The sequence below is a fragment of the Miscanthus floridulus genome, chromosome 1 (assembly GCF_019320115.1).
Source record: "Miscanthus floridulus cultivar M001 chromosome 1, ASM1932011v1, whole genome shotgun sequence".
Classification (NCBI taxonomy): Eukaryota; Viridiplantae; Streptophyta; class Magnoliopsida; order Poales; family Poaceae; genus Miscanthus; species Miscanthus floridulus.
The window spans coordinates 129,550,952-129,622,272 of NC_089580.1; the positions used below are offsets into that span (position 1 = coordinate 129,550,952).

Below are 71,321 nucleotides of genomic sequence, written 5' to 3' on the forward strand. Positions count from 1 at the left end.
TTGTGCAAATCTATACTGAGCTGGCAATATATTCTTGAAGTGTGTTTTTGAGCCAGATATTTGTTCATGGAATCCTTATGACCCACCCCCCCACCCCCCACCCCACCCAAAAAAAAAATAATAATAAAAAATAAAATATATATATATATATATATATATAAGCAAGTTCATTTGAGATAACTCTGATGTTGACCATAAAAAATAAGTGATGCTTTCAAGTTAACCATGCAATTGTTTAGGTGACATGGGTTCAGTGTTATGTAATGAGATCGCTTCCAGCTAGCAAAATAATCCTAAGTTGCTATTAGTCTTGAAAGCATACCTACTCCAATACTTGGCTGGTATTTTGTTAAGCCATTCAAATGCCTTTTCATTTGCATCTTTTAGATTTTCCATTGCAATCTTGTAGTAAAATTCTGTATAAACATATACGGCAGCATAAAAAAACGATCCCCATCTAGAGATGAAGCCAACACAGAAGAGTTTGTGTGCCTTTTATTTTCACATGAGTTTCACAAAGTTTATTAACATGATCGAATTTGGTTGTTCTTACCTTTTGTCTATCCGACATAATTGTCCAACCACCATGCTTTGCTCCATTTTCAATAGCTTCTTCTAGCATCTAGCTGAACCACACCCAGTTTTCCTTATCCTCCTCGCCTACGATACCAAATGCTACAGGAACACAGTTATTATTGCCATCCCTTGCAGTTGCAGCCAAAACCTGAGCCCCATTGCTAACTGTCACAAAGCAGCCATCAACATCTACAAATGGCCTACAACCATTTAAAAAACCTTGTATCTGAGCATTAAGGCACATGAAAAGGCCAAAGAACCTTGGATTTAAGCCCTGGCTAATCCTGCTTACTGCAGCGACTCTAACATGGCTACCTGGATTCTTGTCAAGTACAGTATGAGTAGTCCCTAATCCTCCCATACTGCTCCTTGTGGTTACCTAACATTGTCTTGCAAGCTTTAGACCTTGCTCTATAATCCATGTTCTTGGTCATCTCCACTCCATGCTTCCTGTACACCTCATCCATGAGAGCTGTAACCTTCCAAAGAGGGTCACTCCTTATTTGTACTTCAAAGCAATGAATTCACTGCTTACTCTGCTACTCTCAGTGGTACCACATTTATGTGGTTCAACTAGCTCCCTAATCACAACAGTGGACTCCTTGCAATAGTACATGCTGTCATGTAGAAAGGACAATTCTCTTCTTCTCATTGCACAATAATTGAAGGGCGGGCCTGGTGCAAGCGGTAGAGTCTTACCGCCTGTGACTGGAAGGTCCTGGGTTCGAGTCGCGGTCTCCTCGCTTGCACAGGCGAGGGTAAGGCTTGCCACTAACACCCTTCCCCAGACCCCGCACAGCGCGGGAGCTCTCTGCACTGGGTACGCCCTCATTGCACAATAACTCTACGAGGTTCATTTTGCAAAAAACTATAATCTCTACCCTGCGCATTAAGACTTGAAACCCCTCCTAAGTTGCTTCGTATCAGTAAAGCATGGACCCTTGCAGAATTTGGGATGGATCAAGCTTGTTCATTGTACCATATCCTCACAGCCCTTGGCTGCTTCCTCCTCATTCCTTTTCTTCCCTACTTTCACAGCACCACCATCATCATCTGAATCTAAGCTGTCTCCATCTCCTTCACTGGGTGGATCTGAGATAGCTCCTCCATCAGTAGAAACAACTTCAGTAGCATTTATAGCTTTCTTACATCTCCTTTTAGTCAGCGGTTTTGAGGAGGTTGCCTCATCGCACATGGGAGCATCCATGGGTTGCAAGTTTTCCTTGTTTGGTCCACCAACATCCTCCTTGACTTGGCTCTTTGGGACAAACAAATCTTCAATGTCTGTATCACCTTCACAATGTTCAGATGGGTCTGCACGACTGTTCTGCATCTCTACCAGGTGCCTCCTTAGCTCATTCCTCTCCCAGAATCAAATCACTAAAATCCTCACATGACTCCTCTTCGGACTCATCATTTGAAATGTCATCTTCCTGCTCAACTACAACATTCTAAGGGACAACACCTGGAACAGTCTGGTAGAATTTCACTGGCGAGACATGGGACCACTTGCTTTCCTTTTCATCAGGACAATGCTTATTTTCCTTAGATCATCATAACGCCTCATCATCTCTGTCACATCTGCGTCTGAAACAATGCTGCAAAGATTTGCTAAGCTTTCTTCTACCACCCCTCTCTTGTAGTAAATGTAATCAACTGAACTACCCATCTTCTTTGCCATAGCCAACAAGTTGAAGAAACAAATCCAACCATGGTTCATTTCCCTGATCACCATGCCTGGACCTGTCACGGGCTCATCGCAGTACACTTTGAGCTCATCTTTCCTGAGAAAAAGCACCAAACAACCAATTTTAGGGAAACCCCAAGAATCTGCCACAAATTGATTCAACAAACAGGTGTAGCACATCAGCAAATCAGTATACCCTAAAGTGGTTTTATTCACATTGGAACACAGAACAACAGGTATTAGCCCTATTTCGTGCACAAATTCACCTTGCATCTCTTGAGTTAAGGTAGAACCAGGCAAAAAGGGGTGACTGACCTGCTATTCCATGCACTGCTCCCGCCGCTCGTAGAACCAGCACCGCTGGAGTTCATCCCACCACCGAGGTCCATCACCAAGTCGAAGCTCGGCTTGCTGCGGTCCACTGCCTCATCATGATCGTTCGCCTTCTCTTCTAAGTTTGGGGCAAGATGGGGGTGCCGCTAGGCGCACTCACAATGCTGCAACCTCACGCACAGATGGGTAAGATCCCCCACCATAAGTGCTTGCTTGCTGGGCTGCGAGCAGCCTGCAAGACCACCGACCACATGAGCCGCCAACATGGATAGATGACGTGGCTTGTAGAAAAGAGCACTTTTAGTTGCTTGTGACACCGACAAGTGGGGCCCACGACATAAGTAATGGAAGTTGCACAAAAGTTGGTAACCTCCTTAAGAATAGTTGCAGGTTTATGGTACATGTCAAAAAAGTTGTAGGTTTGTGAGTATTATATCAAAATAATTGTAGTTTTACTCTTAGATTACTGAACAATTTTTTAGCATATATGTTGGTTGTGGTGATCAGTTTAGGGCCCCAACTATCTTTTATGCAAAGGGGGAAAATACAATCTTTGTTTTGGTTTCAAGCATGGTTCATTGTTGCAACATCACAGACCATAGTATCTGGGCCACAACTTCGATATCACCTTGTTGTGATATTGGCCCTCTTTAGCAAAGCTCCAGCTCCAGAAAATCATGGATTTCTTGGAGCTACTCCTATCTAGCTCCAGAAATTCATGGATCTGGAGCTGTAGATGGATTAAAGGTATTTGATTAAGTCATTTTATTCTTATTTTGAATTTAAAACAAAGACCTAAACATTTTATTTTGGCTTGCAGACTCAAAATCCAGCATGGATCTTGGAGCTGGAGCTTTGCCTTGTGTAAAATCACTTTATCACCTCTGTAAAAGAAAAGTTTTCAGAATCTCTTGTGGAACCATAGTTACTGCCTTACTGGTGTTGTACAACTGTAGTTGCAGTCCACTCGTGGCTGGAGCTTATTCTATCATAAGTGACATATCATGAGAATGCATGTCGTTTAGGTAGGCTATGGTCTTTCTGACATACTCTGATATAAGGTACTGTGAATATCATTCTTTGTTTTCTCCTTTTCCGTGTCCTAGGTCTTAGCTTCACCACGAATGTACCTGTTCGGTTGGCTGGTTCGTATCGTTGCTGGTTCGTGAAGAAGTACTGCTGGCTGGTTTGTGTGAGAGAAAAATACTGTTCCGGCTGAAAATGTACGATCGTTTACGACAAGCCACAGCCAAACGAACATGCTGGTAGGTTGTATATTGTCACTGGTTTTTCTCCCAATCCCTTTACGAAAAAGTAGGGTGTTTTTCTCCCAATCCCTTTACGAACGTAGGTTGTTTTTCTCTCAATCCCTTTACGAAAAGTAAATTCTAGGTCGATGCATTATTAAAATGATGAAATATCTTGTCTGCTTGCAGGTGGTGTAGGTTTCCGAACTGTGGAAGAGGCTCTGAAGTACGATTTCCCAGACTTGAGCAAGGTTGGCTATGATGCAGAGAATTGTTACGCGTGCAGTGCAAGAGTGAAGCACCCAAAGGGGACCTTGTATGTTGGAGGACATTTTGCCGATGTTAGACAGTATTATGATTTCAGTGACTGATGTTTTGGGTTTGCAAGGGCCTAGTCGGCAGGACTTATTTGCAGCTGGCTGTGGCTGTTTCATAAAGTTCCGGCCAACATTTATTCTCTTCCTTTTATTTTCATTCTGTTGTTTTCAGATTTGAAAGGCACATCTATGGAAAGCATGCAGATAGTTTGACAAAGTAAGAGAAATGGAAAGCATGCAGATAGTTTGACAAAGTAAGAGAAGGTTTTGGGGTGCATTGCTTGTTAAGATAGTTTTCAGTTTTGTTGTCAGATTTGGAAGACACGTCCAAGGAGAGGATGCAGAAAGATTACAAGGTAATAAAAGATTATTAGTTATATAAGATAGTTTTTAGATTTAGAAAGCACATCCAAGGAGCAAAACAGTCCTGTGATGCCTGCTGTTCTCCCCTGTGAAACACAAAACAGATAGCATACAAAGTATGCAAAATAGATGAAATGTGTACTGACATTGTTAAGATGAATACAATACATCAAGAATTACTATTGCTGCTTACCTAAATCTATTAACAATAGTGACGAACTGATAATCCATTTGGATCACAAGGTATATATACCCTGAGCTGGGCCAGCTCCATCAAGGGCATGGCAAAGCTGCGCCTATGTTTCTAGTTTCTTTCGAATTCTTTTGATGTGTGTTCTCATGCAAGATACTCTTTATCCAAATGGAATCCTGAAATTTCCCAACCCAATACCCATGCTACAAAACAATATTCTTCCCTCCACTCGTTCTGCATACTTTCTTTTTCGCTTGAGATGGTGTTCTTGTACCAACATGTTCCTCTTCATCCCCTGAGTTGGTACAGTGAATCAAATAGGAAAAAAGACAAACAAGTTCAGACTTCGCGGTAACATACTGAGGAAAGACGGAAACAACACGAGACTAGGGAAAGCAATGTAGATGAAGTGTCTGGTTAAGTACCTCCAGGTTTGGATGAGCTGCCGATGATGTTAGTCTCGAAGTTTTCGGGTTCTCTCGTGGAGAACACATACCATTTCCTTGGATCGGGTCCATCACGCGCGTAAGCACTGACTTGCTGGATATGTTTCACCTTGTCCCACTCGGTGCCAGATTGTGCAGTGGCTATGGAAGTGAGCAGTGCTCGACTGCAGTCCAGTAGGAGGTGCTTAGGACTCACATTTTGCAAGTACCTTGGGAATGTTTCCATGCGGTAATCCTCCAGCCCGACCCTCTGGATTGAGGGCATGCCATGCAGAAATTTCATCTTTTCGCACTTACAAATTGTAAGCTTTTGCAATCTTGGGAGGTTAGTTATACTCTCCAGGTTAGGGTTGTGAAACACATCAAGCTCAACTATGGAAGTCAAATTCTTCAGAGAGCTGAGTTGTTGAACCTCATATACGCACAACTTCTTAAGAGCCCTCGCATGATACACAAGACCAGGCGGAATGCGCGTCAACTTGCACCTCTTCAGTAGGAGCAGCTCCAAAACAGGCATGGCTTGCACAAAAGTTTGCTCCTCCCACTCCCACTCCTCCCACTCCACCATTCCAATGAACTCCAGCCTATGCAATCTAGGAAAAATTGCCCCTGCCTGAGATGGATGGCCATGACAATGATGATAGTAGGGCCCCTGGAAATCAGGTCCCACACGCTTGATGGCTGGAGCGTGGTCAACCTGCAGGAGCTGCAAACAGGGGAGCTGACATAAACCATCAGGGAGCTGGGCACAAAAGGCAAGGTCATCCATTGTTAGAAACCTCAGGAACTTAAGTGCCACCAGTGCCTTTGACGACATCATCCACCTTGGGAGACGCTGACCAAAATATCCTCCGATATCGAGGCTCTCTAAAGACGGTGGAGGGCATAGCTCATCAAACACCTCTTCGATTCGCCGCTGCTCCTCCTCAGAGATGCTTCCTTCTTCTGAGATCAACCCAGCATCACCTAGTTTACTGCTGCACCCTAAAGTCAAATAGGTCAGATGCTCCTTGGCGCCAAGCCTCGCCTTTGCTGCAAATGAGGTGGCAGATACATTGTCGAGGCCTTTTATAGCAAGATCCCTGAGCTGGGAAAGGGGGCCTAACTCCTCCAAACTACACCAATTGCCATGCATGTGGGCTGGAAACCCATATAGTTTCCTCAAATTTGTTAAGCCACCAAAACCCCTAGGTATACCATCAGTTATACTTGTGCCAGTAAGGCTTAGATACCTTAGGTGTCCTAACTTTACAATACTGTTAGGAAGTTTTGTCAGATTTTCACATCCTCTAAGGCTAATGAGCTGCAAGAATTTCATTTTGCCAATCTTTTCTGGTAGTCTAGATATATCACAGTAACGTATGGACAAATACCTCAAGTGCTTCAGTTGATACAGAGAGTCAACCAGTGCGGCAACATTTGAAGATTGTATATGCAAGGTCCGGAGGCTTGGAAAAGCAATTAGCGAATCACCAGGTTTAATATTGAAATGGCCAAATGTTATTAGTGTTCTCAGATGTCTTTGTGCTTGTAACATGCTCCACTGTAATTCACCTGATTCAGACCCTCTTGTTTCTATACACAGCCGAAGAAACTTTTGCGTATTGAGTTTACTGATGATACCAATTTCCTCATTGTGAGCTACTAGCGATTCATCTCCCGCCACAGATTGACCAAATGAGCGAACAACATCATGCATGGTACAATGATATTGATCGATATACTCTTTGTCTGGCTCTATGAGGTTCCTCACAATTAACTCCTTGTAGTAATGTCTTCCTGTTTCTTCTAGTTCATCTAATGAGCTTCCATGAACAAAACCTTCACTGATCCACATTCCAACAATTATATCATAACCAAATACTATATTTTTGGGGAGAAGGGAGTAGTGCAGAAAGCATTGCTTCAAACAAGGAGAGAGATTTTCGTAGCTTAGGTATACAGCATAGTTTAGCTCTTCTGGCATTCCAGCAACCGACCATGCAGAATCATTCAGAACTTTCTCCCAGTCACTTCTATTTCTCTCTTTCTGGCACAAGAGCCCTCCCGTCACTTTCACTGCAAGTGGCAAGCCATCACATTTTGCTATAATTTTCATTCCGATATCCTTCAGCATCTCAATATCAGTTTCATGTATCTCATTTGAGACTACCTGCATGCAGTTCAAGCCCATAGAACTGATAAGTGTTACAGAAGCACTTGGGCAGTGCTAGGCAGTGCTACTACTTTAGTTACTGCTGATGGATTATGCCACGTCTCTGTCTATGTTATTATTATTATTATTAAGTATAATGCTGCTATCTTCACTCTTTCATTTATTATCAATCGAGCACATTCTGACAAAATTTTCACCTCTAGTAGCACTACCAGGTAATATTTTAAAACATAACAGTTAGTGAAGAACCACCTATTCAACTCCAGCTCACAAACATTGCTTTGATCCTTATTTCTGCGTAACAACACATTTACTGGAATTATAGTTCCTTCTGCAACGCTAAAATAAATATCACAGTTGCGTCATGTTACAATGTCATATGTTAATAGGTGGGTTGCTGGATTAGAAATTTGAGGGGTTTCGTTGCTTGATTGGTACATTAGATTGAAAAAAAAAATACATTGTGCCTTTTTTGAAGTCACATTGTAATCAAAGTTTAGACCAGCTCAGTGCAAGTATAACCATAAAAAAACTTCTATAAGCTCCAGATTATGGTATGCATGTCATGTTAGTGCTAGTTCTGTGCGAGTATGTACAGATACTTCCTTAGATGCTGGAGTTTGCAACGAAAAAAAGTATTAGATCTAAGTCTAACAGTCTATTAGATCTTTATATATATTATTATATAGGCACAAAGCTACATAGTACGGTGCAGAGTATCAAATTGTTGAACTATATATCAATCTACTGGAGGCAGACTGCACAATTGCAGGCACAAAAAGTATCTAAGGGCAGAAAACATTGCACAGACCTGTTTCTTGAGTAATGACCAGGCATCTGTATGGCCCAGTTTGTCGACATGGTGGTAGGGATGCGCTGCTTTCATTGCTCGGGCGACTCTTTCATCTCTCGTGGTGACGATGACCCGGCTACCTTCTCGAAGCACAGCATTGACCAAGGGAGTTTCAAGCACATCCTCCCATGCCTTGTGGCTCCACACATCATCCATGACCAGCAACAGCTTCTTCCCTGTCAAGGCAGCAGCAAGGGCTGGCTGGAGCACAGCCATTGCTTTTTCGCCATGGTGGTCTTCCCCAGCTAGTGTGATGGCGGTTCGGAGCAGCTCAACCTTGTCAAAGTCTTGATTGATGCTCAGCCATATCCTCTTTTCGAACTTGTCCTTGATGGTCTCATGGTTGAAGATCTCACGGGCGAGGGTGGTCTTGCCAATGCCGCCAACACCCACGATGGCAGCCACCATAATCTCTCTCTTGCTGCCCTCGTTTTCTGTTAGCATCTCTACGAGTTCTCTTGTGTCTTCTTTAATCTTCTCACCAACCACCACATCTGACCGTGTAGGCTCCCCTGTTGTCTCACGATTGCCAGCTGAGTGAGAGGTCACCTTGCTATTACGCTCCATGTAGGAGCTGAGGTTAACGAACCTGAACTGAGCGCTCCTCTCCATGATGCTATCCAGCCTCTGGTTCAGCGCCCTAATTCGGCTGCCGATTTTATGGGCAAAGACAGGATTCTGCAGGCAGAAGAGTAATGGATTGCAGCAACCATGCTGACCAGGCATGCTCACAGATGACGCACCACGCTCCATGGCCATGAGTTGACACAGGTCAAGGATGTCAATTGCATCATACATGGCATCCTTGAGCTCTTTCACCCACCCCTGCACGCTCTGATCGGTGATGTTCCTCCTGTCAGCATCAGCGAGTAAGTTCTTGAGGTCCCTGAGCTTGACGCCCAGGCTGTCAATCTCAACGGCAACACCCAGCAACATTCCCACTTCTTCTTGTGCCATCTCTGTAAGCAAGCTAGTGACGTAAGATGCAAAGGCATCCAGAACCACCGCCATTGTTTCAGTCGTGGTTCACTGGTTCTTGCTGCAACAAAGTTAAACCACTTGAAATCACTTCCTAATTAATTTTAATTTCCTACTTAATGAAACACGTGCTAAGCACGTTCTCGAAAAAAAATAATTTTAATTTCACAGGCACCAAATTGAATTTCATGTGAACAATTGGGAAGAAAGAATACTATTCAATTTGCTACAAGCTGCTTACTTTTCGCTTTGAAATACCATTACTAACAAGAGACAAAAGAGGTGCACTGCAAAGCCAGTAAGACAAGATTTCAACAAGAAGATAGCAAATAGCCGAAGAGAATACCTTGAAATCTTTGATGTTCCTGAGGATATTATCTAGTACACCTGGCGAGTCGAGGCTGTGGCCAGTTGGCCTTGGCCACAGAGAGCAGAGGCAGGTGGACACTCGGCAGGTCCTCAAGTGCATTTGGTGTGTCAAGACCGAATTAAATGGGGGGATTTTGCCAATTGCCGTGCCTTAGTAAGCCTTCTTATTCTTGTTTATTGTTAGGTGGTGGGAACTTTTGACACAAGATCTCTGCAAATGCTTTTGTCATGAGTGGCGAACATTGTTTTGTCATTCATAAGCACGTCCAGGCGCATGTATTTACACTTTACACACGTCCCAGCCATAGAAGATACTGAAAGGAATGTGATCACAAGACTGTAAGTCAGCTATCAAATCAAGTCAAGATCTAACCAAAGTTTTCTTTACAGTCCAGGCAAGTCATGCCAAGAAAGGCACCATCCACTCTCGCTCTCCATGCGACCATGCCAGATGAAGCGAAATTTCGAGGAGAACAACGCGCTTCGTGGGGATGACGGCGTCGGCCGCGTGGCCATGGACTCGATGTGGGCCGGCCGGACGACGACTACACCAGATCCCGCTGGCGGCTCCACCGTTATTGCCTGGATTTGAAGGAAGGCTGTGTCCAATGAAAGATGGGGACATCATGGAGTGGGTTAGAGCCGTGGGAGGGAGGAACAGCGGTGGAGCTGTCGTGGACTCGAGGGAGAGGCCAAGAGGGCCATCGGTCGATCGGCTCGGTGGTGCCTCGGTTCGGCCGGCTGTGGAGGGGGCAGAGAAATAGGAAGAACGGTGAGGACAAAAATTACGAAAACAGAGGGTGTGTTTGATTGGGGAATGAAGTAAGATGGAATGAATTCATTCCTAATTTTAGCAACAGGGTGGTTATTATGTTTATGTGTTTGGTTCGATGGATGCGCAATTTCATTTATTGTTTGGTTGAAAAGATGTGAGAGATAAGATAACAGATCATTTAGGCCACTGTTAATATGGATTCCATATGTCAATCACGTACCTACTTAGCTACACAAGCTTACTAGCACTAGAGCAACCACGCTAGCACAATATATAAACAAGTAAATACAAGATAGTGTAGGGCATGCAAATCCAGTGGGATCAACAAGTTGACACAATGATTTTTATCCCGAGATTCGGTGGTTTGCCAACCACTTAACCTTCGTTAACTCGTTGGGGCCAGTCCAAGGTTGCCGCTGACCCTCTTGCTAGTGGCAAGCCTACAAGCTCACTTCACCCCTAGAGGTGTGCTCTCCAACTTGAGCTCTAGCACTTGATCGAGACGGATCACTTGGCGCTCTTCGCACCTTGTTCTACTAGTAGTTGCCCTTCACGATTTCCTGCAGGGCGAGCATAACACCCCTTACAATGCAGTCGCTTCCGGAGCACCGCACAATATCCTTGCGTGCTACGATAGAGCCCTCAAGCCTCCAAGTCGTCGAGGAGGTGGCAACCTCTAAGAGTAACAAGCATCACCGTCTTGCAACATGAAAATCTAGTGCCACTCAATGCAACATCACAATGCAACGCACTAGGAATCACTCACTCAATCAGATAATCACAAATAATCACAAGTGAGTGGAGGCCTAAAATGGAGCACTACACATGGGCAACCTAACCCTGCTCCCATGGCTGACCGCCTTTCGTTTGGGCCAAAACACTAAGCCTCGGCCTTCCTAGCGGTCCAATCACCCAGCCTGGCGAATGGACCGTTAGAGGCCCAATCAGCTCCTGCCCAACAGTCAAAAGCCCCAACGGCTAACTGCACATGGGCCCTCCTCTCATGTGTCCAACCGACCCATGTCGCGATCCAACTATGAGGTGCAAACGCCTCCACCAGATTGGTACAGTGGCCTAGACTGGAGCATGCGCTCGTCCTATTTGAAACATGGGCCTTCTCCCGTGTGGCCAGGCGTGGTCCAACCACCCTCACGTGCAGTTCAACCGCTAGGAACACTCAAGCACACTCCCCGCATGAACAATTCCAGCGACCATTTCGATAGCAAACCCTAGCTAGCTACCACTGGATCAATCTGGTGGGGGCAGTTCAACCGCCATGCTGGCAGCAGCAGCCTGATCTCCCTACAGCGCCACCTTCAACACAACTTATAGTCTGTTGCCACAACCTCCTCAACCACCGGATCAATCCGTTGGTGCACCAAACATGCCTCCGAGTTCGTCCACGAACCCCCAATCAAACCGTTTTAAGACCTTTTGAAAATCCCTCACTCCAAGTGTTTCCCCATGAGACAACCACCACCGTTATCACAAGTTAGCATTTTTTAAATTACTTAACAAAGGTTTTCAAACTCATTTTCAACCGCCACTTGATCCTAGCAACGCATGCAATGTTAGATCGCTTAAGTGGCACTAAATGATCGATATGCAAACAAATTTGTCCCTCTTGATAGTACGACCATCTGTCCTAAATCCGGTTAAGCACTTCGTTACTCCCTTAGACCAGTGCAATAAAATGCCCTACAAAATATATATTTGCCTTGCGCATTCCATTTCATCTTCTCCATAGGTGATGTCACACAAGCATCCAACCTTCATCTTCATCAAATAATGAACAATGATCATCCATAGGTGTAGCAAACCGCACTGCCTTTGATCATTGTCCATAACATGAAGTTCCTCCATCACTCTCCATCAAGCCACTTGACCATCAGCACAAATCAACATTTGGCTTGATCTTTCATGAATGATATGATCCACTTCATGTCATCACATGACCTTATTGGTTCATCCATTCCAACTTCACTTGCTCTTCACCGTTGCCCCAGTCCATCGGCGCGAAGCTCTCTACTCGCATTTCACCACCTTGATGATCCATTGCACCTAAGCCTCTACCTTTCCCTTCATGCTTGTAACTCGGTCCATCATAGTCAAACCATGCCTCTTGATCTTCTCCACCTAGCCACATGACATCGTGTCATGGCTCATATGCAATGAGCTCCTTCGTCTCACTAGTTGAGCACTATCAACATATCCAAGCCACCTATCTACCATGGCTTAAGAGTTGCTCATACTAATGTACCTACGGACTAAACACCTGTGTATCTCAACATACAACACATAGTCCTCCTAAGATGGTCACTTAATTACCAAAACCAAACTAGCACTTTCACACATGGATTGGTGTGACTAAATAGATATACTAATGTCATATTTGAAAGGACCCATGATGTCGTATTCAGGGGGGTGAATAGAAGTTTCTGAAAATTACAACTTAAAGCCGGAAGATATACCAGGTTTTTCTATTGCTCGGAAAACTAAATCGGAGTATGAACCCTGCTGTTAAATCCACACTGCAATCAAAGAGTGTTAGTAAGGTATATGGATTTATACCTGCAACACAAAGTGATTACCAACAATAGCTTTGCGGGCTTTTCAGAATTAGTTTCAAAACGTCGCTCCTTTTACTTAGGCTTCACGCTTGATATTGTAGCGCACTTAGATTTTCTACAAAAACAAGCATAACCCAAAAGTAGATTGAGACAAAGACAAATATGCAATGTAAAGTATAATGGAGACACGGAATTGTTTTACCAAAGTTCAAGTTTCCACTTTGAACCCTATGTCTTTATTGAGAAAGCCATGAGCCATCAGTTGTGATCAAGCTCTAGTCAGATTGCTCTCAACTATTTTCCCCGCCAAGGTCATGGGCTATGGATACTATCAACACTTTAAAAAAGTTGAGATAAAAGATTAAAATGTATTATGATAACACATTAACATTATTAACAATATATTAAATTAAAGTTTGCAAGTGAACTGTGATTTTAATTCTATCTATTTTCAATTTCAAAACATGATATTCCTCGATCAGACATACTTATCTTTTAAAAGACGAAATCTGCACCACCGAATCCAACGCCTAATTTTGCCACGTGTCGATTCCGGGTTGCCTTATGTCTTGCCCATTAAGCCACAAACCCGACGCTCGCGAATGTTCGCGAACCCACTCCCCTCATCCTCCGCCTCTCTCTACCAGCCGCGCCGGACTCCGTCCTCCGCTTGCCGCCGCCATGCGCCTCTTCCTCCTCCCGTTACCTCCGTCGTCCCCAGCTGCTCCCTAGTTGAGGCGACACGGATACCATTCATTGGCAATAGGCGACAACACTAGCGCGTGCGAGTCGAGTGGAACCCCCTCCTCCCTCCCAGGGCCGGCTCTACAAATTTAAGGGCCCTTGGGCAAGCAAGACGATAAGGACCCGTTGAACTATGTAAAGACCAAATAATAAAAGTTCATTTGCAGCATATACTTAGTTTGTATAAAAGATAACGATAGTACAACAAAAAAATTAAAAGAACAATAATTGTTATGATTACCTTAAATAAAAATATAATGCTTCAGTGCCTTGTAAAAACCATCTTTAGGCATTTATTGATGCAAAATCTTTAAGAATAATATAAAGATCAATGTGGTCCAAAATATTCTTCTCAATATTTTACTTTTATGAGCGCCTGACAAATGTTTTTTAGGCAGCATCTAATAAGTATCTAAATAAATACATTAATTTAGAACTTTATAACCCTACCTCTGTACAAGTAAAGCGCATACACAAAACAATTAAACAAATAAGAAAAAATAGGCTTCAATACGGTAATGTCCCTGGCGCTAGCTTCCCGAGGTCCAAGTAAAAAATTGAAAATTAGAAAATACTAATCGGTCATGGGTATTGGCATGTTGGGGTTGCTTACTGTTATCGCATTTGCTGTTCGCCGTCCTTGCATGTAGTTGTAGCTCGCGTCGTCGCGGCACCACGGCAGTGTGCCAGTGTGCGGTGCGTCGGCGAGTCGGCGACCACGTCGGGTGAGTCGGCGTCTCCACGCAAGAATAGCGCGACCACGTCGATGAGCAAGAACAGGAAGCGCCGGTGCTAGCGGAAAACGAACGCTAGTTCCTCGCTCGATCCGCGGCCGGCGCGGCAGAATAGAAATAGATAGGTATGGTACGGCATGGGCTGATGCTTGTTGGGCCTTTGAAAGCTTATGCCAAATAAGAAATTATATCACTAATTACCTATATGTTCTTGGCCCCCTAGCACCTTGGCCTCCCAGCGGTCGCACCGGCTGCCCTCCCCCTAGAGCCGGGCCTGCTCCCTCCTAAACCGTGCGCAGCCTCCCTCCGTTTCGCGTATTGCGCAGCAGCCGTTGCGGTTGCGGCGGCCTGCGCGCGTCAATAATACGTGCACCTCTCCAGCACTACGATATGCTACGGCGCTTAGCCGTCTCGACAGCCATCCAACGCACTCGACATGCTCCGTCGCCCGCGCTGCTGTGGCCGCAAAGATGCACCCCTCCCTGTTGCCTCGGCATCTTTTGCATAGATACGGAGCGGCGGACCTAGAAAATATTTCAGGGGGCTAAACAACACTGTTGTTAGATCTTAAGTCTCAGTTCCCCCTACATGTAGAACTTTGTCTAAAAATTTATGAGGGTCTCACAGGGGTTCCACTGCTACGATACTGGTAGGAGGGCTTGAGCCCCCCCCCCCCCCCCCCCCCCCCCCCCACACACGCTGTGTCCGCCCGGCCGAGGAGAGGAGCATGGCGGCCGAGGCAGCGGTGCCGCGCGGCAGCACTGACGGGTGACGGAAGCCATGACATAGCAGGCTAACCGCTAACCGCTAGCAGGCTCTAGAGCCAGCCCCATATTGTTCGATGAAATGGCCATCCGGAATACCATGGTCTCTGCCGCTCGCCACCAGGCGAGAATTGTTCACGCTCGGGATTCTAGCGGAAATATTGCCCGGTATTCCACTGTAACATCAGGCATCAGTGGGTGGTGCAACGGTTCGAGAGCCTAGAGAAGGCCAGCAATGTGCTCATCAATTCGTTCCTGACCTCGAACATAACGTCGGGTAACCCGGAACATGCCCCGTGCCTATTTTTTGGTTTACTAAAGTGAACTTTCAGTTTTCAATCCTGCCAAAAAAATTATGACTGATCCATGTTCCTATTGTAAAGAGCTAATCCTTTATTAATAGAATGCTCAGTTTCATTCAATAGATAAAAGCAAGTAGCAGACATTAGACAGTTTCCTACGCAGATGAAAGCGTCGCCTTTGAGTTTGGACAATATACAATGGACACATAATAGAAAGCTCTGTGTTGACGTTCCTTGAGGTGAAACTATCAGCAAAGGCCTTTACCAGCCAACCTCGCAGCCCTGCAGTGCCGCTACTTTAGTTCTGCTATAATCTTGTTCCCCTGTTCTTGGACAGTTCTGCGGCTTATTTTAAGTGCAGCTGAATCATGTCCTTTTTCTCTCTGTTAGTTCAATGAGATTGGATTGGATTAGATTAAGACGGCACAATCAATACCTGGAGTAGTTGCACTAAGTGAGAGAAATTCTTTATGCACTAAATCCTCCGGGACTGCGGCATGCTATTGAATTAAGGTGAGGTAATTCCATTTTATGCACTAATAACTTCCTTTTCTCTCTGCAATTGCAAGCATGACGAGCCTGTTCTGTCTCCATCTGTGGGGCCGAATCACCTCAACACTTTTTTTTAGTATGATCGTCCAAGTGATCAATTATGAACGCAACCTGGATGCATGCATGGAATTGGTGCCAATATGGAAGTGTGCCATGGAGCCATGGCCCATGCAAGGCCAAGAGCCAAGCAAGAAGCAAATTGCTTTATTCTCAATTTGTTGGAATTGTTGTCATAAAGAAATTATCTGCCCTGGAAATTGTTTGCACTCACCTTGATTTGTTATTATAGATTATCTGCATTTACTTTCGATGTTAAACATATTACTAAATATTGTGTTACAAAATTTATTTTGTAAATCCCCTATGAATGCAACATCTGCAGTCTACACTTTTCAACCTCATCCATATTTATTCTGAATGCAACATCTTTGGAATACCTTATTTATTTGCCATCAGGATTTGCTTAGGATATTCTACACTTTTCAACCTCATCCATATTTATTCTGATACTGTTTGTGGTGCCATAGATGGTATTAACCCTTGAGCGCTGGCTTGAACTGTTAGGATCGTAGGATTGGTACCTCTGTGTGTAACCCGTAGATCCGCCTTGGATAATAGCGTCGTAACCTCGCGGACACCGGTGTTGAGGCAGCTCCGGCTCGGTGGCGAGATACAGTGGTGGTCCAGAGGGGCCGGTGTAGACCTGCAGGGGCGACGGCGGTGGCGGGGCACATCCCGTCGCTTCCAGCACTACTTTAGATCGGTTTTTTTGGGTTTCTCTGTTGAGTGGGTGGCGGCTCCGATCAACCTCGTTGTCTGAGCCCTCACCCCCACCTTCCTTTTATGTGTGTTGTGCGGCAGGGGCCCACCAACCGGATTAGGGTTGGGCTCCCCCGATCAGGGAGCAGATATAAGGGTCCAATAGGCCATTGGGCCTATTGGTGGAGATCAACTAACATTCTCCCCCTTGATCTCATTCCATCTTTCACTTTCATATCATTTACTTTTGTTCATTCCATTACAGATTAGCTCATAGAGCATGTCTCATCGTCACGGTCCATTGCCGATAGACTTAACAGCTACAACTCACAACTCTGTTCTAAAATAGATACTTATCTTTGGGCCTTCTTTTGTCCAGAAATTTTATAGGCTTTTTCTTAAACCCATGCTAACTACATGTTCTCTGAACACCATGTCCTCTGAATATGTTGGGTGGTAAGCCTTTTGTAAGCGGATCCGCGAGCATCCTTTCTGTTCTTATATGCTCAAGATTTATGACTTGATCCCAGACTTTATCTTTCACAACATAATACTCTATGTCAATGTGTTTGGCAGCACCACTTGACTTATGTTGTGAGCATCCTTTACTGCCAGATTATAATCACAGTATAACTTTAGTGGTCTATAGATGTCGTCAATCATCTTCAAACCGGGTATGAACTTCTTTAGTCAGTTCACCTACCCGCTGCCTCATAACACACTATAAACTATCATACATTGTGGACGATGTACTGATGGTTCGCATTGAGCTTTTCTATGAAATAGCTCCTCTTTGCGAGATGATAGAAAATCTACGTCTAGATATGCATTCACTCTCGCATAATCAGAATCTGAATATCCCACCATGTGGAGTGAATCAGATCTTCTATATGTCATCATGAGGCCTTTCGTTCCTTGCAAATAATGCAAGACTTTCTTTACTAATTTCAGTGTTCTATTCCAGAATTACTCTGGAATCTACCAAGTAAAACCCGGTAACAAATGCCAAGTCAGGGCGCGTACATACTTGAGCATGTTGCAAGCTTCCGACAGCTGAAGCATATGGAACCACTTTCACTTTATCGATTGAGCTCATATTGGTTCCTAGGGCATTTAAAATCTCCATATCTGTCGCCCTTGACTATAGGAGTAGGTGAGGGACTACATTTGTGCATACTGAATTTCTTTAAGATCTTTTCCATGTATGCCTTTTGTGATAGTCCTTATACCCTTTTTCTTCTATCTCGGTGAATCTCGATCCCTAGAATGAATGAGGCTTCCCCAAGATCTTTCATATCAAATTTCTTTGTCTCTAGTAGTAGACTGACATCACTACTAGCAAGTAAGATATCATCTACATACAGGACAAGGAAGATAAACTTCTCATTCTTAAACTATGTATTGATACAATTGTCCTCTACATTCTCTTTAAACCCAAAATTCTTTATTGTCTATTCAAACTTCAAGTACCACTGTCTTAAAGCTTGTTCTAATCCATAAATGGATTTCTTTAGGCGACATCCTATTTGTTCTTTTCCTTCTATGACAAAACCTTTCGGTTGTGTCATGTAAACATTTTTCTCCAAGTCTCTATTGAGAAATGCCGTCTTTACATCCATATGATGTAATTCTTAATCGTAATGTGCCACTAATGCCATTAAGATTCTGAAGGTAACTTTACATGAGACTAGAGAAAAGGTCTCATTGTCATCAATCCCTTCTCTTTGCATAAAACCTTTTGCCACAAGTCACGCTTTATATGTTTCTATATTCTCTTGAGAGTCAAGTTTTGTTCTGTAGACCCATTTACAGCCTACTGTTTTGGCTCTTTTAGGAATTATTTCCAAGTCCCAAACTCTATTGGCATTCATCGATTTTATTTCATCTTCTATGGCCTCAAGCCACTTTGATGAATGATCACTTCTCATGGCTTCTTCAAATGAGGTGGGATCATCCTCCATTTGAAATTCCTTAGTGTAATACACTTTATAATCAGCAGAAATAGCTGATTTTCTAACTCTTTGAGACCTTCTAGGGGCCTCCACATTTGGCACATCTTTCTGTTTGAGGCTGTTGTTGCTCCCCCTTATGTGTGGTAATAGGTTCTATAGGATCCTGAAGAACAGGTTTCTCATTTTCATTCATTGTTGCCATAGGTGAAATAACAACAGGTGCTAACACCATAGTATCTTACACTGTCGGTGCAGCGACATCATGTAGTGAGAAAATTGGCTCATGAATCATTGGAGTGGGCGCATACACCCGCTTCACTTCAAGGTCAAATTCTCGAGCTACCATGCTCCCCCTCATTTTTCATCATCTAGGAAAACAGCGTGTCTCGTTTTCACAAACTTTGTGTGTCTCTCTAGACAGTAGAAACGAAAACCTTTTGACTTTTCTATGTAGCCAAACAAATGGCAACTTACTGTTTTAGAATATAACTTCCAATGTTTGGGTTAAACACTTTAGCCTCAGTAGGGCTCCCCACAATCACGGAAGTGGTTTAGCGAGGGTACTCTTTCTGTCCACAACTCATACGGTGTTTTAGACACCGACTTTCTTGATACTCTATTGAGAATATGAGTGGCAGTTTTAACGCCTCCATCCACAGGCTCAACTGTAAGGAGGAGTAACTTATCATACTGTCCACCATATCCATCAGGGTACAATTAATTCTTTTAGCTACTCTATTCTGCTGAGGTTCACCCGGTATAGAATACTGGGCTACTATGCCATTTTTTAGGGTATGCTGACCGCAGTACTCCCCCATGGTCAGACCTGACTATTTTCATCTTTAATATCTTAAATTTATCCAATGCTTCTGTTTTTTCTTTGATTGGATAAATTTAGCCATAATGGGAGTAATCATTTGTGAATGTTATGAACGAATCATAACCATCCACACTCTTTATAGGAAAGCTGACCACAAATGTCAGTGTGAATAATCTGTAAAATTCCTGTGCTTCATTTATTATCTTTCTTTATATACTTTCCTTTTATGCATTCTCTGCATTGTTCTTAATCTGAGAGCTCTAATGGAGAAAGAATATCATTCTTAACTTGTCTTTCTATTCTCCCCCTCGAAATATGGCCTAAATGACAATGCTATAATTTCGACAACGTATCGTGAGCTCTCTTATGCCACCATTTCTAGAGTAATACTCTGTCACCAGCTACTTTATCAGCTGGGTAGCATATGTCTTTGAAGAGCCAGTGAACTGACTCTTTATTCTATCGAGGTACTCGGTGACTGTGTCACATTCTGGGATTGAGCCCACAATTACAGGTTCAATCATGTTCTTTATCACAGCTAAAATATTTCTTATTGGTAGTGACCCACTTCCTATGCACAAAAGTCATAGGACTATCTTTTGGGATTCAAAATCACTCTCTTTAGTTGCTCAAGTGGCATCATTCTCTTTTGTCTCCCTCACCGGTGTCACAAACTCAGTGGAACACGGTGAGTTGACTACCCAGTCCACCTTAGACAAGATGAAAACCAGGTCAAACTTTTCTTAACATAAAATAACACCATTTGCATGCCTTGATTCTAACGTTGGTTAAAATCAAAACATACAATTATTCTTATACACTAATTCTACATCACCGTTGGGCAGAAATAGAATTAATGCATAAATCTTTAACTTTCACAATTGTTCTTACACACTAATTCTACATCACTGTTGGGTAGAAATAGAATTAATGCATAAATCATTAATTTTTAGAACTGTTCTCATACACTAATTCTACATCACCGTTGGGCAGAAGTAGAATTAATGCATAAATCATTAAAATTAACATCTGTTCTTATACACTAATTCTACATCACCGTTGGGCAGAAGTAGAATTAATGCATAAATCAGTAAAATTATGATATTGTTATTAACAACGTTGGTCAGAAAATAACAACATCATAATCATGTCAAATCTCCTTTTCTCCACTTAAATACCACATTGGTTCAAAATAACCGGAGAATCAATATTTTCTTTAGCAGCGGAAAAAATCTCTTTTTCTCCAATTAAATACCACGTTGGTACAAATTAACTGGAGAATAAACAATTTCTCAAGCTGTGGAAAAACTTCTCCTTTTCTTGAATTTTACCCACAGGGAAAATTGTATTTTCTATTTCCTTTAATCCATTAATCAATTTCCAGGAAATAAACATTTACTGGAAAAACTTTTCTTTTCTCCAGTTAAATATCATGTCTGTTCAAAATAACCGGAGAATATACCTTTTCTTTAGCAGTGGAAAAATTACTTTTTCTATTTTTCTTTTGAGCCAATTTGCATTTTCAATTTTCCAGGAAAAAGAAAAATGCGAAACGGGCTCATTCTTTGCTCTTGGCGGCCCAAAACGTCAAAAGCCAGCTCGGCCCGCCTCTCTACGTGCGCGCAGGCCGCACCCAGGCCGCAACCTGGGCCTGGGCCGGCAAAGTGCTGCCCCACGCGCTCCCGCCTGGGCCGCAAGTTGGCCCGCTCTATCTCGGTCGTTCATCTAGCATCGGACGACCAAGCGTCGATTTCGCTCGGTTAAAAAACCCCAACGCGCGCGCCCGGGGAAAAACCCTAGCTTCATTCTTCCCGGTGCTCTCTCATCGCCTCTCTCTCTTTTCTCCTCAGCGCAGCGCAGCCGCAACCGAGCGACGAGCAGGCGAAAGAGCGGACGGTGGAGCGATGCAGCCATGGCGCTGTCGCCGGCCCCCTCGCCGGCGCGCGTGCTCCCCAACGGGTGAGCACGCCGCCGTCGAGCGGCCTGGCCGTGGTGCCCCCTTTGCCGAGCCCGACGAGCAGCTGCCCCGGTTCGGCCTTTCTTCTCCCGCGCCGGCGAAAGGCCGGTGAGGTAGGTCCACCCCTTCCCCCTTCGGATTTGGATCTCCTTTTTCTCTTATCCGAATCTGATAGGTGGGGATTAGGGTTTAGGTCTAGGGTTAGGGTTTGTGTGCCGACCCTGTTCTTTTCCCCTTCCCCTTTCGGATTTAAATCTCGTTCCTCTTTTCCGAACTGGTTATATATCTAGGGTTCGGAATCCGACCTGTCATCTTTTCTGATTTGTCTTTGTGATCTTTCTTTTTCTTTTTAGAGTTCATCCGAATGGATCTAGGGTTAGGGTTCGTGTGCCGACCCCTATTTCTCTTCTTCTTTCTTTTCTGTTTTCCTTTCTTTTCTTTGATTTCTTTTCTCTTTTGGAGTTCATCCGAATGACTTTCCCCTTTTCCCTTTCTCCATGCGAGTTAGGGTTAGGGGTTCGGTTGAACCCGGATTCTTTCCTCTTCCCCTTCTTCTTTTGGGATTAACCCGATTTGGGATTGGGGTTAAAATTAGGGTTAGGTCTTAGGGTTTGGCCAAATCCGAACCCACTCTTCATCTTTCCTTAGATCTGAACTAGATCTGTTCGGTTCTTTACTTTTGCCGTGCGCCGTCGAACGGTGCGGCTTCTTTCCCCCACGCGCGGTGGCGGTGATGACTGGTAGACCGTGATGTCCGCCACCCCGGTCACTCTTTTCTTTGCTTTTACCCGGTTAGGGTTAGGGTTACACACTTGTAACCTGGCTCCGATACCATTGTTAGGATCGTAGGATTGGTACCTCTGTGTGTAACCCGTAGATCCGCCCTAGACAATAGCGTCGTAACCTCGCAGACATCAGTGTCGAGGCAGCTCCGGCTCGGTGGCGAGATACAGTGGTGGTCCAGAGGGGCTGGTGTAGACCTGCAGGGGCGATGGCGGTGGTGGGGCACATCCCGTCGCTTCCAGCACTACTTTAGATCGGTTTTTTGGGTTTCTCTGTTGAGTGGGTGGCGGCTCCGATCAACCTCGTTGTCCGAGCCCTCACCCCCACCTTCCTTTTATATGTGCTGTGCGACAGGGGTCCACCAACCGGATTAGGGTTGGGCTCCCCCGATCAGGGAGTAGAGATAAGGGCCCAATAGGCCGTTGGGCCTATTGGTGGAGATCAACTAACATGAACTACCTTTGCCAACTTTGATACTACGATTTCATATACCTCCATCTTTGGAGTGCCTCTTCACTGTAAGGTGACCCTTCTACTCTTTTCAGGTTCTAAAGTAATGATACCATGATATTTCTCGAGCAGTTGTTGGTATATAGGTTAATAAAGTATAAGGCAAACTCATTCTTCCTGTATTCCATCATATAAGCAATATATGATAAATTATTCTCCGACAAAATTGCTTAGGCACATTGCCTTTACATGGTGTATAAAGCATTGATCATTGCATACATGGGACAAGGTAAGCTAGGCACATTGCCTTTACATGGTATATAAAGTATTGATCATTCCATACATGGGACAAGCTGCTTACCTGTGTAGCCATCATTGGAATGATATTTTGAGGAAATATTTGAACTCCTGATTATGATTCTGCTGTAAATATTAACAATGACACTTAGCTCAACATCAGAATCCTAGTATACCAGTAGTGGTTTAATGTATGATCTCGTAGACCAACCTTTTCGCTCTAAGTACTGACCCGGTTACTAAACTGTTGTGACCTTTTGACATAAATGTTAATAATGTTAATTCACGCTATAAAACATACATGTTTAAATCAAGTACCAATACAAGGATAACACCAAAATACTTCCAAGAAGGGCGCGGCAAAGCCACGCCGACTTTTCTAGTAAATTATTATGGCTAACCATGTTTTTTGGAAAGAAGAAGAAGACGACGACCACCAAATTAAAAATATATATCATGTGACAATTAGGTTGATCTATGTCACCTATTAGGAAATAAATTATGGCCCTATTAATTTATTTTAGACTTTGAGACCAGTTCAATTGATTTGTTTTGATGGATCGGATCAACTGCATAATGGATCGATCCGGGCCATTACCATCCGTAACTGTACTCCGTAGACGACCTTCGTCTCCTTAACACGTGTACCCTCCCGGCAGGTCGGCAGCGTGTCACCTCTCGGCAGGCAGGAGCGTGACGGCCTCCACCAATCTACTCCGCGGACCGCAGCTTCCTTCGTTTCACCCTTACTGGTCTATCACGCGCGCCATCACGCGTGCCGGCAAATCACCCGGTTAAAACACATATAAAAAATATATTTAATATTTGGACGAAAACAATATTAGAAGTCTAATATATATACGTCATGCACAAAAACTTAAAAATTGAAGCTCTTTTTATATTTAATACGGTAAGACTATTCAAAAATGAAGAGTGATCTATGCTTAGATCAGTAATGATGATGTAATAACCAATCTAAAATCTTTAGCTTTGGTCTCCACATATTTCGCCCAACATGCATAGTTTCCCAAGGTTTTCTACTTTGTATTTTGGAATCAATAAATAGTAGACATATCTGACCTTACAGAGTTTGGTGTTCTGTTATTGTCATAGGGAAAAGCAATCAAGTTTCAATTCAAAACTAAAATTAGAATTAGAAAGAAAACACAAAAATACCCTGATGCCTTTTAGCTCTATCTATTTCATTTGTCGCCGGTAGGACCATCCATCTTAACCTGCACAAGAAAATCTCAATTCCAATTCATCTGTGTAATGTAATGACTAAGAATAACATACCTAGGTGATCTCTTTATGAACGTCAAGAAGAGAAGAACGCAAGTACATGCAAACTAGCTGTGCATGCTATTCATTCAAGTAGAGGGGTCAGTGCGCTCAAAGCCACCAAACTGATCTGATGTGGACCCGTGCCAGTCTGAATGTCACACACACCAAACTTACATGGACATAGAAACCCTAGAGTATGAACCAATTAAATTAGAGGAAAAATCAGAGAAATCAAAACTAAAATTAGAGGAGGTCCGAGTACCTGCTAGGTTGAGGGAGCGGCTGCCTCTGGAGAAGTCACTGGGCTCAGTAAAGGTCAGGGGAGGGCTGAACCAATTAAATTGGAGGGAAAATCAGCGAAATCAAAAATGAAATTAGAGGAGGTCCGAGTACCTGCGAGGCTGAGGAAGTGCCTGCCTCTGGAGAAGCCGCTGGGCTCAGTAAAGGTGTGTGTGGGGAGGGGGGAGAACAGCCAGCTAGGGTTTCGTGGGAAGCAGTAGCAGACGCGGACCGGCGAGAGGAGGTAGCGCCGAGGGTAAGCACGCAGGCGGCCATCGGCTGCGGCCGTGTGCGCAGCGCCGTCGGAGGTGACGGCCGCAGACGGGGCACTTGCTGCGGCGGCCCGGGGGCCCGTCGCGGCCCGCCAGCACCTCGTGCGCTGAGCCGGTTGCGCTGGCCTGGCCATCACACCGCGATGCGAGGGGGGAGGAGCGCGAGGGCGGGCACCGCCGCCGCCGCGTGCTGGCGCCAGGCGACGTCGTCGTGCCTGCGTCGGGGGAGAGAGGGAGATTGAAAGAGCGAAGAGGAGAGAGGAGAGGAAGAAGAGAAGAATCTAAAATGTGTGAAGTAGGAGCCAGAGTATATATTTGTTTACCTAGATTCAGACGAAAAGCCGGAGAAGCCGCTGAGAAGCTGAGGAGAGGTCGGAGAAGGCGAGCAGAAGCAGGAGAAGCCGCTTCCGGCAAGATCTGATTCAAGAAATCTGGGCCGCTCGACGGGAGATCGGACGGTCGGGAGATTTCGGGGTGACGTGGACGGTATTTCTGACGGCCAAAGCAAGCTGGCTTAATGATAGTAGGATTCAGACGAAAAGCCGGAGAAGTCGTTGAGAAGCTGAGGAGAGGCCGGAGAAGGCGAGCAGAAGCAGGAGAAGCTACTTCCGGCGAGATCCGATCCAAGAAATCTGAACCGCTCGACGGGAGATCGGACGGTCGGGAGATTTTAGGGTGACGTGGACGGTGTTTCTAGCGGCCAAAGTTAATGATAGTAGATTCCTCGGCCCCTTTCGCTTCTCGAGGACTCGTGCTGCTCGCCTTCACCGAACAGCCCAACACTTCGTCTCGTCGCCATGCGCCGCCCGTGGAGGCACCCGGGCCCAAGGGCCGCCATCGCGGCGCGCCACGGCGCCGCGGACCTCTGCCTCCGCGAGGTCGGGGACCTCCTGCCACGACGCTTCGCCCGCCGCGCGGCCGGTTCCGAGGTCAGTTCCCCTGCCTTCCGTTCCTTCTCCGCACTGTGCCCTTTTAATCCCCCGTCGCTGCCGCATCTCGATCCGTGTCGCGGGGATGGATCGGTGCGCGCATCGATCGGCCTGGACGGCCGGTGTGTTCAATGGCGTGGTGTGGTCTCGGACCCGGGCCGCGTGGCGCTAATTGGGGGCGTGCTGAGTTCCATTTAGCTGGGTGTAGCGTTGCGTGGTGGCGGTTGATGTGATTTCCGTGTTGCGTAGGTGTTTGATTGACGTACTGGATTGGTATTTTGCCCTATTAGAGTGTTCAACAGGGCAGTCTGAATCACTTAGCAAATTAATCAGAATTAGTTAATACTGGATGCATTTGTTGTGGGTTGCTGATGGAGTTACCTCTTTACAGGACCTTGTGATGCGGCTTCAGATTCATCGGAAGCTTGACAGGCACACGGGCTGCGTCAACACAGTGAGCTTCAATGAGGTCGGTGACATCCTCATGTCGGGGTCTGATGACCAGAGGGTGATGCTGTGGGACTGGGACACCGGCACTGTCAAATTAGAGTTTCATTCAGGACATGGCGGCAATGTGTTCCAGGCACGGTTCATGCCCTGCTCAGACGATCAGACAATTGTCACTTGTGCTGCTGATGGTGAGGTTGGTTCTTAGCTCCTCGCTTTCTTGTTTGACTTTATTTGATGGTATTCACCGTCTCAGTTCATCAGCTGTGATGCTCTTGTGCCTCTACCAGGTGAGGCTTGCCAAGATACAGGATGGTGGAGACGTCTCCACAACATTGCTTGGTGAACATGGGGGAAGGGCTCACAATTTGGCTATAGAGCCCGGTAGCCCTTATATCTTCTACAGCTGTGGTGAGGATGGCCTTGTTCAACAAGTAAGCCATTAAACAGGTGTAGTATTTCAGGTGTTTGTAAACTGAACTATAACCAAGTTTAATTAGCCATTTATTTCTTGTGCAGTTTGATCTCAGAACAAACACGGCCTCAAAACTATTTCTTTGCAGAAGTTCCTTCATTAAATCAGTATCCTCAACTCGTGTCCACCTAAATGCGATTGCAATAGATCCAAGGAACCCAAATCTTTTTGCTGTTGGAGGAAGCAATGCATATGCTCGTGTGTATGACATCCGCAAGTGCAAGTGGGATGGATCATCTGATTTTGGTCGCACATCTGACTGCTATTGTCCACCACATCTTGTTGATGATAAGAGTGTTGGGATAACAGGGTTAGCGTTCTCTCACCTGAGTGAGTTGCTTGTATCTTACAATGAAGAGAATATTTATCTATTCCCTAAAAATGGAGGGCTGGGATCTGACCCCAAAAAATCTGTTCAGATTGGAGCAAATGAAGGGTGCAAATCAACAATGTTAGCATCTGGACATGATGTTTCTCAACCTGCGCCTCAGGTATATGTCGGTCATCGCAATTGTGAAACCGTGAAGCGTGTGACTTTCATTGGGCCAAATGATGAATACGTTGCCAGTGGGTCAGACTGTGGTCGGATGTTTATTTGGAGAAAGAGAGATGGGAAGTTTCTACGAGCCATGGAGGGGGATGAGTGCATTGTGAATTGCATTGAGCCTCATCCTCATGCTATGACAATTGCGAGCTGTGGAATTGATAATGATGTAAAAGTTTGGACTCCCTCTGCGATTGAGCGGGCACCTGTGGTAAATGTTGATGAGGTAATATCTCCTGGCCATCTATGTCCCCTTATCATCTCTACCTTTGGCCAACCTATATTCTCCGCATAGTGGAGAAACTGTAGCAATCTGTTGGTCAGGATGCCATATTTATTGATCTGTTGGAGACATTTGTACATCACTACTTTCTCCATGATTTCGTCTTTCCAGTTCAGCATCATCCATTTTTGTTTGATATTTGAAATTTAAACATTTAAAATTTATCGAGTACCTCCCTTGTTTGGCAGCTCCAGTCGAGGCCTCGCAAGAGAAGAGCCAAGTTCTGGCGCTTTGACTTACCAGATCTGTTGATCCAACACATACTGGTATCAGACCATAGGCAACGATCAGCTGAAGAAGATTCATCAGAAGACCATGAGGACAACACAGGATTACTTAATCTAGTGCTACGGGCTGCAGTTGGAGGTGTGTCATCTGATGATGATGATGATGATGATGATGAGACCTCTGATGGCTCTGAATAGTGTTGAGTCAACCGATCTATTGTCCACCTTTCAGGGCCATTTCAAAATTGTAAATATACAGTAATAAGTTATCGCACTTTCATGGATGATATAACAGAACAACTATGATTTAGTAGCTTGTCATTTCTATGTTATATGTTTTTAGTGGGCTATTTTAATGAAAAAATTGGAGTAACCAAATTGTGTCTTATGAAAATCTGCAATGGTGTTGCACCATATATTTAATTGTCTGACAAAAAAAAAACTTTGTGGTTCATTCCTGTGAAGCTTACCTTGATGTCTATTTTCTCGCGTGTAGTAGCAGGATGGCTTAATGTCATATGATGATTTGAGGGACTCTTTTAGCTTCATTTCATTGCTGGTATGTACAACTTACTGATATGAAAATGGTGTGTTGGTGTAGAAATGTGTTTGGTCCCTGCAAAATACCTCATGGATTGGAACGTGGAGGTACATTAGAGAGTGCCTTTTTGTTTCTTATTCTTCTCAACTGCAATATTATGGCTTTGTTGTTGCTTGTTAGGCATTGCAGCCATATGGATTGCCACAGAGAAACTTTTTTCTATTTTACTTTATACAAAGTATTTACTTTATGAGCGTTGTATAGTTTTTTTTTTTTTATGTGAGGCTTAATCATATCACTTCACTGGATCTATCTCACTATCCGTTTGCTGTATATATTTCCTGTGGTAGTTGCTGATGATTAATTGGACTAGGATCATGCCCGTATGTTGTAACAGGAGCAAAATAATATCACGATAACTTAAATCTGAACTTGTTGCAACTCATGTAGTATAACGGCAACCACAATACATGGCAATCTCAGTGCACAATTCGTGTTCTAAATGTCATAACTCAAACTCGAGACGATCAGCATGTGCTTGCTAAATATATCAAGATTGCTGAATGAATTTCACTTCTTTCAAGATGAGAATTTTACCTAGTCCCCACTAAACCGATCTAATCACATATGTACATTCTCATGAAACTGAAATGCTTGTCATCTCTTCCTACTTTTGCCAGTAAAAGCTCCATATGTATACAGGACATGGCCATACCAAGATGTAAAAAATATCTTAGTAACAACATCATCATATTGAGCACAAGAATTTGTTCTACATTCAATTATTATTTTCACAGTTGCTTTGGCAGCTGGTTGTGCTCAGCATCAAGCATCTGTGTATCAATGCCAACCGTAGAGTTTACAAATGTAAGCTATGTCAATAAAGTTGCAACAATTCAGGGCAAGCCAAGGAAAAAAAAAGACCCATCTTAGTTAACTGATAGTATGATTCCACCTTTTCGAATCTGCTCATTCTAAAAATAAATATTTTTGAAGAATTTATAAATAAAAATTCTCCAGATGTTAGTCTTAATATTTTGTTTTTCAGATGAAATATGACGAAATAATAGGCAGTATTCAAAGTTTTCGAATTAGTTAAGGAAACCAACTTGAATTTAGGAAGGTAATCAAAGAGATGGTCTAGAATTGAGCACCTTATTTTGTCTTTAATCTTCAGATGAACAATCCAAGCTAAGAGGTTGTTCAAAGGTTCCTCATATTTTTTTTTCACATTTTGCGAAACAAAGAAAACAATAATTAGCAGACACAAACCTTGAAAATTGCTTTATGAATATCTTGTGTTCCTGCTGGAGCATTGTGAAATCTGCCAAAAAGAAAAAGATGCATACACTTCATATTATTCTCCACTTTGATAGTTTGATTGCGTCTGGCAAAAGAAGGCTTACTTGAGAACAGTTTTGTGGCTGCTGTAGTACTCAAACTGAATGCCATAATCCACTTGTTTCACAATAGTAACATCCATCTCCTCCGCCACACGTAGCCGATCGATCCATTCAGTTTCTATTCATGACAGCAGCTGCAAGTTTAGAATTAGCATCAGGCCTATGAGACAGCCTTGCCAATGCTATGCTCAGACTGATCAACAGACAAATTTTAATATAATAAAAAGATAAGTTCATTAGCATTTCCTTTGGTGACAGTATTTCAACCAAAGAATTTGGCAATGGTCAGAATGGAAAAAAAATTCTACATGGAGCTGTACATTCAAATAAATCTGACAGACTTCTATGAGGAATACTTCATAGTAATCAATTTTCCTAAACAGAACAACTAATTAAAGTTTATGAAAAATGTTCACACAATAATAACATGCCTAGTGTTGCTGGCTTTGATAAAATACATGCTGCTTTGCTAGTGACCTCCAAGCAATAGTTCAAGTTCAAAGAACTGCAGCTACTGCAGATAGCATATTTTATAAACTTGGCAAAGAGGCATATCTTTTCCTAGAGCCACAATGAATATGAACAAACTTACCATAGTGGTAACTATTATACTTGAAATTAAGAGTCGCATCAAATGCTCTGGCAACAAAGCAACAATCTGTAGAATTAGGAAGAGAATATGTGACAGACTTGCACCGCAACAAAGTACTGAAATTCAGGGTGTTTGCCCCCATGGCGACGTACGCGAGCCCCGCAGCAACGCCTCCAGCGCCGATCCGACCCGTCTTCCCTCAGTAGTCGATGGCCTTCACTCGGCCACTAGTCTTCACTCTGATTGAAAACCTAGTGAACGCGACCCAGCCTATTCCTTATCTCCGATCTAATCTAAACAATTTATGAAGGATGAAACTCAAAGCTGCAATCAGCACCACCGGCACAGAGTTAAGAGAGCAGAAATTTGTTGTTCTGACAAAAGCTCACTTAAAAAGAAATCTACATGGCCAAAAAAATATCGACACAAACCTGAAAACAAAAATTGCCTTTGCTACACAAGCATTGCTTGTTCCTCCTAAGAAAAAAATAAAACAAATCATTGTTACTAACCCTTAACAATAAACTTGGTTTTGCACTGATCATTCTATCCCATTTTTGCTTTTGTTTGAACCACTAAATTAGTCCAAATCTCTTATTTTCCAACATTTTTAAGAACTACTCATAAGTGCCAGAGAATGATTACTTAACAATATAGAAATAACGGATCATACGCACGCGATGATTCTGGCAGGTTGGAGATCGAGCGATTGTGCCATGATCGTCGCGCGGGGGAGGCGAGCAAGCGCGATGCATATAAGTTGTTTGTTATTTTTAAAGTTAAAGTGTTGTTGATTATCTTGAAAAAGTGTGTATCGACGCGTGAGATATTACCTCTTTCATAGAGTTAGAACCTCTTTATATACGATATTCTTCATGAATATATCATTTGCCAATTTCTTCTACCTCTTCCCCTTTCCTTTTCCTTTCTCCTTGTTCATGCCCTTCTCAGTAGCCGGCAGGGCCAAGATCCTAATGTTTGATCTTGCTGTGGCTTTTAATAGCGCTACATACAATTGGCCGTGCGAGAACATTGGTTCCGGCAAGTATACCACAATGTTAAGGATAGTCTGTCCCTGTGCCTTGTTAACAGTCATTGCGAAGCTAAGCCTAATCACTGTTGCATTGGTTGGGATGAATCGTTTTTATGCAGCCGATCACTATTTTCTTTCTTCTCCCATGTTTTCTTTGTCTGACTCAACTTTATTTGTTAAAATACTATTTATTATACCCCACACCCACACACACACACACACACACACACACACACACACACACACACACACACACATATATATATATATATATATATATATATATATATATATATATATATATATATATATATATATATATATATATATATATATATATATATATATAATAGCTTGGTTGTAGCTTGACCATGGCGTCACCTCTCGACTCACAAGCGAATGTAGTTTTTTTTTGCTTTTCTAAGCTGATTTTTTTCATCCCTCTTCTTGAGTCATTGCAGCCCATCATGTTTTTTTCCTCTCCCTTCTAGGTTGCCTAGCTTCCTTAACTTTTGCATGTGTATTGGATGTACTCTGATCACCTGTTCCACACATATGTACACGAATAATTAATGCAATACCTTATTCATCACAAAGCATTTATATCGATGTATGTATGAACGGTTACCTCCACTTATAGTGTTTGTCAAGTTTTTGAACGGACCACCATTATTATTCAACTGGTCCATGAAAGACTGGTGTGGTAGGGAATACAACCACTTATTATTAAGTCAGCTCTTTGTTAGGGCATGTTGCTGCCGATGATGCCTGCCAGTGTGTTAGGGCAAACAATTATCTCTCTCACCATAGAAGTACGAAATACACAAAAATTCATGTAAATACGAAAAGGTAGGTGGTGTTCGCTAATCGCTACAGCTTATACGGCTAAATCTCCCACTGCACTTCAATGTCCGGACCCTTCAGCGACGTTTGGGCTATTTGGGTTTAGGTTAAGCTTTTTTTTTTTGTCATGGGACCCACAGCTTGTAATAAATAAATAAAAATTAAAATAAAACGTCCTTATCTTCATCCTCTCCGGTCAGCTCTTTCGTCACCAATCGGCAGATGCAGACGCATCTCTTTCCTCTGTCCTGCTCCGCCGGAGCAGCAAGCAAGAAGCTTGCCTCCTCCGTCCTGCTTGCCGGAGCAGCAAGCAAGAAGCCTTGCTCTGTCGGCCTCGCGCGGGGCGTGCGACCTGCAGCGCCGGTGGCCCCCGTGGTGGCTTGGGCGTTCTCCCGCGGACGGAGCTCCGCGGCCTTCTCCGTGCGGCGTGGCCTCCTGGACTTGGCGTGGCGCGGACGAAGCTCGGCGTGAGGGCCTTGGCACGGGACAGGCGCGGGTGGTGCGAAATCGAGGGAGTCGAATCTAGCCAGCTGTACGGTACATCGCCACAGTCGAGTGCGGTCCTCGATCCATTGGAGCATCGCGCAACTTCCTGCTGCTCCTCGATAGCAGCGACTTCCTCAGCTCCGGTCGGCAAGGAGGCACACAAAAATGGTACCAGCACGATCTTGTTTCATTTGGCATTTACCATCAATATGCTAACTTGCTAGCTTGTTTCGATAAGTTTTTGGTGTATGACTCAGAAGTTGCTAACTGGATCTTGTAAGCGTTATAGGACAGCAACTGTCTTCTTGGACAAGCCAGATTTGAGTGGCCGGGCTCGTCGGATTCGAGTGGCTAGTCTCGATTTGGTGTGGTTGGAGGGTGTGAGTGAGGGGCAACTTCTTTTTGTTATTTCCTGAAACTGAATTAGCAAATTCTTTTTGTTATTTCCTGAAACTAAGTTAGCAATCCTTTTGTTATTTCCTGGACAAGAATGCTTCATTGTCAAAAAAAAAAAATGTTTTCCTGGAATTGCTGTTGTGATCTAAATATGGAATTGCTGCTGTGATCTAAATATGTATGGCTGTTTTCCAGCTTACTTGCATTACCTAATAGCTACAGCATCAAAACAGCCTAGAAGCACACAAAAATAAATGTAGTTGTCATTCTTTGTGCAGAGTTATGTACTCAGGTGCTCAACATAGCGGGCACTGCAGCGGTGACCGCAGCAGCTCTCGATGCTCTGGGCTGCCATGTACAGCGTGTGCCAAAGAATTAGCAGCAGCGAGAACAAGCATGTGGTGCGTGGGAACCCATCATTGAGCGCCAAAAGGTGTCCGCCAGCGTGGATAGTGGCTCCACGTTCTACTCCGACCCAACCTCAAATCCGCCTGCTTCGTCTTCCAGGTCACCCCATCTCCTCTATTGCCCTTGCTATCTTGGCATTGATATTCCTGACTACACGATTCGCCCAACCAGATGTCTGTTGCTTTGCTATTTTGTCAATGCGGATCTACTTTCATCCAATTTTTCCATGATGGTTTGATTCAATTTTTGTATTTTCATTATCTCAACCATGGCCATTATGTCATTTATCTGAAATGCTTGAAGTATCTGTTTTCCTATATTGTCTTAGTCTAAAAGTTATTGAGAATGCTCATTATTTAGAGAAGTGAGGCAAGTTGCAGTTTTGCTGCGGTGGGATTCGCCTACATTTCAGATAAATCATAAATGCCAATTTGTAACAGTTTGTCTATAGTCAGGCAAGTTGCAGTTTTGCTACGGCAGGATTCACCTACATTTGAAACAAATCATAGATGCCAATTTGTAACGGTTTGTCTATACATTTGGCGTGTCTGGTTGCAAAATCAATAATAAAAATGCATATTGCAAACTCATATGGAGTTGGGGGGGCACGCTGGAAATTGTTGGCACTCTCTTTAAGTTATTTGACTGTAAGAATATGTCTTGCAAAAAAAGAGAGAAAAGTCTTGTATCTTTATTTAATCTCTTTGGTTCACCAAATAAATTTCCTATGTGCAGATTCAAGTACAGGTTTTGCATTACAATGTTAATTTTTCCAAAGATAGGTCGATAATACAACAAATAGAAACTACAAGACATTTGGTGACTTCTATATCTTAGCATTCTAAATAGCAGGGGAAAAAAGAAATTCTACAACTATACATAGCCTTGTAACATCAATGAAAATACAGAAAATAGAAACTACAAGACATTTGGTGACTTCTATATCTTAGCATAGCCTTGTAACATCAATGAAAAATTTCATATGCCATTCCCTTTTGTTTTAATGAAACCACTATTGGACTATGAACACATGAAGCTATATATTGGCATTCTGATAGTGCTGCATTTTTCATGGATCCAGTCAGAGTAGTTCTAATCAGCAGAGCTGCATCAAAGTCGACAAATGAATTTGATTGGCACTTGGCAGTGGACAGTGACTTTATAGGGGAGGGGTGAAATCAATTAAGATCTGTTGTATTTAACAACCATACATTTCTTATAACTCGTCCTTGGCAGCATGTAAAAAGACTTCTATTTCATGACAATTTGCACTTGGCAGATAATACTTGATTAGTTGTCATGACTTGATTTTCGCTATCTTGTTTATTTGCCAGGGATGGCCAAGAAAGCCAAGCAACACGTCAAAGAGAACTAACGTACCTGGTCTCTCGTGGACAGATCGGATAGTCTCGCCCTTGCAGGAAAGAACGGCGATCTCTTCAATGACGACGACCAGAAATGAGTCGTCCCATCCACACGGATTTAAACAGCAAGTTTGCTACCTGATGGATAAGCTGACGGAGAATTGGCGCCGGCAACCGTCGGGTGAAGACTGCCGGCACGACCACGTCAGTTTTTTTTTTGTTGGTGCCCGTGATCTGATCAGGGGGCCAATGGAGAGGTTTTATTTCTTTTTTTTATGCGGGGTTGCCTTTGTTGCCGCTATAGTGGACGTGATTGCCAGGAAACACTGTGCGTGGTGAGGTAGAAATTGCTGGAGGCTATGGTGTCGCACGTGTACTCGTCCTGCCGGGTAGACGCGGGGTTGCACGACCTATCGTCCTACCGGATAGATGTTGACTGTAGGAATTTTTTAGTTGTAGAGATAGAGATAGAGAAGAGAGAGATTATAGAGAAGAGAAGTGATAGAGATAGAGAGGTTGCAGTTGCAGGTTAACAAGTGCTTTGGAGTTTGGTGTTATTTACTTCATCAATAATAATTGCTAGAAGAAAAATGATCAACTTAGAGCCATGGACTTTGTAAATGAACAAGGAATTCACATAAGTAAATTTGTTACATAGTTATGCAAATGGGAGATATAAATAGAAGCAAAAGTTGAGCAATAACAAATTAACAAGGCAGTGTTCCTCATCAATTTCTCTATATTCTTCTATTTGTCATGCGTCAGGACACATGGTATATGACAGCATTACATCATGTGGAACTCGGGGCACAGTATTCTGTGAAAAGACACATGAGCTAGAAAGGCTTTATTGTTTTCTAAAAACACGCTATATTTTCTCAACTGATTATTCGATACACATTAGAAACAGGACTGAAAAAGTGGAATTGCTCAGCGCAATTAGTAACAACATTGCCCTACAAGGCAAAGAATTAGCAGGTCTGTTTCAAGTATGAATGTACTCAAGCATCTGAAGGCCTCGTTTTATACGGAATCGATTCCTGGCCTCGCTGTTTCTTCGTTATTTTTTACATGTCCAGAACCAATCCCGGTCAGGAAGGACCGGGACGTCGTAACCGAACGGACTGAAGGGTTTCTGATATTTACAATACTACCCGCTGGCCGTTGTGCAGTGTTGATCAACTAATAATGTGGCCCAGCAAGGAAGTTATACAATACTACTCCATTTGACATTGAATAGTAAATGGTAGTAGAAGACTAAGTGTAGGATAAAGTGCGTACCCAGTGCAGAGAGCTTCCGTCCTGTGCGGGGTCTGGGGAAAGGGCGTTAGTGGCAAGCCTTACCCTCGCCTGTGCAATGCGAGGAGACCGCGACTCGAACCCTGGACCTTCCGGTCACAGGCGGTAAGACTCTACCGCTTGCACCAGGCCCGCCCTTCAAGACTAAGTGTAGGATGTGAAGATTATTTACAGGCATGTATCTACCTTCTTTTACCCGTAATACAGAGGTCAATAGCTCATCTATTTCCTATCTGGCTGCACTTCAGCTGGCCTCATGCTTATGCTCGTTGCAAACGCTACCAGCTGCAAGAAGTTGATATCAAACAACGAAACAGCTTTATTGTAGCAATGAACATATTCAACTGGAACCTACCGTTGCAAATCCAGCACAGGCAAGGCTGAAACCTTTTAAGTAGAAAGGCGTAGCTTCTGACAGACACCAGGCTGTGAAGCCAGATGGAGACAAATTAGGATGGGAAACAAAATCTGAAGAGCTTAACTTGTTCTTATTAGTTTAGTTTAGATGTGCTAATAAGTTAATAAGACAATGTCAAGCATGCATATACCAGTGAGAGGAGTAAAGATTAGAGGAGATATGACACTTGCAGTTGAGCTTATTCCGGTGATGCACCCTTGGACCATTCCCTTGATTACAAGTTAAATGATGCAAAAGGGAGTCATGTTGGTGGAACATAAGAAGCTTTCCATTTCATTTGAAGAAACTTCATTTGCGTTCATATATACTGGGAAATTGACGGAAACTATCAGTTGCTTGTGATTCACCCATGTTTTTTACCTGCTCAAAAGGTCCCGCTTTCTTTGATACGATGCTTCTTATCTGTTGAAAAATAGTCAATAAAAGAGTTCTGTTCACATGTCGCACTGAACCAGAAACAAGACTAGATGGCGTCAGTATTAACAAGAATTACTTACACAAGGTGTGACCAACATGCTTAGTATTACACTGCTTGCGGCGAGATAAGGGACCTTAAAAAAACATGCACAACGTGAAACTTAGAACAAACAATGCCAAAATATCTCAAAAAAATACTGCCACTTGATCACTTGCATACCCAGAACGACCATGCGATGCTGTATAGGAATGCCTGCACATCCAAGATGGAGCAAATCAAATAGTAATTGCTGAATTAACCAGAGATGACAAATATGCATTACATCCAACAAAGCATTATCCTTACCTGCCCGCAGCCCGCTATAAGTGCTATGACAAGTAGCTTCTGTTCACCAAGCTTTGGCACTAGGAGTGGCATCACAGTTAGCTGCATCATCATAATTCTTAAACGGCTTTAGACGCAGCTAAGTAAATTTGAGCACTTCAGTGGTCACATATAAAGTCATTCAAGATAAAATTGTACCTGCGAGAAGCTTCCTGTAATGCCAATGATAAGTTGCAAATTTGCATACTGGTTCTTGCTATAATGGAATTTTGCCTTCAGGAAGTACTGCATTTTGCAGCCCAATAAGAAGAACAGTTAGAGGCAACTTTCAAAAAACGCCCGTCAGTCACATTACCATACTCCTGTGTCCTAAGAAGAAAGGCAATCTCGCTTTGCAATGAATCAAACAATTCTAAGTTTATTAAGCAAATATATTAAAAAAAGTATCAATATTTATGATGCATAGTAAGTAGTATCATTAGTTTAATCATGTAATATATTTTTCATAATAAATCTATTTAATGATACAAACATTGATACTGTTTTCTATAAACTAGTTAAACTTACTGTTTGATTTCTTAGGAAGTGTGATTTTCATTCTTTTAGGGAGTTATGATAGTGCCAATATTTGGCATTATTCAAATATAAGTTTAGTTCATGAATTCACGCACTGAATTCTTTCAGGAGAACTGCATAGTATTTATGTCATGATATTGCTCCATGATATTTGCATATATACTCTTCATCTGGAATGTCTGTGTGCTTTGTAACAGAGCAAAAGAGGTGTACCAGTAGTGTACTTAGTAAGCCTGCCTCACCAAGGCTTTGGAAAAATGTGACGACGGCCACCCTGGAGAAGGTTGAGCTGCAAAAGTTGTTTGGAGCATTCTCCATTTTAGAAAAGTTGTTTGGAGCATTCAGGAGGGAATATTGAGATAGAGACACATGTGAAGTTGTATTCTTATTTAATCAGCATGCTCTGGTGACCGCACTTTTCTATCTTTTATTTAATTTAATACAATGACATGCAGCTCTTGTGCGTGTTCGAGAAAAAAAAAATCTTATCTAATCTAACCATCTATTATTGTGGCTTATTAGGCAATAGGATAGACGGTAGTTCACTTTGTGACTTTGTGTCGTTCTCTGAAAGAAACTTATGCACTGCATTCATCGTGCACTGCTATTCATCGGGTGCATCATCACCTAAAAAGCTCTGCAGGGGTTGTTAAGAGCGGGAGCAGATGACTTGATATTTCACCAAGTGCATGTTGATCGTGTAGGCCTACTCCAAAATGTATAGTTTATAGCTAGAGTGGGTTTTAGCAACAGTTATATATATGCTTTGCAATGCAGGTTGCAGGGACCCAATGCAGCCCATTACAACTTTTAGTTAACGGGGCAAAAAAAAAGAGTCCTATCAGGACTCAGGAGTTATTCAGACAATGGAATGGGAGGCTCAGCAGACGTCACCTGCTGGTAAGAATGGCTGCTATCTCCGACAGCGACGGCGCCTTCCGAAGTGGCGGAAGCCTCGGCGACGCCTCCTCGCTGCTGGTGCTGGAGGAGGAGGGAAGGCAGAGCGGCCGGGAGGTCTCCTCGTCGCTGCTGCAGGAGGAGGATACGGAGGCTCCGCCGTCCGTCTCCTGGAGGAAGGCCTTCATGTAGACGGCCGTCACCACGGCTGCCGCTGCAGAGACCTGCAGCGCAAGCATACATACGCACGACGCTGCTGCTGGTTACTTGGTTTGCCGGCGGATCGGATGCCAGAAACGCAGAAACCATCATCATCATATATGCTCCGATTCCGACCTGAAACGTTGATGAGGCGGGGAGGAAGCGGGCTGCCACGGTGCTGGCGACGAAGCCGGTGCTGCAGACGCCGGAGAAGACGCCGAAGGCCGCCGCGCGCCGCGTCTCCGGCACCCTGTCAGCCTGTCAGTGCATGTATGGATCCAGACAAACTTGCATTATTGTCAGCTGGTGACGGCAGCTTGATCGATGCAGAGATGATGAGGATAGTAATGGTACCACGTAAGCAAGCGAGAGGCACACCATGGCGCCTTCGGAGACCATCGCCGTCAGCGTCTTGGTTATGTAGTACGCGTAGAAGTAACCGTTGGTCCGTCCGTACGCCAGGATGCCTTCATTATGTATATCGGATGGAACAAGAACAGAATACGTACGTAATGTTAAATAAATAAACAACGACCTTCAGTTCGCATCACCAGACACTGACACTACTGATCGCAAGAATGTAGAGCTGTAACTTAGTAAAAGATGGTTGATGGTCGATTACCGAGAGGAACGATGGACGCCGTGGCGGGCAGCGCCAGCAGCGCCTTCCGGCCGTACCTGTCGGACAGGTTGCCGACCACCGGCGTCAGGACCAGCGCGCCCAGTCCAGTAACCTGAAACAAACACGCATGTTTCAGAATTCAGATTCAGACGCAGATTGAAACGGTGTAGAAACGGGCGGGTCGAGTCTGTTGGGTTGTTCCGCTGGGCCCCGCTTGTCGCCTCGGCATGATTTTTGTGGAGACTGCAGCTGCAGTAGTGGGTACTAGTGGCGGATCGAGTGGTGTCGCCGGCACGCCTCGCTGTGGTCCGAGTCCGAGAGCAACTGGCGGACAGCCGGGTTACTGGTGCGGCGTGGTGGCCGGCCGATGCATGCGTCGCGGTCTCGCCTCACCTTTCCGGCAGATTTGGCAGGCATTAGTAGTACTAGCAGCTTTTCACCACCGCTGCGTGAAGACCGGGCAATCCTCCTTTCACGCTCTCTCTTTAATTCTTTATTTACTACCAATCGGGTACTAGAGTACTACTAGGCGACGACTTTTGTTCCCGTTTTTACCAGCTTCGGGACGTCCTACGGTGTGCCTTTTGCTTTTGAGTTTTGACATCAGGCCGGGAGCCGGGACCGGCCGGTCCGGGGGAAGGAACAAATGGTAAAGAAGGAGGGTGGTCGGTGCGGCGTTTGTTTACTTGAGACGTCGGCAAAGTCTCCTGCATGCGTACGTGGTGGAAATCGCCGGCCGGCCGGCCGCGCGCGTGACGTACCACGACCGCGGCGGCCACTTTGCCGGTCGATCTCCCTCTCAAGTGCGCTGTGCGCGCAGTGCTCTAAAGGAAGTTACCGGAGGCGACAAGGACAGTATAATGGGCTGCTGCATGCTCAAAGCGACCGGCATGGCGGTTACAGCGCCATCACCATCACCATCGGCTCGTTCGGCAAGCCGTAAACGATCATGATTATTTATTGTTGGCTGATTTGATGTAAGAGAAAAATATTATTTACTTATAATCTACAATCGGATATCGCGACGGGCGACGGCGACGGCGACATTGAAAGCTAAAGCACGCCGGGGTCCCGGGAAAACGCACGGATCGGAGCCAGGAAGCCAGCTGAGCTGACGCCCTCTCGCGTCACGTCTAGTCTACCTCGCCTCACGCACTCAACACTCTGCCAATTGTAAACCGACATCTCGCTAGTTCGCTCGCTTTGTGCACATCAGTGGAATTAATTAACAAACTTCATGCAAATGCGGGGTGATCAGTGGGCCAGCTAGGTGTCGATCCCACTGCGCACTTCCTAAATCTCCGTGTTCATGGACGGAAATGAGGCCTTTTTTCTCATCTCAGGGAACACTCAAGTGGAACGAAGACGAACAAGCAACCACGATCTAGCTCCACCTCCGTACCGTACGTGCTATAATCAATCGGCTTGCGGAAAGAGTGAAAGACTTCTCGTGCACCATGACTGGTACACAAAGAAAGAACGAAAGACAAAAGACCAAAAAAAAAAGACAGGCAGCAGCGGCTATCGATTACTGCTAGCTTAGGTAGAGGCGGTCCAAGGTTGAACTGCACTAATTAAACTACTCCATTAAAGAAGAACGAAATCAAACTAGACGCATGCAGGCACGCCCAGCTCGCGGACGCAGTGAATTGGGGAAGCAGGGAAGGATGAAGCAGGGATTTCAGCGCTATGAGCTAGCTAGCTATAATGGAGCTTACCGCTTGCTGGAGACCAGTGAGGTAGATGGCGAGGGAGCACTCGTCGCGGCCCGGGCAGAGCACCGCCATGGTGACGTCTGTCATCGCCGGGGCCACCATGAAGGCAGAGAAGCAGAAGAGGAAGGCGAACACCAGCAGGTGCCCCAGCCCCGCCACCTCCTCCATCGTCATCTATCAGTAGTTCCTCGGCGATCCTCTCTTTTCTTTCTTTAGCATACGCGCGCGGCCTCTCTTCTATTCTTTCTTGCCCTCCTGTATATATACTAATATAAGCTTAGGTTCATTCGCTCTTTCCGGTTTTATATTATATACTGATGGTGCTCCATATGTTTGGGTCTCCCACTCCCTGTAGTGAAGTGTGTTGTGTGCTGTATGACTTAGGGCCGGCCGCGCTGGGTGGACATGCTATAGCTCGATAGATGGATAACAGGATTATTGGCTATAGATCTAGCATACATACTGATATTTGATGAAGTGTAAATTCTAGAACATAAGCTAAAACGAGAAACAGAGAGAAAGAGAGAGAGAGGTTGTGGAGGTGCAAACCATCGACTGTCTTCGTAGAAGACGAGCTTGTCATGGGGTGCTTGTTGGTGGCATGGTGAGATCCGGCGGTAAAGTCCTCATGGGGTGCTTGTTGGTGGCATGGTGAGATCCGGCGGTAAAGTCACGGACGCAGTGGCGGCGGTGCAGAGGCGGCGGTGGCCGGTGGCGGTCTTCCTGTCGCTGGCAACGCCCTCTCACTAGATCGGCTTAGGGTTTAGAGACTGTAGGTGGGGCGTCTGGCGGCTCATGTGAACCTCGTGCCTTGTGCCCCGGCTCCCACCTCCCTTTTTATGGCGCTGTGCGACGGAGGCCCACCAACCATGGAGAGGTTGGGCGCCCCCAATCAGGGCGCGGATCTAATCTTAAAACACTTATTAAGTTTCTACGCAAAGAGGGTACATAAAGAATATATGAAAGCTAAAGTCTAAAATCATCATCTAATTCTAGAGAAAGATCTCTAATGGCTTCAACTTCAGCTTCAACTCCATTTGCAACTTTAATTCTTCTTTCTCCTCTTTGCAGGGTCCTCCTCGTATGGAATCCCTGTAATGAATTTACAACATGAACAGTTGCACCTGAATCAATCCACCAAGTAGATTTTGCATAACTTAAATACGAGGATTCATCTATGAATATAATGAAATCATCACCTCTCTTCAGAAGGCTCTTCAGAAAGCCTGGACAGTCCCTCTAGTAATGTCCATGCTTCTTGCACCATTTACACTGATCTTTCTCAACTTAAGCATTATTGTTCTTCTGATGGTGGTCATTCTGAGGGGCTTTCCCTTGAGGTTTGGCATTCTTATTGAAGTTCTTCTTGTTGTCCTTCACAAGGTTAGCAGAGTCACCATATGAGCTTTTTAGCCTCTCCTCTTCTTGAACACACATTGCAATGAGCTTCTCTATATCCCACTTATCGGGCTGTATGTTGTAGTTCACAACAAAGTTTTTATATTCTTTGGGCAAGGAAGCAAAAACCAAATGAGTAAGGAACTCATCCTTGAGCCCCAAATTCATTGGCTTCAGCTTTGAAGCCGTGTTGCTCATCTTCAGTATGTGCTCTCTGATACCGTCACCAGTGTATTTCTCATTGAATAATTTCTTGATCAAAGTATTGACATAAGCCTTTGAAGAGCCAGTAAACTGACTCTCCACTTTCTTAAGATACTCTTTGGCGGTATCACAATCTGGGATAGACCCCATTATCGCATCTGAAATAGTGGACATAGCCACCATCAAGCACTTGCGGTTTAAAATGTTCTATTTCTTGCGTTCGAGATCATATTTCATCCGCACTTCTGCATGATCTCGTTGCTGAGCAGTGAAATTAGCATCAGACTCATTTTCTTCCCTCACTGGGTCCACTGGCTTAGTAGGACATGGGGAGGTAAGCGCTAGGTCATTTTCAGACAGCACAAGTGCTAGTTCATACTTTTCTCGCCATACCCTATAGTTGCCCCCTCAAGAGGAGGTATGTGCGAGATAAATGCTATTAGGTTGAGTCCTAAAAAACACCGTCAGAGATAGTGAGAATATATGACATAATAATTACATGCTTTAATTTAACGTTGGTCAAAATTAAAACATACAACATTCTTATACACTAATTCTACATCATCGTTGGGCAAAAATAGAATTAATGCATGAAAAACTTATGAATAGACATTATAATATTGCTATTATCAACGTTGTTCAGAAAGATAATATTATAATTTATTGACTAAAAATGACTACTCTTCAAATTAAATTCTCCCGTTGGTTCGAATTTAATCAGAAGATAATAAACTTTAACATCGCAGCGGAAATATGAAAAAAAATTATTTACTTTTCAGAAGCATTTTAATGTACTCATCTACTCTCTGAAAAAATTATCCCGTTCGCTCAAATTTTAACAGAGATTTAAACTAAACAAAAATCATCAAAAATTTGCTTCTGAAAAAGAATAAAACATAAACTTGGAGTCCGCTGTTCATTTGGCCTAAACTTGATGAAACAGTCGCGGGCCACGTCCGCGCATGCGACCCAGCGCCGCGAAATCGGCCCACTACGCACGCGCGCGCAGCTCCTCCCCCGCGCCCAGGCCGCAACCTAGGCCTGGGCCGGGATTTCCCACGCCCGCCTGGGCCTAATCTAGGTCCAGCGAATCGCAGCCGTTGCTCACGATCGGACGGCCGGGCGACGTTTGCGCGAGAACAAAACGCCCCGCCGTGGCGCAGGCGCCCTAACCCTTAGTCATTCTCGCCTCGCTCTGTCTCCTCTCCTCAACGCAGCCGGAAGAGAAAGAGAGACAGCAACGCAGCGGCGCCGCCACCGGTCCCCTCGCCGGCGCGCGCGCTCACCCTAGGCTGAGGGCGCCACCATCGAGCAGTCCGGGCGACGATGCCCTTATCCGCCATACGCGCTATGGTGGGCTTGCCCTTAACCCTAGATCTAGTCCTCTCTCACCGCTGGACCCGAGGCCAACGTAGGAGGTGGCCGTTGTGGTGCTCTTTGCGCCCTGCGCTCTTGTGTGCAACGCCGCAGAGCACCGGCGAGCCGGCGGCTCTCTCAGCGCGCGCTGTCTTCCCGCACGACAGCGGTACCGCCGGTGGTGAGGAAGATCCTAGGTAGGTCTCTCCCTTCGCCAACCTTTCTTCTTCTAGGGTTAGGGTTAGGGTCCGATCTGTTTCTTCAAATCAAATCCCCTCCTTCTACTCTTTTTTCAATCCGATTCATCTCATTCTTGATTTCCTTTTGATCTGATCTACTGCAAGAGTTAGATCTATGCCTAGTTAGGCGCTCCGATACCATTGATAGATGGATAACAGGATCACCAGCCATAGATTTAGCTTACATACTGACATTTGATGAAGTGTAAACCCTAGAACATAAGCTAAAGCGAGAAAACAGAGAGAAAGAGAGAGAGAGAGGTTGCGGAGGTGCAAACCATGGGCCGTCTTCATAGAAGACGAGCTTGTCATGAGGTGTTTGTCGGTGGCGCGTTGGGGTCCGGCGGTGAAGTCGTGGACGCAGTGGCGGCGGTGCAGAGGCGGCGGTGGCCAGTGGCGGTCTTTCCGTCACTGGCAACGCTCCCTCACTAGATCGACTTAGGGTTTAGGGACTGTAGGTGAACCTCGTCTGGCGGCTCAGGTGAACCTCGTGACTTGTGCCCCAGCCCCCACCTTCCTTTCTATGGCGCTGTGCGACGGGGGCCCACCAACCATGAAACGGTTGGACGCCCCCGATTAAGACGCGGATACAAGGGCCCAATTGGTGGAGATCAATCTAACATAGCTATCTTGAACAGGCTAGCTTGCTATAGCAGCGTACGTACGTCTCAGATGTCACCGAGAGAGGAGGAGAGGAGAGGAGACAGAAGAGAGATCCATCGTCGATCGATATGTGCTTAGCCCAACAAGCAAGGAAAGTCCACTAGAGCCCCAGAGGAACAGCAAAGTAATACTAAAGGTATGATATTGCGGATCGGATCTGGGTAGAATTTTCTTGAAGGTTAGCGTACGTTAGCCCGTCGAATCGAAGTCAGAAATAAAAGGATCAGCAGCGAGGGGGGAAAAGAAAAAGACGACTGGGTAGAAAGCAATGCATTGCATTGCTCACTGCACCAAGGGAGAAAAAATTGGCGCTAGTGGTGGTGCCTTTCACAGTTTCACCTTCGTTCGTATTCCTTTTCATATTTAACTTGCTTGTTGATACATATATTCGGTGGAGATCAGCGGCAGCTAGCTTTTTTAATTCTTTGGAACGTATGTACTACGTCCACGAGGACGGCAAGCTTGTATATTAGCGAGAAGCATCAGTATAGTATAGAGAACCAGTGTTGTTTTAAAAATATATATATTTTGGAAAAGCATGCAAAGCGTCTTTTACTTTGTAAATAAAAGATATACCACTGTAGGTGTGATTTGTGAACGTGTGATTGGCTAAGTATCATCCGCTCCGCGCATCTTTTACGATCGATGAATTAGGGCCTGTTTGGTTTCTGCAGTACCTCTCAAAATTTCTGTCACATCGAATATTTGGATACATGCATAGAGTATTAAATATAGACTAATTACGAAACTAATTACACAACTTGCGACTAATTTGCGAGATGAATCTTTTAAGTCTAATTAGTCCATGATTTAACAACGTGTTGCTACAGTAACCATGTGCTAATAACGGATTAATTAGGCTTAAAAAATCCGTCTCGCAAATTAGCTTTCATCTATGTAATTGATTTTATAATTAATTTATATTTAATACTTCTTATTAGTATCTAAATATTCGATGTGACATGAATTTTAAAAACGACTAAAGAATCCAACACCCCCTTATATTGCCAAAAGAATTGCCGATGGGGGATGGGGGAGCTTTTGATTTGTACTCTACCTAGTGGGCCGGCATGCATGCTGAGAAGAGAACCACTCATCGTCCACTCCTTTAATTTTGTGAGACGCGCAAGCGCGACATACGTACAGGCACCGAGGCACGCACTGGGCTAGCTTTCGCCTGGCCACCACTGGTGTGTGCTCCTACGTACGTAAGCTGCTGCTGCGCGCAAGTAGTCTAGTGGACCTCCGTCCGCGTCCGATCGCCTGGCCACCACAGGTGCCCGGTGCTGCTCCTGCTCTGCTCTGCTCGTACGACCGCACTTGCACTGCGACCAAATAATGCAAAGGAATGGCACGCATGTGATTGACGATGGATGCGTTGAAGAAGGAGACGAAACGAGATCAGAGCGATCGACCAAAGTGTATAGCCGAGGACAGGACGTCCCGGGGTTGCCCGGAGTGGCGATGCATGCGACAACGGTGCTCGTTGGCCGCAGTGCCGTCCCCTTGCTTAGCTTCTCCCACTTCCACTTCACCAGGTTCACGCAGCAAAAAACTGCTGCGGATTCTGGGGCGGCGGGCTGGATATGCGTCCGAGGATAAACGGGGGCGTGCGAGAGGCTTCCCGCGTTTTACTGGCTCGTGGTCTTCGCGGGCTTGCGGAGCACCGAGTTACCCACGTCACGGATTTGAGATTTCAGAAGTGCAGCGGCCACGAGGCAGGGAGAGAGAGAGAGAGAGAGAGGGGTTTGTCACGGTCCACTTTCTTGCTTTTCTTCTTTTCCTTTCTTTTACTTTTCGTCTATTATTACAGAGACTTTTCTTATTTTTCTCTACCTTGCATACTTTTTAGTCACACAAAGACCCTCACAAATATGCACACATACTTGCTCTCCTTCTATAAGTTCCTCCAAAAGATTCGACCGACGAGTCTTGAAATTGACGAAGTTGGGCATATCACTTAATACTGACCGACACTCCTGCCGAGTCAAGAATTCGAATCCTAAGAGGATTGATTTTATCCTAGGGAGCTTTACGTTCTAGCAACCATTTTTTTTAGCTTGCACAATTTTGTATCGCCGGTGTATATTTAGCTTCTAATTAATTTATACTGTTTTTTTTTTTTTGTCTCCATCATTTTATAGTGTTGGTCATGTATCCGCAAAGTTTTCTTTCAGGTGCACGATCGACTTTTTGTTCCACAAGTTGCATGATTTATTAGTGATGTGTCCAACATATACAGACTTTTTATTATACTTTTGCTATTTTGTTTCTGAAGTTGAACATTTATTTCCTCAGCCTAAATTGGTTTCTCATAAAACTGGAACAGTCTTCTTGACAAGATGGAATACTCCTCCTGAATCTACAACTGTATTATCTTGTGAACTTCCACCTAGCTCATCTCTTTGTTCATATGAATAGTTCTAGCTTGCTGAATGCTGAGCACGCTTTTGGCAGCATGACTTTTTTTTTTGTTCCACGGGTTTGTACTTGTACGATTTGTTCCCTATGCGTAATTTTACGTATTGCATAAACAAACATTTTGTTCCAACAAAGTGAAAGTATGTGGAAATGGTCAATGTCCCATAAAATTAATAGAAGCTGTAGTAGATAAAAACTTAACATGGTTTAGAGAAACAAATCAAATACATTATAGATGTCATTTGGATGACTAGGGATTCCAAAAATCTGAATTATCCAGTGTGAAGGAAATTCTAAGATTTTGAGTCTGTGAGTGATATAAGACTTTGAGAATCTGCTTTACTATCTACCCTGTTTGGATGGTGTGTATATTTTTCTTATCAAAATCCCAAAATCTTTAGCCTATTCAAATGGGGACTAATGTAAAGAAACCACTACAAAAAAGGTTCGTGAAAAAAGAAAGAAGATATTTGGGTTCAAAACAAAAACAGGCGTGACAACTGTCAATCCGAAGAAGAAAATGAAAATTAGCTAATCGGGCCAATGAATGAACTAGATGCTGGGCCAAAGGATTTCCTACTAGCTCCTATGGGCTGGTTTCTGCGCGCATTATGCTTGACCTGAGGATGGTTGTTGGTTGGATCCTGGCTTGGCCGCAACCGGTTGGAAAATAAAAGGCAAAACACCCATTCACCAAGTTTATATACTTCCCCTAAAAAAAACAAAGTTTATACTTGACAGCAACATACAGGGAATTTAATTGATTAGTAGCTACATGCCTCTGTGATAAATAACCTAAAACAATCTTTTAAATCTTCTTCAAATTATTTGTCTTTCCCATTATGGAAAAGATATAATATGCATCTAAATTAGTATTCCCTTATTTAAAATAAACAACAATCACAGCTAACTCTGCATCTAAATTACCTAAGTTTGCAATTTCTGGGAAAAATTACCCATATAGGCTAGAGCTTGCCATACGCATGTTTCTAAAATATATGCACTTGAGAAATTAAGCACATGCCAAACAGCGATACAAGGAGAAAACTATTAATAATAGAATGAAAACACATATAGGGTAATTTTTTTTAGGAATCTGCAAGGGCTTAAGCCTACACTAAATGGATTAAGACCCTGTTTGGATGCTAAATTTTTGCTGCTAAACTTTAGTCCAGCAAGGGGTGTTTGGATCCATGGCAAAAGTTTAGTCATCCATCATATAATGACTGATTTGTCCTCATTTAATTAAGCCATGGGAGAGAGAGGGCGCAGGTGGGTGGGTGGGGGCTATCCGGTGTCCAGTGCGTCTCCAAGACGTTTTAGCTCAGTTTTGCACCCCTTGAGTAGCAAATGGGTAAACTTTAGTCCACCCCATTTGTTCACTTTTAACCTACCTGTTTGAATCCCTATGCAAAAAAATGTGCTAAAAGGGCAGGACTAAAGTTTTGCCGTGAAATCCAAGCACCCCCCAGAACCGAGAGTTTACCCAAGAGTTTATACAACTTTTTCCCCTGGTAATACACTGGTAAACAACAACTGGTCAAATAATGTATTATGTTATAAAAATTAACAAATAGAAGTATTAACAAGAGGAAACAAATACAAGCAAATACTTTCTAAATCTATCTATAAACCTCTAGTGATTTATTTAAAGTGTATATATAAACAAGCTAACAAGACATGCATCTTGTTTATTTGGCTTATAAGCCGTACTTTTTTCAGTCAACGAACAGTATTTTTTCTCTCACAATAAATCAGCCAACAGTACTTTCAGTCATGGTGTGCATTTGCAGCTTGTACTTTTGCAGTGCAACTTCAAACGGATGATGAGTCACCTTGCAGAGTTGATAGGCGCTATTTGGGGGTTGGGGTCATGCCCACGGCACTGAATTCTTTTTCTCACGGAAGGCATGTCATGCTGCCACAACTGACATTAGCTAGGGTGGTGCATATTCCCTTCGTCCTAAAATAAATACCGTTGTAAGTTTAGTATAGTTTATTTTTTAAAATTTAATTAGATTTATAAAAAATATTAGTACCATGTTATCTCCAAAGGATTTTATTATAAAATATACTCAACAATTAATCTAATAATACTAATGATGCATCATAAATGATTTTTTATATATTTAATTAAAGTTATTGATGTTTGATTTTTTGATAAATGAGAATGACACTTATTTTAGGAGGGATGGAGTATATGTGAGAGATAGCAGAGGGGGATCGAAAGGAGGAGGCAGAAGGATTGGGGAGCACGATAGTGAGGACGAAGAGGAATAGGGATACGGAGAACGAGTGCTTAGTTTAGGAATAACATAATTCGTTTATGACTTGGTGATCTCCCTCTTCCTCTCCTTCTCCTTAAGAGTACAGATGCTCGGCCTCAGCTGGCGCGTGCAAGCGCATTACTTGGACCATTCCTGCCCGGTGTATCGCGGATTGGGCTGCTTGGGCCTTGGCTTCACTACTACATGATTTCTTTTGCGCGGCGTTGCACTTTTTTGAATGGAGGCGAGCACAAATTTTGCCCGCCTCGGTTATCCGTCGCCAGGCCAGCCCCCGAGCGTCCGCCTCAGTTAAGATTTAACGGAGGCGGACACCTTAAAGAGGCCGCCTCGGTTAATCAGCAATTAACCGAGGTGATTGGATTACAGCAATCACCTCCGTTAATCCATTAACGGAGGCGGTCATCGTTGTGCAACCGCCTCCATTAATGGATATTAACCGAGGAGGTTTTTTACAGTGACCGCCTCCATTAACTGATTAACCAAGGCGTCCGTTATAAAACAACCGCCTCCTTTAATATGTGATTAACGGATGTGGTTTTCCTTACAATGCTCGCCTCTGTTATTATTGTGGCTATAAATGCACCTGGCCGCCACCCCCCTTTCTTCTTCCTCACGGCTCCTCTTCTAATTTTTAGGGGTTTGAGCTACAAAACCCTAAAAATTGTGCAAAATCTAAGGGAGAAGTTTTGCTCTTGTTTTGTTGAAGGAGGACACCGCAAAAGGTAGATACACACGCTCTCCAAACCTCATTTCTCGCACTTTTCTCATTTGGGATCTGATCTAGATCCATCTTTTCATGGAGGAGAGAGAAAACTTCTATTTCTTTAGCTCTAGATCTATTCTCTTCTCTGCGGCTATTTCTTGTAATAATGCTTTTTGTCGCTGCATTGTGGAATAAGGTTTGCAGGTATGGACAACAGGTCCGAATGGATGTACCGGATGAAGAGAATGGAACCACAGTACCTGGTTCATGTGAGAAAGTTTGTTGCGGCTGCAAAAGCTCACCGTGAGAGTCTGAATCGGACAACAACCATATGTCTGTGTTCTCACTGTATGAACATGAGAGCCCACATAGACAGCGAGGTGCAATCTCACTTGATCAGGTTTGGTTTCGTCAAGGATTATACGGTCTGGACTTTTCACGGCGAAAAAGTAGATGCGACTGGCGGTGCATCTGGAGGGAACTCGTCGTCGTCAATAATAGTCAATGCAGATCATGTAGGACGACAACCCATCTCCTCCTCATCATCATCAGCAGCTAGCGATGATAATGCTCGTGATTACATCACGATTGTGGATTTATTCCAAGATATGGCTGCTGACGACAACGGTGATGGGGATGCTGACGAGGAGGCTATTGTGAGGGACCCAGAGGGTGTGGAGCTTTTGGAGGAAATAGCTAACCGCCTCGACGAAGATGACATTCTGTTTGGGAGCCTGAGGTGGCTGGAGAATTTCAGAGACATGAAGCAGGCGGCAATTGACCTGCTCTATAAGGACTATCCGAAGCATTGGATGGCGCTGCGTTTTAACCTCTAGATGCTGATGTTGAAGGCTCAGCATGGCTAGTCCGACACTAGCTTTAATGAGCTCTTAAGTGTCCTTGTTGACACATACCCAAAGGATAACAAGGTGCCCGCCAATACCTATCGGGCGAAGAAGCTGATCCGGCTAGTGGTGATGAAACTTAAAAAGTTCGACGCCTTCCCTAACCACTGTATCATTTATTGGGGTGAGCAGTATGAGAAGTTGGAGAGTTGTCCGCACTACGGCGCGAGTCAATATAAGAGGAACGCCAGTTGTCGCATGGATGTGAACGACAATGGAGCCTTGGGTGGGCCGAAGAAGAAGGGGGCCAAGAAGAAGGGGGGCAAGGGCAAGATGATGGATGCGTCCCTAAGGAAGAAGTTCACTCTAAAAGCCATAATCTTTGTGACCATCACCGATTACCCTGGTCTTTTTTCACTGTCGGGGCAGATCAAAGGGAAGACCGGCTGTGTAGTTTTCATCGATGGTACCTGCTACACTTACCTTAAGTGATCCAACAAGATGGTGTACACGAGGCACAGATGATTTCTTGTCAAGAAGTATAGGTACCGAAAGGATACGATGAATAAATACTTCGACAACCAGGCTGAGCCGTAACTTGATGAACCGGAACGGACTAGGTATGGGGAAAAGGTGTTTGGCATGGTCAAGGACATGGAGGTCGAGTTCGGAAAGAAGAAGAAATAGACAGAGGGGACAACGACAAGGAAGAGAAAGTGGGATAAGATGGAGGAACCATCTGTCATTGTTCCTTTCAAGAAGAAGTCGATTTTCTTCAAGCACCTGTCGTACTGGAAAACACTACATACACCCCATGCCATCGACTGCATGCATCTGGAGAAGAATGTATTCAAAAGCATGATCGGCGTCCTGTTAGACATCAAGGGAAAGACAAAGGATGGTCTAAAGTCATGGATGGATCTTGTCAACCTAGGCATCAGGCATGACATTCACCCACAACCATCAATGCAGAATGGGAAAGTTGACCTCCCAGGTGTGGGCTACCACCTAACAAAAGATGAGTGTCGATAGAATATCGTCGGCAGTCCACCGAGGGATATCCTGCGAAGGTAGATTTTTCGGTGGGGGTGCGCGTAATCAGGAACCGGATGGTGACACAAGGTGCAGAGACAGTGATTTAGACAAGTTTGGGCCGTCTGATCGACGTAATACCCTATGTCCTGTGTCTTTGGTGTATTGTATTGATCTAGACGACTAAGTAGCTTGTCCGCTAGGGGACCCCTGCCTCTCCTTATATAGTCTGGAGGGACAGGGTTACAAGTAAAGTATCCTATTTGGTACTATACAATGTCTTGCGGTGCACATCGAGCAGCGCCGTGCACGCCTTGATCTTGTGGGCTGGGCCACTCCTGATGGTGCTGCCCATGTCTTGGGGGCCATACCCCCATAGCTAGTCCCCGAGCCTGACAGTAGGTGATGTAGTCACGTGATGCCAGGGTCATAAAGTAGAAGACTAGCCGAGCAGGCAGCCAGTCCTCGGGCGTAGCCTCGAGATGAGAACAAGCACATTCACCGCAAGGTGAAGTGTGCCCACTTAGTCCCCGAGCCTGCTGGAAGATGAAGAATGAATCTTGTAGTAGGGTCAAAGAAGTCTAAAAGCTTGCCGACGTCATCTGGCATGCACGTATCAAGACCCTAGACGCATTGCCCAAGATCAGCACCCTGATCCGAATAGCATGGAGTAGCTTAATAGCTCACCAATGAGACGTACCAAGATCTGAGCAGCAAGGGAGTCTCTGGTGTTGCTGGCGATGACTGAGGAGCGAGGAGTCCCCGGCATCGCTGGCGATGTCCGAGCACCGAGGAGCGAGGAGTCCCCGACATCGCCGGCGATGACCGAGCACCGAGGAGTCCCTAGCGTAGGCGGCGATATCTGAGCATCGAGGAGTCCTCGGCGTAGGCAGTGATGACCGAGCACTAAGGAAAGACGAGCGAGGAGTCCTCGGTGTTGGTGGCGATGACCGAGCACCGAGGAGCGAGGAGTCCCCGGCGTCACTAGCGATGACCGAGCACCGAGGAGTCCCCGGTGAAGCTAGCGATGTCCGAGCATCGAGGAGTCCTTGGTGAAGCTGGCGAGGTTCAAGCACCGAGGAGCGAGGAGTCCCCGAGGTAGGCGGCGATGACCGAGCAGCGAGGAGTGAGGAGTCCCCGGTGTCACTGGCGATGACCGAGCATCGAGGAGTCCCCAGCGAAGCTAGCGATGTCCAAGCACCGAGGAGTCCTAGGTGAAGCTGGCGAGGTTCAAGCACCGAGGAGCGAGGAGTCCCCGGTGTAGGCAGCGATATCCGAGCACTGAGGAGCGAGGAGTCCTCGGCGTCACTGGCGATGAACGAGCACCGAGGAGTCCCCGGCGAAGCTGGTGATGTCTGAGCACCGAGGAGTCCCAGGCGAAGCTAGAGAGGTCCGAGCACCGAGGAGCGAGGAGTCCCCAGCATAGGCGGTGATGTTCGAGCACCGAGGAGCGAGGAGTCCCCGACATCGCTGGCGATGACCGAGCACCGAGGAACGAGGAGTCCCCGGCGTCACTGGTGATGACCGAGCACCGAGGAGCGAAGAGTCCCCGATGTAGGCGGCGATGTCCGAGCACCGAGGAGCGAGGAGTCCCCAGCGTCGCTGGTGATGACCGAGCACCGAGGAGCGAGGAGTCCTCGGCATAGGCGGCGATGTTCGAGCACCGAGGAGTCCCCGGCGTAGGCGGCGATGTCCGAGCACCGAGGAGTCCCAGGCGAAGCTGGCAAGGTCCGAGCATCAAGGAGTCCCCGGCATAGCTGGCGATGTCCGTGCGGTGAAGTGTGCCCACTTACTCCTCGAGCACAAAGAAACTGAGCGCTGAGGAGTAACCGACGTAGCTGGCGATGAAGCACGAGCGATGAACAGTCCGATCAACTAGTTGGCGACGGAGTCCATGAACCTAGCGGTTCGACCAGTTGACTGGTGGAGAAGTCCGAGCACCAGGTGATCCGATCACCTAGACTCTGATCCTGCAAAACAAATATGTAGAACGGGTAGTACATGATATAGAAATATATGAACTCCGAAGAAAAATCAGCAATGGTGATGAAACGGCGTAAATAGTTCGGTGATCAGTTGGTGTGAAAATATATTTATGTTTAATATAAACCACCCAAATAGTTAGTATGTAGCTGAGTCTCTAACCCTAGCTAGCCCATAGTCCATAACATCAAGCGCGGAGCCTATGCACGTGTAGGAGGAACAGACGTGATCAAGGAGCCGCTACCGACCACCCATAACATAGAGCGTGGAGCTCGTAGCACGTGTAGGGAGGAGCCAGAGACAGGGCCATCTCTAGAGGCATCCAAGCATCAACATGACTATTCAAGGGTTCGAAAAATCGTTTGGAGAGCAAATATGGAGAAAACAGCTCGGAGAAACATTATGGCGATATACGGAGATTGGAGAATATTTAGAAGAATATTAAAGCATGACTTAGCTTTAGATGGAGCGTCTGGTTGGTGACGTATAGCGTTATATGGTCGGCGTTGATGGCGACCACCTAGCGGGCGGTGAGTTGTTGGTGAAGACGTCCTCAAAGGTGGTTCTGAGATCAGATCTGCTGTCGCAAGGGCTGGCGTAGCCAGTGATGAATCATCGTTGTGGACCAGCATGGATCTCCACGAGATTGATGATGAAAACATGCCGTTGATTTGAGGTCCATCTGGCTCACCATGGATCAAGCGCACACCCCTACCTGGCACACCAACTGTCGATAGAATATCATCGGCAGTCCACCGAGGTGTATTCCGTGATGGTAGATTTGTCAGTGGGGGTGTGCGTAATCAGGAACCGGATGGTGACACAAGGCGCAGAGATAGTGATTTAGACAGGTTCAGGCCATCTGATCGACGTAATACCCTACGTCCTGTGTCTTTGGTGTATTGTATTAATCTAGACAACCAAGTAGCTTGCCCACTAAGGGACCCCTGCCTCTCCTTATATAGTCTAGAGGGATAGGGTTACAAGTAAAGTATCATATTTAGTACTATACAATGCCTTGCGGTGCACACCGAGCAGCGCCGTGCATGCCTTGATCTTGTGGGCTAGGCCACCTCTGATGGTGCGGCCCACGTCTTGGGGGCCATACCCCCATAATGAGCGAAAGGCTATGTGCCAGTGGCTTAGGGGTGTCAAGGTGCCGACTGGTTTCTCTTCCAACATCAAGAGCCTGGTCTCGATGAAAGACCTCACAATGACCAACTACAACTCACATTACTGCCACATCATGCTGATGGTGTTCCTTCCAATTGTCATCAAGGCCATCAGTCTAGAGTATACGTGAAGATGGTGATCACACGGATATGCTACTTCTTTAACCGCATCATCCAGAAGGTCATCGATGAAGCTAAGCTACCCGCCCTGAAATAGTTCATTACGGAGACTCTTTGCTAGCTCGAGATGTGCTTCCCACTGTCTTACTTTGATATTATGCCACACATGATGATGCACATGGTTGATCAGATACAGCAACTAGGCCCCGTGTACCTACACCAGATGTGGACGTACGAGTGGTTCATGTTGACCCTCAATAGATACGTCCTTAACCATGCCCACCTGGAGGGCTCTATGATCGAGGCGTACACAACCGAGGAGGTCGTGAACTACTACACGAAATACATCCGAGATGGGAGGGTGATTGGGTTGCCCGTCCATCAGCATGAAGATAGAACCTCGGGGATAGGGTGCACGGGGCGAAAAGTATGCACCGATGTAGAAAACAAAATGGTGTGACAAGCTCACTACAACAACCTTCATCAGTTAGTGGTCATGGAAACCTACGTTGAGAAGCACCTGGATGAGATCTGCGCCGCTCATGATAGGCAGCGCACGGAGGCATAGGTGCAGAAATAGCACAAGAGTAGTTTCACGGCGTGGCTCCAAGAGAAGGACATACCCCATGGAGAAGCCAATGAAGCGGAGATCATTAAGAGGCTTGTGTTTGACCCGTCCACCCAAATCACCACATGGCAAGGGCATGATATCAATGGATATAGGTTCCACACAAAAGAGAAGGACAAGAAGAGTGTGGCACAGAATAGCGGTGTTCAATATGAGGGCATCGATGAGTCCACGGGGCAGAGGAGGCAATACTATGGGCAGGTTGAAGAGATATGAGAACTTGACTATGGCAGTGAACTAAAGATACCCGTCTTTCAATGCCAGTGGTCAAACCAAAGGGGGTTGTCGTGGACGACTATGGGCTAACCACCATGGAGCTCCAAAGTGTTGGCTACAAAGATGATCAGTGGGTACTAGCAACCGAGGTCGTGCAAGTAGCCTACTATGTGATGCTAGAGGACAATAGGAGGCACATGGTTGTGTCAGGAAAGCAGAGGATCCTAGGAGCTGATGGGGTCTAGAGTCCCGAAGAATACAACTACATAGAGCTCAGACTTTTTACCGATCATCCAAGGAAGATCAAGGCCATCGAGGACCGCTTCAACAAGTCCAAGATCATGCCTTGGGCCCTCCTCGACAGTGAGAAGAAGACTGTGGGAGCACCTGCAGCAAAATGATATGTATGCCACACATTTATGTAATAATGTAGGGATCGGACTCATTTGAAGACAAGTTTTTGTAACTTATTATTATAATGGAACCATATATGCCACACATTTATGTATGCATCGTTATGCTAGGTGCTACTATACTACTTCCTACTCCTACTACACTGCTTTACTACTCATTCTATTACTCCTACTCTACTACCTCTACTACTCCTACTCTACTACATCTACTACAACTAACTCTACTACCTCTACTACAAGTAACTATACTCAAAATACATATCAATTTGAACAAGCATTTAACTTTAATTAAATAACATTTGCAACAAGCATTTCATAATAAATATCATTTATAAAAAGCACTTCAAAGTTTATGAAATATTTAAAATTCAGAAAACCTTTATGGAGGCGGTCAAATTAAAAAGCCTGCCTTGGTTAATATTAACAAAGGCGGGCAAATTAAAAAGCATGCCTCGGTAAATATTAACCGAGGCGGGCGCTGTTAATTGCCCGTCGAGGTTAAACATAGCCTATATAAGCTAGACATCCCCTCCCGAATCAGCTAAGTCCTTTGGTCGATTCAATCTCATCCCAAAGAGCTACCGGATTTTTCCGCCACCGCTACCGTCGTCGTCTATTTATGTATCCTAATTCCAAATGTTAATGAAAAAAGAATTATGTATTAAGTTATGAGATGAATATAATCATTCCATTATCTATACAAGTGAATTGTCCATATAACCCTATTCTTCATATATTCTAATGGTGAATGGATCAGAGGCTCTATGCGAATGGCATGAGGCTACCCTTGATGATGATAGTGACGAAGGGTCATCGTCTGGCTCAGACGGTGGGAGCACCAAGTACAAGAGCAAAGAGCTAACACCGATGCCATAGAATAAAGCTCGTGGAGAGGAAGCAAATGATCCAAACTTTGACCCATTTGTCGAAAAACAAAGTTCTCTCAAGCAGCCACGGTTGATTCCTCCAGATGAGGATACCAAAACACCAAGGCTCGAGGTACTTGCATCAATGCACGCATTAATTAACATAGCATTTGATGTGCTCCTACAAGTATATAGCTAATGCAAGTTTTTGCCCTCGACAACTACCGCTGGTGCCTCAGAATTTGTAGTTGGACATGGAGAAGGAAGAAGAAGGGCCCCCGGGAAGCACCCACTCCCTCCACGGTGACCTCTTCAACCACAACGGCTGGTGACAAGCCGAAGCGGAGAAGGGGCCAACATGGAAGGCATGAGAAGCATGATGATGTGCACATGATAGCCTAGGTGGGGCCGTAGGGAGGGCCTTTGCAGCCAATAGAGGTCCTTGGCAAATTTAGCAACCAGTGCTCTGTTTTAGTCAGGGAGAAGGTGCCTATCACGTATAAAAATTGGAAGGATGTCCCAGAAGAACTCAAGGAACATGTGTGGAAAGAGATGTTGAGGCGGTTCATGTATCTAGAGGGCTATGATCAAGTGAAGTGCAGGGGGCATGTCATGGTCTTGGTAGGTAAAGTGCTTTGAAACTTTAGGTACAAGCTCAACAAGGAGTATGTGCATAAAGGGGAGACACCCTTCACCCGTTATGATTATGTCTTGCCTGAAGTTTGGGAATAGTTCATTAGACAAAAACAAACCCTAGAAGCAAAGCTCAAGAGCGAGCAATTCTATGAGCTTGCTAAGAGGAATCAGCACCACCACCACCTAGGCATGACAGGGTATGTCGCAAAGAGGCCATAGTGGCGGGTAGAAGAAAGGGCTTTAGCTGAGGCTAGTCTACCAGATATGTATGTAGACTATGATGAGAGGGCATGGGACTTCCTCAAAGGCCGCAAGCCAAAAAAGCTAAAGGAGGGCAAGTCCAAGTTCAATGAGCTGTAGGCCGAAGAGGTAGAGAAGTGGATCTTGGAGGTCGCTACGGGTGAGAAGAGTGGGCCGTTCAAACCTCACCAAGAGGGGGATGCACTAACCGAGGCATTGGGAAACCCTGAGCACCGTGGCCACTTCTGTGGCGTATCCTCAAAGGAAGAGCTAGAAGACAGTGGATTCCTGGCAATCCGATGCTAGCATATACCACACGAGGCAAAGATACAAGGAAGGGCTCATCCAAAAAGGCAAAGATGGGCAATGAAGGATATGATCATGGGGTCGATACAAGATGCTTTCATGAGCATCGACCCCAAGATGGTGGACCTAAGGTCATAGCTATTTCGCTGGGCTGGCATGGTGCTGCCATAGGTTCAAGACACCATACAAGGGCAGATGTTGCCATCGACTAGAGGACTCCTTAGGTACCTGGTCAATGACATCATGGAACTAATGACATGCATGCTCTAGGTGCCCTTCGGTAGGGCACAGTGGAATAAGGATGTGGCCATGGGAGTGGCACTGCCGCCCAAAAGTAGCGCCATGTACGGTGACAAGCTGATCCCACCCGACTACGCCAGGGTGGACGTGACATGGACCAATGCAGAATTCGATGAGGATGAAATCAACATTCCTACTAAAGAGGGGAGCATGTTCATTGGCGCTAGTCTTGGCATGCGCATGCTATAGAATAAGAGCGACATTGTCTTGGATGTGCCGATGCCAGAGTCAGCTCACTCACAACCGTCTCCCCCTAATGACCCGAGCGATGACGATGATGATGACAACAATGACGATGACAACGACAATGCTGGCAGCCCAAGCAATAGTCCTTGAGGTAGTCTAGCTCCCAATAGCAGTAGTCCATAGGGAGGCATAGGGGCAGCATCGGGCGGTGTGACACCACCACCTATAATTGGTTTGAACGAGAGCACAAGCCAATGTCCTCCACCGCTGAGGAAGCCTACAGATGAAGAGGAGGCTATACCCTGCAACCACACCAAGATGAGTTGGGTGGCCTATCAAATAGCCGACAAGCACCCATACTCAACTACGTTTGAAAGGTTTGCTACTAGCGAACATAGTTAATCTATAATTCAATTGGAGATGCAAGCTGCTTTTTTCACTCCCTAACATCTTAAGTCCTGGTGTTGTAGGCCAGAAACGCCGTTATTGATTTGGGGCCTGTCAGATGATTGCCCCAACAACTAAGAGCATGGGAAGTTCATGATGACCTTGGGCAACCTCCTTGAAGAGAAGTGGGAGGTAAGGAGGTTGCATGTATGGTACATCAAAGCGGTGAAAGCGGGCCTCCGCACATTTGTCATCAAGATTCTGGCGGAGTACTTCCACACGCCTACGGATGGTGAAATCCTCGTAGATTTCCACGACATGTATAGACTACTACGGCGAAAGGACCTCAATGTCACCCAAGTCACCTTATTTGCTATGTAGTTAACTACGACTTTGACACCACTACACCATTGTAGGTACTTTAGGAGCAAACTATTAATGCCATGATGACTTTTCCTTGCAGGATGCAGTCCTATGTAAGCAAGGAATTGGGCAAGGGTATTATCTATCTCTCTCTGATGCTTATTATAGAGAGAACCATCATGGGTTACGATATACAAGACACTCATGAAGACATCGTGAACTTGAACCCAGAGGAGAGAAAGAAATTCCGAGAAGACCTAGAAATCGGATATAAGTATCGGGCAAGAATGTACATCTATTGAGCCATGAAGAAGGTCTGAGGAAATGGGTGTCATGGCCGCCCACTAGTTTGGGTAAGTTGAAAAGATACTTGGAACATATATATAGCCACTTGGATCATGACTTCTCATATTTGAACGTTTCAAATCTGTATTGTGTGAATGGTGCAGCAATGGCATCATGGACCACTGGGTTATGTTTATAATCTATCCTCAGGATGGAAGGGCTTGCATATTTGACTCTTTGTGGAATACAAATAAAGTAGGGTACAAGCACTTTGAAAGTGTATTGAGATAATAAGTGATGGAACTTATTCATTAACAGTTAACATACGTGTTCAAATTGTCGTTGACACTAGTGGTTTTTCGTACATCGCTTATAAGAAGTACGTGCAAGATCCCAACTGCTATGATTGGAGATCTGAGAAGAAGAAGATCAAGAATGGCACGAAACTAAAACTTAGGTGCGAGTTCCTGGTAAGTACATCAAAAGTCGTTTGTGCTATTATATCGAGCATGCTCTCAACTACTCCTACTCCTACTAAACTACTACTACTCCTACTCCTACTCCTTGTCAGCTCTTTGCTACTACTCCAACTACTCTACTCCTATACTACTACTACTACTACTACTACTACTACTACTACTACTACTACTACTACTACTACTACTACTACTACTACTACTACTACTACCTACTACTACTACTACTACTACTACTACTACTACTACTACTACTACTACTACTACTACTACTACTACTACTCTACTCTACTCTACTCCTATACCAATACTACTACTACTCCAAACTACTACTACTACTACTACTCTACTATACTATACTCTACTCTACTCCTATACCTACTACTACTCCTATACTATACTGTTCTCCTACTACTGCTCTCTATATATGCTCTAATGATTGTGTATTATATATCATGCAGTGCGTCAAACAACCCTATGGCTCAGTTCTATGTGGATTCCACATCTGCGAGTACCTAAGGACGTGCACCAGATTCAGCAGCAGCTCAAGAAAGCACAAGGATGGTGGTGAAGGGAGATGGTCGACCAAAGCTTTAGACAAATAGTAGCAGACATATGTAAGTTTGTCACAGAGTGCGTGAATGAAGGGCGACCGTTGTTCAACAAGGAAAGTGAGTTAGCGCTCAACCCAAAGTTCAAGAGGATCAAAAACTGGAGCAGCAAGTTACCAATGAAGGATTACATCTTGCCGGACCTCTTTTCCGGGAAAAGTTGATAGCGGGGTGATCTTAGTTTCACATGTGTAAACATTTGACATCATCCATGTGTGTAATAACTTTGAATAAGGTTGGTTGACGATGGAGGACACCAATGAATGTGTTATATGTTTGTGCACGATATGCATAATATGTGTTTATATATGTCTTGATTCTGCTTATATGGGTTTGATTTGTGAAAATATAATTCAAATTCAAATTCAAATGAAACTATCGAGGCTATTTTTTAAAATGGGATAATATTAACGGAGGCGAGCAAGTAACAATAGCCCGCCACCATAAAACCTATAACTATGGCGGTCGCATTATAGAGACCGCCTCGGTTAAAGAAATAACAGAGGTAGGCGTTTTAGGGCAACCGCCTCCGTTAATCAACATTAATGGGAGCGCCCACCTCCATTAAATGATTAACCAAGGTGGGTAGGGCACCCACCTCCATTATGTCATGATTAACCGTGACCATTGAATGGAGGTAGTTGCAATGCCCACCTCCATTAACCCATTTTGCCCGCCTCCATTAAGATTTCTATAGTAGTGTTTCCTGGGCCAGCAACTGGAGACGCCCGCTTCTTCTATTGCCGGTTCATCGACAGTAGCTGCGTGCCGGTCATCAGGTGGCGTGCTCACATCCCCCTCCCTTGGAACACTGCTTGTCCCCAAGCAGTGGCATGTGGGAACTCTTGGTGAAGAGCTTCATAGTCTTCCCAGGTAGCAAGTGAGGATGGCAGGTTGTTCCACTTGATCAGCACCTGCTGGATGGACAAGGTGCCGCGCCGAACGGATCGAGTCTCAAGCACCTGCTCAAGAGCCAGCTGTAGAGCAAAGTTAGATGGTAATGTTGGTGTTACCTGATGAGCAGCCCCGACGGCATGCTTCAACAGCGAGACATGAAACACTGGATGTATGGTGGAATGGGCAGGTAGCTCCAGCTTGTATGCCACTAATCCCACGCGCTGTAGCACCGAAAACAGGCCAAAGAATCAAAAAGAAAGCTTCTGATGAGAGCGTGGGGCCAATGAAGATTGGATGTAGGGCTAGAGTTTGAGGGACACCATATCACCCACTTCAAACTGTCTTTCGGAACAGTGCTGATCCGCTTGCTTTTTCAAGCGGTGTTTGGCTCTATGAAGATGCTACTGTAGCAGAGTGTCCATCCATGATCGATCAGCAGACCAGCCAGCAACCTCAGTTTTGTGATGGTGAGGATGTTGGAAGCACCAGTAGCCGAGGACGATAGCCATACAAAGCTTCAAAAGGCAAACAACCAATGGTAGAATGAAGATAAGTATTATACTAGAGTTCTGCAATTGCCAACCATTAACTCCATTTTGTTGGACAAGCATGGATGAAACACCTCAGATAGGTCTCCAGGCACTGGTTTAGGCGTTCGGTCTGACTGTTAGACTAGGGATGATACGTCGTACATCGATAGAGTTGCACCCCAGCTAGCTTGAACAAATCGGACCAAAAATGGCTAGTGAATATGTGGTCTCGGTCAGACACAATAGATGTAGGAAGACCATGGTGGCGGTAAACATGCTCCAGAAAATCTTTAGCTATGACGGATGCAGTAAAAGGGTGGCAAAGAGGTATGAAGTGACCATATTTGGTAAATAGATCAACCACCACTAATATGCAATTATATTTATTGGAAGACGGGAGCCCCTCAATGAAATCTAAGGATATGACTTACCAAGCCGAATCAGGTACTGGCAGAGGTTGTAGTAACCCAGGAGACTTGCCTCAATCATGCTTGGATTGTTGACATACCATACAAGACTGAATGAAGAGTTTGACTATAGTTTTCATACCTTTCCAAGTGAAGTACTGATGCAGATGGGCATGAGTAACAGGGACTCTAGAATGACCGCCCCAGGCACTAGCATCAAATTCGGTGATGAGCTCGTGTGAAAGCCCTAGTTTAGTTTTGGATAATTGATGAAACCTATGCACAAACCTTTGTCATGAGTCGTGATATGAGCTAGGTTGGTGCAATCCAAGTGTAGAGCATTGTGGCACTCATGAGGTGGTGATGATCACATGAAATGATGAGATGGCCACATGTGATGATGATCAAGTGCTCAACTTGGAAAAGAAGAAAGAGAAAAACAAAACCCTATGGACATCAAGGCAAAGGTATAATTAGGAGTTTTGTTTTGGTGATCAAGACACTATAGAGAGTGTGATCATATTTAGGATAGATGGCTGTACTATTAAGAGGGGTTCTTAACTAGACAATTCAGTCATCTAGTGCCACTAGGTGTTGGACTTCATGCATTGCATTTAGGCCTAGTTTACATCGAAGAGCAAGTGAAAATATTTATCGAAAATGTTTTGAGAAATGCTAACTTGGCTCTAACATGTTTTGAGAAAACACTTTGAGGGTTAGCAACACTTGCAAAGGAGTGTTAGAATGCATGAGGATCAAATCGAGAATCGAAAACACAGCTAACGGAGGTGTTTGCCTTGGGGTTGTCACCGCCATGGCAGGGGTGGTGCACCACCCTGGCCTATCCGGTGACCGGCTGGTCGAGGCCAAGAGACCCTAGTGTAGGGGCTGGCGTCACCACTATGTTCGGTGGCACCATCACCCCTAGGGTGGTGCCCACCTGGACTCGGCCAAGAAGGAGCAGAGAGGGAGCGAGCACCGTTGTGTCTGGTGTACATCGCCAGGTGCACGGCGGTGCACCGCCACGGGCACCATCGCCCTTGTCCAGTCCCACCACCGTAATTCACCCAAGAGCAACACTAGCGAAGGGGGGCACCACCATGGTCACCGTCCTAGGTGCAGTGGTGCACCGCCTATAGTGCATTGCATTGAGTTGCATCATCTTGTGGCACTAGTTAGGTAATTTAGGCTGGTTGTGAGCTTGTTACTCTTGGTGTTTGTCAACACCTAGACGGCCTAGTGTTTGGAGGATCATTGAGCGGAGTTGGTGATTGTCTCCGGCCTCGATCGGTTGATTGTGATAGGTCTTGTGCCTTCCTCAGCGGAGCACCAAAGGCAACTCTAGTAAATTGCTCGTGTCATTGAGCTACCTCACTTGTGGGTAGGTACTTGCAGTGCCATTTATTGAGCGGAGGTCCAGACAAGTGAAGTAAGTAGTTGCCAACCTCACAAGTGGGGTAGCTACCTCACAAGTGGGCTTCCATCAGATTTCATCCAAATCTGATGGAAGCCCACTTGAAGGTCCAGACTAGTGAAGTAAGCAGCTCTAGCCAATTCATCAAACAATTCATCGATAATTGGCACTAGGTATTTCCCTTTGACTGTAATAGCATTGAGGTGGCGGTAATCCACGCAAAACTGCCAAGAGCCATCCTTCTTTTTTACCAGCAGTACAGGAGAGGAGAACACACTTGAACTCTTCTGAATGATTCCTTGTTATAGCATTTCTCCCACCTGGTGTTCAATTTTAGACTTGAGCATCGGCGCATATCGATAGGGCCTGATGAAAATAGGTTGTGCCCCCTCAACCAGCGGTATAGAGTGATCACAGTCATGCCAGCCGTGGCGGTAACTCGGTTGGTGGTTGAAATAGAGGAGCAAATTCAGTCAGCAGATCAGTAAGCTCTTGCGGTAACTCTGGTGCTTTAGAACAACTAGCCTCAGAACCGTGCTGAAGCAATGATAACTGAACGACTGAGCCCACTGGTAATTCCGGTACATCACCAAACAACATTACCGGCTGTCCATTGTATGGAATGGCAATCCACTTTTGCTGCCAATGTACTTGCATAGGACTGAAGCTGGATAACCAATCCAAGCCTAATATCATCATATCATAAGCAGTTAGTGGCAACAGCTTGAGGTCAGTGGTAAAGGAATAACCCTACACAGACCATGAAGCACGAGGGATGTGAGAGGTACACTGCAACACAGCCCCATTGGCAACCTGTACTTGCACCGCGGGCACCAGCTTCTGCATTCCGTGTAATGACCCAGCCAGCTCTGTGCTGAGGAACGTATGAGAACTATCATAATCCACCAGTATTGACAGAGGTACATCTTGAATAACACCCTTAAGGCAGAGGGTCTCGGGTGCTGATGCGCCGGCCACAGCGACCACAGACAGGTGGAGCATCAATTGAGATTTGGTAGGAGAGGCCGGTGATGATGCCTCGGCTTCATCTTCATCATCAGGAAACATATCCAATAGCTCTTGGACAAGATGTAGTTGAACAACCTCAGAACACTTATGGTCACGGCTCCATTTTGCTCCACAATGGATACACAGCCCTCGAGCACGACGGGAAGCACACAGTGACTAGAACTTCTCTTCGATAGTGGAGTGAGGAGTATCCGTCAGGCGCTTGACCTCACCATCTGCAAGCTTGGGTGCAGGTGGTGGTAGTGGGAGTGCCCCAGTCCACGTCGGCTTGGAGTCATATCGCCGATAAGGTCTCATGGTTAAGCCGATCGCCTCCTCCTATAATTGAGCAAGCACACAAGCAGTATCCAGTGTGGTAGGGCGTTGCACAAGAATAACAGCTTTAATTTCATCACGCAAGCCATCTATGAAGCGTTGGGTGTAGTAAAGTGGGTCAGTATGCTTAGCATAGGCCTTAAGCTGATCTACCAAGGCAACAAAGTCATCTATATACTCAGAGACAGGACCAGACTGACGGATTTGGAACAAACGACGAACGAGCAGCTCATGTTCATCCCAGGCAAAGCAAGTGAGAAGCTGAGCACAAAAGTCAGGCCAAGTGGTGGACTCGAGCTGGTCCTCGACGGATGAGAGCCAGCGTTTGGTTGCGCCATGGAAATGCATTGTGGCTGCCTGGACCCAGACAGACGACTCAACACGATATAGGGCGAAATAATACACAGCCTGTTTAATCCATATCTTAGGATGATCCCCATCGAATCGAGGGAAATCGAGCTTGGGGAGTTTGCCGGTATGGCCACCCCCGCTGCTGCCTTGGTGTCCAGACTCCCAATGACTACTAGTGAGTGGTGGTGGTGGACGCGGTGGTGGTGGTGGACATGGTAATGGAAGGGGGAGGCGGGTCAGCAAGGAAACATACCCTTGTCGGGGGTGGAATCAGAGTGGTCACCACTCCGAATTCACCCGCCTAGGTCCTTTGGTCGACGCGGTGCCCGTTGAGCAGTTCGGCTGTTGCTCCGGCAGAGGCACGCCTGACAACCTGGAAGTTGCCGTCGATGGCCGACTTGAGTTCGGGAACGACGGCGGCCTTGGACTTGAGGTCGGGAACGACGGCGGCCTAGGAGTCGATGATGACATCGCCTGGGGACACAGGGGCGGGAGCGAACACGCCCAGGGTCGCTGACGGCGTGTCCACCATCGAACACTCCCAGTACTTGAAGATCTTCCCAACCTCCATCTTCAGTGTGGTGAGCTTGCCGACTTCGATCTTCAAATCATCGACCACACCTTCGATCCCGGGGTGCCATTCGTCGAACACTTGGGCTGCGGGCACCAGCGCCTTGAGGCGAGTGGAGGACTCTGCGTTGGTGTCGATCTTACGCTCCAGACCATCGAAGCGAGCGGCGAACCTCTTGTCGATCTCGTCGAGCAGGATCTTCGGCTCTGGGTTCATGGCGTCGCGCTGCCTTTGCAAGCGAGTATAGTGGGTATGGGGAAAAGGCGAATCGGATGGATTCAGAACGGAAATCCGCCACAAATTGGACTATCCGGAGAGGGGAATTACGGAATCTCAACTCAAATCTGCAGCTCACAGATCGAGAAAAGTTAGACCTACCATCTCAGTTGGATTATCCAATCGATGGGTTGTGGATTTCACTGACGGAAACGGCCGAGGATTGGTGGCTCTGATACCACTTATGAGAGATAGCAGAGGAGGATCGAGAGGAGAAGGCAGAAGGATTGGGAAGCAAGGCAGCGAGGAGGAAGAGGAACAGGGATACGAAGAATGAGTGCTTAGTTTAGGAATAACAGAATTCGTTTACAACTTGGTGATCTCTCTCTTCCTCTCCTTCTCCTTAAGAGTACAGAGGCTCGGCCTCAGCTGGCGCGTGCAAGCGCATTACTTGGACCATTCCTGCCCGGCGTATCGCGGATTGGGCCGCCTGGGCCTTGGCTTCCTGGGCCGGCTACTGGAGACGCCTGCTTCTTTTGTTGCCGGTTCGTCGACAGTAGCTGCGTGCCGGTCATCCGGTGGCGTGCTCACAGTATAGACGAGACTATGGAGTACATGATAGACTTCAGAGTTCAATAATGCAAAGCTATCAGGGGACTAGCAGTTTTAGGATGCATGTACAATCATGAAACTGTCTCCTTACATACACAAGCATGATCTATCGTCAGGTAAGCCCGTGGCGCGGCGCCGCATGCAAATCATTGGGCGAGAACGGCGCCAACCAACCTGTCGTGGCATCACGTAGTAGGCATGGGCACTGGAATCATCGAACCATGCATCAGTCATGTGTAGCGGCCGGAGCCAAAACGCCTCATTTGACCCTTACCGGCTTCATTCTCAATCCCGAAAGTCAACTGACGAATCAAGCCGCCGGCCGGATCATGCCTCGTGATCATGAGGCGCCGCAGCCGTAGAAGAACAATCCAACTCCATCATCAACAAGACGGCCGATACGTACTTACAGCACGCGTCCCTATATATAGGCCCGAGCAAACTGCGCCATGGCCAGTAGGTTCGATTCGATTCACCAGCATGCACAGCTGCTTCTTCCGTTTCGGGAGCCCTCGGCGTCGGCAAGCGCTTCACAGCGGCGGCGGCGTCACCGTCGTGTCACGAGGCGGCGAAGGCGTCCGCGCCAAGATCGTGGTGAGCAGGGGCGAGCTGGAGCGCATCGCCGCGGGCGTCACGCGGAGGCAGTGCAGCCGAGCCGGAGTAGCGCCGAGCCGCCGGCATATAGTAGTCACGGCCGTGTCCCTGGAAGGGCGGGTGGCGCGCGCGCCGCCGCGCTCCGAGCCGGAGGAGGGCGCGGGCGTTGCGCGGCGCGGCGGCGGCTGGCGGCCCGCGCTGGACGGCATACCAGAGGAAGCGTAGAGCGCCGTCGTCGCTGCGACTGCAAGGTGCGAGCGAGCAAAGGCCGGCGCGCCGCGAGCGTGTGGGTGTGGTGATCCCACTTCGACGAATAATCACCCGAGGTAACTGAGCTCGGGGCTGGGAGTTCGGAATGGCTGAGATGTGTGCTTTCTCTTCGTGACGGCGTGTTGTTTCCATTCCAGCAGGAAGTGCTGCTGCTCTGCACTCCTGATGCTTGTTGCCACTCGTGTTTTAATCATGTTGATGAAGTTCAACTGAGAGTTTTTACCACGGTTTGTTTTAGATAATTGTGATAATTCTTGGCAATATCTTCACGGTAAGTTGGTAACTGAGTTGGGTTCTTCTCATAGGAGAAAGAGAGAAGTACTACTCCTGCTCATTACTTCATTAGTCCACAAATGCTATAAGGTATCCTGGTGTTTTAAAAAACAAAGAAAATGCTGCGAGTAAAAATGTCCTAGAACTATATGTAGCTTGACAAGAAAAAAATGTTTCTTACTTAAACAAAAGATATTCTGGACGAAATATATGTGATTTGTTCCATAAATTTCCGTTTAGAAATTACCAACTCAGTAGAAAAAGTCTCAACTTAAATAAAAAGATGTTCTAGAATTAAACATGATTTGTTTTAAACATGTATTTTAAAATATTTTTCCTTCAGGATAAATTGTTGAAAACAAAGAAAATGGGTGTTTTCAGCATCAGATAGAGATGGACTGAGCAAAAATAGAAATTGTTGAAAATGAACAAAAACGGGAATACAAATAGAGGGTACAGATTATGAAGAAAACTAGAATTATAAACCAAAGAAGTGAAAGGAGATCAGGAAGAAAAGGAAGAAGCATAGGAATATATAGAGAAACAAAAATAAAGCAAAAGCAGAATTTAAGCAAGAAAAGAAAATCGGTCGTGCGCTCCTCGTGATGGATTGCGTGAGACGAACGGGCCATTTTTCTCATGCGGCCCATTATAAACAAGGCGCTCAGCCCATTAAATGACCACGAAGTCTATCAGCCCCTTAGAAGACATCAATCATTTTTTTTATGATGGAGATCAAACTTTTTTTACAAAGCCGTTTTTATAGGGAGATACTAGCGTCCGGACAAAAAAAGCGCATGTCCAAACGCCCGTGTCACCTTCGTCACGCGCGCCCACGAAAAGGCAGCGCCGGCCACTTCTTCCTCTGGCCCCCTCTTCTCTCTCCACGACCGCAAGTCCAGACATCCGCGCGCCTGTAGGAAACGCTGCGCCCGCCGCTCCTTCCCCTGACCCCTCCTCTATCTCTGGGCGGGTGGGACCCGAGAGCCGGCATGAGGATGAGCACGCCCCGTGCGCAGGATCCTAGGTGCGTTGCGTACCTCGACTGTCGGACCACGGCTTGCGACGCCCTATCCCCCGGCGGCCAGGCCGTGCCCCCCAAGACTCTCTATCTCTGAAACATGAAACACTTGGATGCGACATACGACTGAAGCAAATGAAACATTTGGAACGTACAATTGCAACATGTGTGTAAAACATATGCAACGTCCAGATAAAACACTTGCAAATTGCAACATGAAAACACTTATTCGAACATAAGACTGAAACAGCTACAACATTTCGAACATACTCCTACAACATAGATGTGAAACATGTGCAACATTCAGATAAAAAAACGCTTGCAACATATGTCTGAAACAGATGAAACATTTTGAACAAACGCTTGCAACATGCCTCTGAAACACTTGCAACATATACAACATTCCGATCTACTTTTGTAATACAAAACACTTGCAACATACCTCTGAAATATCTGAAACACTTGAAACATACATTTGCAACATATGGGTGGGGAGGTCGGGGCCGGTTGATTCCGACCTCGGGATACAAGCACCACCAGCACGGGCCGCACTCATGGGTGCCCTTGGCTCGGTCGGGGACCGACCTGAGGCGCACGACGGCACCACGAATACCAACAGAGGCCGCCGGCGTGCCTGACGGTGTGGGAGCGAGCGGCGCGGGTGGGCACGCGACAGGTGGGACTACGTGTGCAATGAGCGAGAGGCACGGGTGGGCACGTGCTACAGGCAGGAGCGAGAAGCGAACAACACAGGGTGGTCGCGTGCGAGGAGATGGCTGTGACGGCAAATACGGAGTGGAGCGGACAAATGCATGTCATCACGTAGCGTGCGATGGGCGAGGAAGTAGGTAGATATTTTTGAGAGAGACGTAGAAAACGTCAAGAGGAGGCGGGCTTGGTGGGCCGCGTAGGCCCAAGAAGGCGGCGTTCGATCGGCCCTGAGCATTACCGTTTTTTATATGCGCACATCCTTGCAGTTTTGGACCGTGCCCAACCCAGAACTTGTTTTTGGAGCACGATTAGTTGAAAAATAAAAATAAATAAAATACATCACGTTTAAAATTTTCTACTAGGCTGTTTTAAGATGTCATTGTTGGGGTTCGTGAACTTGACAGAGATGCAAAGGTGAAATTGATGAATGCTCCTGGTACTATATACCTGGTAGTGGTATTAATCAAGATATCAACAGTACATCATGCCGCTGCGGCTGTCTAAAAGGCAGTAGTTATACT

The 71,321-nt window shown here is 45.4% G+C and overlaps 3 protein-coding genes and 2 long non-coding RNA genes across 9 annotated transcripts in view; 3 read left to right on the top strand and 2 right to left on the bottom strand.

Moving 5' to 3' along the window:
* The window catches only part of LOC136541192 (uncharacterized), an 8,443-nt gene extending 3,819 nt beyond the window's left edge, over positions 1-4,624 (top strand). The window contains exons 5-7 of one of the 4 annotated variants that reach the window (XR_010780257.1): positions 3,417-3,621; positions 3,703-3,861; positions 4,033-4,624. This is a non-coding gene — a long non-coding RNA (uncharacterized lncRNA). The remainder of the gene's footprint in view (positions 1-3,416; positions 3,622-3,702; positions 3,862-4,032) is intronic. The other 3 variants (XR_010780260.1, XR_010780258.1, XR_010780259.1) reach the window with 3 other exon arrangements.
* Positions 4,625-4,858: 234 nt separating this feature from the next.
* On the bottom strand, positions 4,859-9,181 carry LOC136541175 (disease resistance protein RGA2-like). The gene is made up of 3 exons (XM_066532994.1): positions 8,129-9,181; positions 5,142-7,314; positions 4,859-5,011 (listed from the first exon to the last, which is right to left on the bottom strand). Exons 1-3 carry the CDS (start codon positions 9,179-9,181, stop codon positions 4,920-4,922), a joined length of 3,318 nt encoding a protein of 1,105 aa, XP_066389091.1. The 3' UTR covers positions 4,859-4,919.
* Positions 9,182-25,540: 16,359 nt separating this feature from the next.
* Positions 25,541-28,134, top strand: LOC136493457 (uncharacterized). The gene is made up of 5 exons (XM_066489546.1): positions 25,541-25,740; positions 26,132-26,383; positions 26,478-26,621; positions 26,707-27,432; positions 27,678-28,134. The coding sequence occupies exons 1-5, from the start codon at positions 25,609-25,611 to the stop codon at positions 27,912-27,914; spliced, it is 1,491 nt and encodes a 496-aa protein (XP_066345643.1). The 5' UTR covers positions 25,541-25,608; the 3' UTR covers positions 27,915-28,134.
* A 4,199-nt stretch (positions 28,135-32,333) lies between these two features.
* LOC136541237 (uncharacterized) lies at positions 32,334-35,384 on the top strand. Its single transcript, XR_010780263.1, has 3 exons — positions 32,334-32,782; positions 33,289-33,517; positions 34,753-35,384. It is a non-coding gene; the product is annotated as an uncharacterized lncRNA (long non-coding RNA).
* A 396-nt stretch (positions 35,385-35,780) lies between these two features.
* Positions 35,781-41,559, bottom strand: LOC136541218 (uncharacterized). Of its 2 annotated transcripts, XM_066532995.1 has the most exons (14): positions 41,256-41,555; positions 39,538-39,649; positions 39,270-39,382; positions 39,051-39,173; positions 38,712-38,938; positions 38,031-38,106; positions 37,440-37,526; positions 37,263-37,343; positions 37,137-37,169; positions 36,997-37,050; positions 36,860-36,901; positions 36,630-36,708; positions 36,437-36,507; positions 35,781-36,366 (listed from the first exon to the last, which is right to left on the bottom strand). In XM_066532995.1, the coding sequence occupies exons 1-14, from the start codon at positions 41,424-41,426 to the stop codon at positions 36,304-36,306; spliced, it is 1,332 nt and encodes a 443-aa protein (XP_066389092.1). In that variant the 5' UTR covers positions 41,427-41,555; the 3' UTR covers positions 35,781-36,303. The 2 variants fall into 2 exon arrangements, with proteins under 2 accessions (XP_066389092.1, XP_066389098.1); XM_066533001.1 differs by lacking the exon at positions 36,630-36,708 and having other exon boundaries at positions 41,256-41,559.
* Positions 41,560-71,321: the final 29,762 nt, after the last annotated feature.

Coding starts and splice junctions, on each gene's coding strand:
- LOC136541175 (XM_066532994.1), bottom strand. CDS start 9,181: ATGGCGGTGGTTCTGGATGCCTTTGCATCTTACGTCACTAGCTTGCTT. Junction 7,315..8,128: donor GGTCATTACTCAAGAAACAG/GTCTGTGCAATG, acceptor AACTGCATGCAG/GTAGTCTCAAATGAGATACA. Junction 5,012..5,141: donor CAGCTCATCCAAACCTGGAG/GTACTTAACCAG, acceptor GTACCAACTCAG/GGGATGAAGAGGAACATGTT.
- LOC136493457 (XM_066489546.1), top strand. CDS start 25,609: ATGCGCCGCCCGTGGAGGCACCCGGGCCCAAGGGCCGCCATCGCGGCG. Junction 26,384..26,477: donor CTTGTGCTGCTGATGGTGAG/GTTGGTTCTTAG, acceptor TGCCTCTACCAG/GTGAGGCTTGCCAAGATACA. Junction 26,622..26,706: donor AGGATGGCCTTGTTCAACAA/GTAAGCCATTAA, acceptor TTTCTTGTGCAG/TTTGATCTCAGAACAAACAC.
- LOC136541218 (XM_066532995.1), bottom strand. CDS start 41,426: ATGACGATGGAGGAGGTGGCGGGGCTGGGGCACCTGCTGGTGTTCGCC. Junction 39,174..39,269: donor GCCTCTCGCTTGCTTACGTG/GTACCATTACTA, acceptor ATGCACTGACAG/GCTGACAGGGTGCCGGAGAC. Junction 36,508..36,629: donor AATCTTTACTCCTCTCACTG/GTATATGCATGC, acceptor CTGGCTTCACAG/CCTGGTGTCTGTCAGAAGCT.